The 69398-nt window shown below is 54.1% G+C and overlaps 1 protein-coding gene across 4 annotated transcripts; it reads left to right on the top strand.

Moving 5' to 3' along the window:
• The first annotated feature begins 15145 nt into the window (after nt 1-15145).
• Nucleotides 15146-56535, top strand: TENT4A (terminal nucleotidyltransferase 4A). 4 transcript variants are annotated; one of them, XR_008704669.1, is made up of 13 exons: nt 15146-15957; nt 40575-40698; nt 41462-41508; nt 42352-42472; nt 43435-43542; nt 44632-44760; nt 46867-47080; nt 48945-49071; nt 50057-50157; nt 50823-50879; nt 51131-51289; nt 53619-53783; nt 54386-54606. XR_008704669.1 is itself a non-coding variant. In XM_055554490.1 (13 exons), exons 1-13 carry the CDS (start codon nt 15218-15220, stop codon nt 54575-54577), a joined length of 2400 nt encoding a protein of 799 aa, XP_055410465.1. In that variant the 5' UTR covers nt 15149-15217; the 3' UTR covers nt 54578-56535. The 4 variants fall into 4 exon arrangements, 2 of the variants coding, with proteins under 2 accessions (XP_055410465.1, XP_055410464.1); XR_008704668.1 differs by having other exon boundaries at nt 15147-15957; nt 54383-54606; XM_055554490.1 differs by having other exon boundaries at nt 15149-15957; nt 50707-50879; nt 54386-56535.
• Nucleotides 56536-69398: the final 12863 nt, after the last annotated feature.

The raw sequence follows: 69398 nt of genomic DNA, 5'->3' as shown, positions 1-69398 counted from the left end.
CCATCCAGCCATCTCATCCTCTGTCGTCCCCTTTTCCTCCTGCCCCCAATCCCTCCCAGCACCAGAGTCTTTTCCAATGAGTCAGCTCTTCGCATGAGGTGGCCAAAGTACTGGAGTTTCAGCTTTAGCATCATTCCTTCCAAAGAAATCCCAGGGATGATCTCCTTCAGAATGGACTGGTTGGATGTCCTTGCAGTCCAAGGGACTCTCAAGAGTCTTCTCCAACACCACAGTTCAAAAGCATAAATTCTTCGGCGCTCAGCCTTCTTCACGGTCCAACTCTCACATCCATACATGACCACAGGAAAAACCATAGCCTTGACTAGATGGACCTTTGTTGGCAAAGTAATGTCTCTGCTTTTCAATATGCTATCTAGGTTGGTCATAACTTTTCTTCCAAGGAGTAAGCGTCTTTTAATTTCATGGCTGCAGTCACCATCTGCAGTCATTTTGAAGCCCAGAAAAATAAAGTCTGACACTGTTTCCACTGTTTCCCCATCTATTTCCCATGAAGTGATGGGACCAGATGCCATGATCTTCGTTTTCTGAATGTTGAGCTTTAAGCCAACTCTTTCACTCTACTCTTTCACTTTCATCAAGAGGCTCTTTAGTTCCTCTTCTGCACCTGGAAGGAGCTACCCCATGCCTGAGGCCAGGGGCGGCGGCCAAGAGGAGCAACCCCACATCCAAGGAGTGGTGGCTGCACGGGCACAGGAGGGCCTAGAGGAGCTACTCCACATTCAAGGTCAGGAGGGGCGGCAGTGAGGAGATACCCCTCGTCCAAGGTAAGGAGCAGCGGCTGCGCTTTGCTGGAGCAGCCGTGAAGAGATACTCCACATCCAAGGTAAGAGAAACTCAAGTGGGTCATTCAGATCAGATCAGATCAGATCAGTCGCTCAGTCGTGTCCGACCCTTTGCGATCCCATGAATCGCAGCACGCCAGGCCTCCCTGTCCATCACCAACTCCCGGAGTTCACTGAGACTCACGTCCATCGAGTCAGTGATGCCATCCAGCCATCTCATCCTCTGTCGTCCCCTTCTCCTCCTGCCCCCAATCCCTCCCAGCGTCAGAGTCTTTTCAAATGAGTCAACTCTTCACACGAGGTGGCCAAAGTACTGGAGTTTCAGCTTTAGCATCATTCCTTCCAAAGAAATCCCAGGGCTGATCTCCTTCACAATGGACTGGTTGGATCTCCTTGCAGTCCAAGGGACATTACTGCAGCATAAATGAGCAAAGCTGACTAATGAAGCCATTTTAAAATTTAATTTAATTCAGTTTTTGGCCATGCTGCTCAACTTGTGTGATCTTAGTTCCCTGACCAGGGATTGAACCCTGGGCCCAGACAGTGAGAGCTCAGAGTCCTAACCACTGGATGGCCAGGGAGGTTTCGTGATTTGTATTTTAAACTGTTAAACCACACAGAGTAAGCCAAAGGAAGTATGTGTTAGGCCAGTGTGTTCTTTGAAACACAATGCCCATGCCCTCCCAGGCAGGAAGGTTGATGTGATCTCACTGCTTCTGGCTTGTCTCTGCTTCTGCCTCCTGCAAGGCATCTGGGCCAAGACGGGCAAACGCAGCACACAGGAGCACCCTCCAGGAGCACCCTCCTTCCAGCCCCATCCTGTAGGGGGATTTGCTGACCCCACTCACTCAGAAGACTCTTGAGAGTCCCTTGGACTGCAAGGAGATCCAACCAGTCCATCCTAAAGGAAATCAATTCTGAATATTCATTGGAAGGACTGATGCTGAAGCTGAAACTCCAATACTTTGGCCACCTGATGCAAAGAGCTGACTCATTGGAAAAGACCCTGATGCTGGGAAAGATTGAAGGTGGGAGGAGAAGGGGACGACAGAGGATGAGATGGTTGGATGGCATCACCAACTCAATGGACATGAGTGTGAGTAAACTCCGGGAGTTGGTGATGGACAGGGAGGCCTGGTGTGCTGCAGTCCATGGGGTCGCAAAGAGTCAGACACAACTGAGTGACTGAACTGAACTGAACCCACTCCCTTCAAATACCAAGTGAAAGTGAAAGCTTTCATCTTTTCTTGGCTGGTGGTAATACCCACACCTTAATCACAACCAGTGGTCTGTTAAGGACGCACTGTAGCATCAGGTACTGGTTTGAAGCTTCAGAAACAGGCTCCCTCTCGGTCGCTCAGTCGTTGCCAGGGGCTGCCCCGTGCTTTGGAGAATGTGACATCCTTGTGTTTCTCCCAACTACTGTTTTGTTTCTGCTGTGGCTGCCGTTCACAGTGGGGGGCCCTAACCACTACCCTGTGTGTGTGTGTGTGAGTGTGTGCGTGCATGCACTCGGTCGTGTCTGACTCTGTGCGACCCCATGGACTGGAGCCCACCAGGCTCCTCTGTCCATGAAATTTTCCAGGCAAGAACACTGGAGTGGGTTGCCATTTCCTCTCTCCAGGGGATCTTCCCGACCCAGGGATCAAACCCGTGTCTCTTGCGTCTCCTGCATTGGCAGGTGAGTTCTTTACCACTAGCGATACTTGGGACCCCTGGCCTGGCTCAAATTCAGAAGGAAGGCAATGTGAGGATGAGGAATTTTCTCATCAAACAGCCGATTTGGTGGATAAGGCCGCCCTGGCCCCATCTCCACTTGCCCTTGTGGCTGTGCGGAATCCACTAGCAATGTCTCCCCAGCAAGTCTCTGCGTCCAGGCCTGCCTCCAGCTCCAGGGCTGCTTGGCTGGGCCTGCGAGGTCTCACTGTCGTGAGAAAAGAACCCACAGCTCTGTCAACTTGCTATTTTTAGGCCTGAGTGGACTTCAGCCAGTTCCCCGAGTATAGTAATTACTCAGCTATTTTATTGAACAAAGCCTTGAAAAATGACAGTACACATCCTAACTCCACTCAGAAATTCAAACGGGTTGAAAAATGCCACGCAGTGGATTCAGGCAGACGGTGACGAGTCTGCTTGCCCCGTGCCGTCAGGTGGGTCCCGTCCCCATTTGTCAGTTCTGCTCACCGACACCCACCCGGGCAAGCTCACCGCCCGCGCTCCATGCCAGCAGGGAAGGCTTCCCTCCCAGACGCACCTCTCCAGACCAGCTCCTCGTCCAAATGCATCACTTCTGTGGCCGGCTGCCTCCTGGGTATCTCCCCGGGATGTCAGGCCAGGACATCACAAACCTAATGTTTCCAAAGGAGCTGCCTCCCGCTGCCCTGTGTCTCCATCTAGGAGAGGAAGGCTCTCAGTTGCTCAGGGCACCACCCGGGGGTCCCTTTATTCTCCCCTCTGCCCCACTCCTCAGTCAATCCAAATGATTCTGCCTTCAGACTGCACCCGGCCCCCCCTCACCACCCACCACCATGGTACCAGCATCCACATCTCTTCGGTGGAACAGCCGCGGCCCCAGACTGGTCCCCTGTCAGGATCCCTCCCTCCTACCTGTTCCCTTCCACTCAGGGAGATTCGCTGGGAATGTAGACTCTGCCTCTGTCCCTGGGCTCAGAATCTTCTTGCCCTGGCCCGTGAAGGGGGACATGTGTCTGTGGGTCTTGCCGCCCCTTGTCTCTGGTCTTCCATGTCACACATGGATGTTCTTGACCCGAGTGCCGGTTCAGCAGCAATGGGGAATAGACATGTCCCAGCCCACGTGCCCAAGGGCTCAGTGTGCACAACAGAACAAAACAGACCCCCAGAGGGTTTGTCTGGGGATGAAGATCTACTACAGAAATAGAAAAATGTGGGGAGGGAGGAGGGAGGAGGGTTCAGGATGGGGAACACATGTATACCTGTGGCGGATTCATTTTGATATTTGGCAAAACTAATACAGTTATGTAAAGTTTAAAAATAAAATAAAATTAAAAAAAAAAAAAGAAATAGAAAAATGAATGAGTTCATCAGACCTGCGGAGCAGTGAGCTATTCTCTTTCATCACCAGGGAAGTTGGAGCCTGACCAAGAGCGACAAAACAGGAAGCAGGGCCCTTGACTGCGTCTTTCCACTGAGAGCATGAGAAAACTAGGAAACTGAGGGTGTAAAGAAAATTCTAGCTTCTTTAAGAACCTCTGAGGGACTTCCCTTGTGATCCAGGGGTTAAGAATCCACCTCGCGATGCAGAGGAAGTGGGTTCAAACCCTGGTCGGGGAACTAAGATCCCACATATGGCAGAGCAGGTAAGCCTGGGCATCACGACTAGAGTCTGCACATTGCAACAAAGAATCCTGCATGCAGCAACTAAGACCCAACACAGCCAAACAAATACACTATTTTAAGAAGAACCTCTGAGAAATAACATCACAAATACACGTGTAGGACAGGTGCTCTGTGCCCGTCACTCTGGTAAGCATGCCACAGGTATCGATTCTTTTCATCTTCACACAGTCCCATGCACTGTGTGCGTGCTAAGTCCCTTGAATCATGTCTAACTCTTTGTGGTCCTATGACCGTAGCCTGCCAGGCTCCTCTGTCCATAGGATTCTCCAGGCAAGAATACTGGAGTGGGTAGACATGTCCTCCTCCAGGGATCTTCCCAACCCGGGGATCAAACCGCATCTCTTAAGTCTCCTACATTGGCAGGCAGGTTCTTCATCACTAGCGCCATCCTATGCATAAGTTTGAATTATTGTCCCCGTTCTGCCAAAGGAGGAGACTCGGGCCACCCAGGTTAATCAGCTTGCCCGAGGCCTCACAGTCAGGAAACAAACAGGAGAGTGATTGCAGTGTGAACTGGCTCCCGCAGGCCCTGTTCTTAACCAAAGAAACTGATCTTGGTTTGAGAACTGGCTGTTCCAGTCAAGTGCTAAGGCAGAGGGAAATTTCAGCAAAATCCTGAGATGAGAGCCTGGGTCCGTATACCTGGCACTGCTTCCCTGTACAGGGCAGTAGCTTACGGATACCTTGGGATGTGGAAGGAAGGTTTGGACCTGGCTGCGGGTGACCTCCATAAGAGGGCGACCGAGCCCGGGGCTGCAAGAAGCGTCTGAGACTCTGGGGTGTAACGTGTGAACACTCAGGAAGAGCTTCTGGTTGTGGAGGCTTCTCCAGGGAGCGGGAGAAACGCTGCGGCCAAGGAGCCTCTATGAGGTGAGAATGAGAGACCGACAAGTGAGAACTCTGCTGTTTCACCTTCAGGTTGCCGGTCTACACTGGAGGTTTACAGCCGCCTGCATCTGTGGTTCTCTGGCAGGATGCGGAGTTCGGCAGGTGGTGGTCCCCGCTCAGTGTTCTGCTGGGCTTGTAGAGGAGCCCCTGGTAGGCTTGCCCAGGCGGGGGCTCCTGCGTGTCCTCCATCTGGGGGTCCTGTCGAGGGCTCCTCACTGGAAGCTCCCAGCTCCTCCCTCTTCCCTTCCTCCACGTGGAATCAATTACGGGGGCGATGATTTTACCTCCAAAACATCCCGAGGCAGCGACAGCGCTGTGTGTCTGCCAGACGCATTTCCTTTCTGCTGGGCTCGCGGCTCGACTACAATTTATAGACTCCCCCAGCTAGGTGCGACCGAGAGCCTGAGTTCTGGCCACCGGGCTGCCTGCTGCTGCAGATGTGGGCCATGCCAGGTGCGACCCCGAACCTCCTGCCGGACCCATCATCCTTCTCCTTCCCTCCCCTGCAGGTCCTTGACGGGTACCGGGGGAGCCTGCTGGGCCCAGGGAAGCCAGGACCCCTGGACGGGGTAGCCTGCATCCCTGAAGTACCTTCACATGCCCTCCCTGCCCACACCCAGGCCCCATCAGACCCAGCTGGACACAAGTATGAATGAGAGACAACTCACTACAGCCTGCCGCTGAGATCTGAGGGTGTTTCTTCCAAGAGGCACAGCCCCTGACCTGAGCAAGTTTATCTTCAACTAAATGTTCCTTTGCAAACCTAACACCGTGCTCGTTACTGACTTTCCAGTTCTCTCCTCAGCCCCTGGGTCGTCAGCCACTATCACCACCCTCATCCAGCCTTGTGCATCACAATTCCATCTCCTGAGGCAGAGTGAAAGTGAAAGTCGCTCAGTCCTGTCCGACTCTTTGCGACACCATGGACTACACATTCCATGGAATTCTCCAGGCCAGAATGCTGGAGTGGGTAGCCTTTCCCTTCTCCAGGGGATCCTCCCAACCCAGGAACTGAATCCAGGTCTCCCGCATTGCAGGTGGATTCTTTACCAGCTGAGCCACCAGGGAAGCCCAAGAAAACTGGAGTGGGTAGCCTTTCCCTTCTCCAGGGGATCCTCCCAACCCAGGGATTGAACTGGGGTCTCTGCATTGCAGGCGGATTCTTTACCAGCTGAGCTATCAGGGAAGCCCCCTGCGGCAGAGTGAGTCTCCTTAAACAACGCAGATTCCATCGCTCCTCAGTGCAAATCTCCTCATGGGCGTCCAGTGCATCTTACATGCCGTCGGGTGGAACATGGCCTTCCCAGGCCAGGCCTCGTCTGCAGTGCCAGCCTCGGGCGAGATTTCTGTGGCCACCCCTGGACCTGGAAGCCGGGACTGTGGTGCTCCTATCCTCAGGGATGTTTCTCTCCCCAGGCCTAGAACATCCTTCCTCTGCACGCATTTCCTGCATCTCAGGTTAGATGGGAAGGGACGTCTTGGGATAGCTGTGCTGCTGAAATATGGTGACCCCCACCCTGGAGGAACCATGGACGGAGGTCTTTGGTGATGCTCACACCAAGGGCACTTAAGGACACAGACCCATCTCCACGGTTGTCACACTTCCCAGAAAAGGCCAACCCTGAATTGAACTGAGAGTCTACATCCAACAGACCAATTTACAGAAAACAGAGGAGACTTCCTTGGAGGTCCAAGTGCTAAGACTCCACGCTTCCACTGCAGGGAGCACAGGTTTGATCCCTGGTTGGGGGATTAAGATCCTACATGCCACAGCCAAAAAGCAAAAATAAATCAATAAGTGGGGTCAAGATCTTAAAAAAAGGAAAAAAAGAAAATAGAGATGACAGCAAACATGTCAAGTGATCCCACAGGGAGATGTACCTGCAAAACAAACTGTGGGACAAAGGAGCCATATTCTTCAACAAAAGATTGCCACCCCCTCGACCCCAAAAAGAGAAAAAGACGAGGGAGAAATCACAGATTAAAAACCTGGGAAGATTCAAACCAACCACTGCAATTATAGAGCTTATGGGGAAAAAACAACCCATTAAAATTTTATAAGATAATCAGATATCAATGATCCAGTAGTCATGTACAGGTGTGACAGCTGGTCCATAAAGAAGGCTGAGGGCTGAAGCATTGATGCTTTCAAATTGTGGTGTTGGAGAAGACTCTTGAGAGTGCCCTGGACAGCAAAGAGATCAAACAAGTCAATCCTAGAGGAAATCAACCCTGAATATTCATTGGAAGGACTGATGCTGAAGCTGAAGCTTCAATATTTTGGCCACCTGATGGGAAGAGCCAACTCATTGGAAAATACCCTGATGCTGGGAAAGATTGAAGGCACAGGGAGAAGAGGGTGACAGAAGATGAGATGGTTAGAGAGCATCACTAACTCAATGGACATGAATTTAAGCAAACTCCGGGAGACAGTGGGACAGGGAAGCATGGTGTACTACAGTCCATGGGAGTCGCAAAGAGTTGAACACAATTGCCAAGAGTTGGACACAACTTATCAACTGAACAACAACAACAGATATCAGTTATGGATCAGATGTTTGATGATATTAAGTAAGACATTATCATTAATATGTTGATGTGATTAATACCATCAGATCAGATCAGATCAGTAGCTCAGTAGTGTCCGACTCTTTGTGACCCCATGAATCGCAGCACGCCAGGCCTCCCTGTCCAACACCAACTCCTGGAGTTCACTGAGACTCATGTCCATCGAGTCAGTGATGCCATCCAGCCATCTCATCCTCTGTCATCCCCTTCTCCTCCTGCCCCCAATCCCTCCCAGCATCAGAGTCTTTTCCAATGAGTCAACTCTTCACATGAGGTGGCCAAGGTACTGGAGTTTCAGCTTTAGCATCATTCCTTCCAAAGAAATCCCAGGGATGATCTCCTTCAGAATGGATTGGTTGGATCTCCTTGCAGTCCAAGGGACTCTCAAGAGTCTTCTCCAACACCACAGTTCAAAAGTATCAATTCTTTCGTGCTCAGCCTTCTTCACAGTCCAACTCTCACATCCATACATGACCACAGGAAAAACCATAGCCTTGACTAGATGGACCTTTGTTGGCAAAGTAATGTTTCTGCTTTTGAATATGCTATCTAGGTTGGTCATAACTTTCCTTCCAAGGAGTAAGCGTCTTTTAATTTCATGGCTGCAGTCACCATCTGCAGTCATTTTGGAGCCCAGAAAAATAAAGTCTGACACTGTTTCCACTGTTTCCCCATCTATTTCCCATGAAGTGATGGGACCAGATGCCATGATCTTCGTTTTCTGAATGTGGAGCTTTAAGCCAACTTTTTCACTCTACTCTTTCACTTTCATCAAGAGGCTTTTGAGTTCCTCTTCACTTTCTGCCATAAGGGTGGTGTCATCTGCATTTCTGCTTTATTGACTATGCCAAAGCCTTTGACTGTGTGGATCACAATAAACTGTGGGAAATTCTGAAAGAGATGGGAATACCAGACCACCTGACCTGCCTCTTGAGAAATTTGTATGCAGGTCAGGAAGCAACAGTTAGAGCTGGACGTGGAACAACAGACTGGTTCCAAATAGGAAAAGGAGTTTGTCAAGGCTGTATATTGTCACCCTGCTTATTTAACTTATATGCAGAGTACATCATGAGAAATGCTGGACTGGAAGAAGCACAAGCTGGAATCAAGATTGCCGGGAGAAATATCAATAACCTCAGATATGCAGATGACACCACCCTTATGGCAGAAAGTGAAGATCAATACCATAACTATGTTTTAAAACAAGAATGCTTATAACTCAGAAGTACATACTGAGATATTTACGGATGAAATGATATAGTATCTGGGATTTGCTTCAACGTATTTGGAAGGAGAGAAAGTGGGTAAGGATGTTAGTGAACACATTTGACCATGAGTTGATAATTACTGAATCTTGGTAATGAGTATATAGGGTTTCATTATATACTTTCTTGCTTCTGTTGTATAAATTTGAAAATGTCCATAATCAATGATGAGGATGATCACTCATTTTACAGAAATGCTCACCCCCAAGGTTTACTCTTTTAAAAAAAAATTATTAAATCGATTTACAATGATGTGTTAATTTCTGCTGTACAGAAAGTGATTCAATTATACATGTATTATACATATATATTCTAGATTTCCTTTAAGTAGTGGCCCCAGCGCTCGAGACTTCCAAAAAGCTCAGCCTTCACCTTGGTAGGAACAGAGCTCTTTGAAGGACACCTGTCTTCATGGACAAGAATCCCTGGGGCACAGCTCAGGTAGATGGCTCTCGCCTCCTGTCTCTTTTTTTCCTCATCATATTATTTGCTTCCCAGTGACCAGAGATAATGCACAGGCCACCCACTGACTCTTCCTGTCTGCCTCTCTCTGTATGGGAGCATTTTCTGAGTCCCTGGCTGTTGTTGTTCAGTTGCTCAGTTGTGTCTGACTCTCTGCGACCCCAATGACTGCAGCATGCCGGGCTTCCCTGTCCTTTATCATCTCCAGGAGTTTGCTCAAACTCATGTCCATTGAGTCGGTGATGCTATCTAATCAGTTCATCCTCTTCACCCTCTTCTATTGCCTTCATTATTTCCCCGCATCAGGGTCCTTTTCCAGTGAGTTGGGTCTTCACATCAGGTGGCCTAAGTATTGGAGCTTCAGCTTCAGCATCAGTCCTTCCAATGAATATTCAGGGTTGATTTCCTTGAGGATTGACTGGTTTGATCTCCTTTCTGTCCAAGGGACTCTCTAGAGTCTGCTCCAGCAATGCAATTCAAAAAGATGCTTGCTCCTTGGAGTGAAGGCTATGACAAACCTAGACATTGTATTAAAAAACAGAGAGATCACTTTGCTGACAAAGGTCCATATAGTCAAAGATATGGTTTTTCCAGTAGTCATGTAGGGATGTGAGAGTTGGATCATAAAGAAAGGTGAGCACTGAAGAATTATGAGCAATACTGAACACTTATTTTAAGCCACTGAGTTTAGGGGTGGTTTGTTACTCAGCAGTAGCTGACTAATACAAACACATGCACAATCTGATGTTTGTCAGTTACTTATATCACCTATTTAGTTTCTGTGAGCAACTGAGTTAGGAACCTTGAATTAGATAGAGGTTTTCAAACTGTGCTTAAGAATTGTCCAGGGAGTTTACTTAAAATATTGATTCCTGGGCCTGACTTCTAGAAAGATTCAGTAGATTAAATGAGCCCCTGAGATCTGCATTTTGACCAGCATGTCTGATTTTGGTACAGATCATTCATGAAACACACATTGGAAAGCATTTGCTCATCAGAACACTAAAACTGTGATGTAATCACAAATATTACCTCTCCTTAATATCAGGAAAGAGAGAGAGTGGGTTTTGGCCAAAGAAGGGTACATGCTTTGTCTGATAAGCAAAGAAAAAGATGTCCCCCTTCCCAGAGTCTGAGACTGCGTTTTGCTGTCAGTACTATTTCTTTTTTTTTTTTAATATGTATTTATTTTTCTTCAGCTGCATCAGGTCTCAGCTGTGTCATGCGGGATCTTTTGTTGCCGCACGTAGACTCTCTCCAGAGTGCTGGTGCTCAGTAGTTGTGGTGCATGGGCTTAGTTGCTCCAGGGCATGTGGGATTTTAGTTCCCCAACCAGGGATGGAAGTCAGGTCCCCTGCATTGCCAAGTGAATTCTTAACCACTGGACCACCAGGGAAGCCCCAGGATGGTTTCTTCATTTACATAAGGAAATGTTTCTTCTAAATCACATAAAAGGTTTATGATCAAATGCATAAATAACAAAATCTGGATATAATTACAAGAAGTTGACTGATGGCTGAGGAATCAGGCTAAGAGGGATTAACTAGAGGTAAACAGCAAAGAGGGAGTGGACGATCAAGGGTGGCGTGGGTGGGGAGCTTAAAATGGGGAAAACAAGTGAACAGTGACAAGCTGTGTAATCGATCCTGGAAGCTCGGCAATGCGACTGCCTGCTTTCATTCCCACTGGGTCAGTGAGGTGACGACTGGTCGTCCCACCAGTTCATTAAGGGCCCATCGTGTGCCAGACACAATCCTGGAGCTGGCCCCCACCAGGGAAAAGGACAGGTAAAAATTCTTCTCCTTGTGGAGCTTACATTCCTATGGGGTGAGGGGACACAGATGATAAACAATGTAAAGAAAATTTACATCAGATGGCATCGTGGGTTGATTTGTGTTCCCTGGCCCCTCCCCCTCAAAAAAAGCTCTGGTCAAGCTCTCCCCCTGGGTGCTAGTAGCATGTGACCTTATTCGGAAATAGGGTCACCGCAGAGGTAGTTGAGTTAAGATGAGGTCAAGCGTGAGCCCTGATCCAAGGTAAATGGTGTCTTTATAAGAAGGGAAAAGACACACAGAAAAAACTTCATGCAATGCTGGAGGTAGACAGTGGAGGGATGTACCCACAAGCATGAGGAACAGCTAGAACTGCCCGCAGCACCTAGGTGGCACAGTGGTAAAGAATTTGCCTGCCAATGCAGGAGATGCAAGGGACAAGGCTTTGATCCCTGTGTTGGGAAGGTCTCCTGGAGTAGGAAATGGCAACCTGTCTAGCATTCTTGTCTGGAAAATTCCATGGACAAATGAGCCTGGGGGGCTGCAATCCTTGGGGGTCGCAAAGAGTCAGATGCGACTGAGCACAGGCACGTACACTTCAGAAGAGTAGGTTTCTCCCCCCGAGCCCCCGAGAAAGGCATGGCCCTGCGGACACCTTGATTTCTGACTTTTAGCCTCCAGGATTGTGAGAGAATGAATTTCCGTTGTTTCAAGCCATCTGGTTTGTGGTATTTTGTTATGTGGTCAAGGAAACGAATGGAGATAAATGCTAAGAAAAACAGAGCAAGGAAGGGAAGGAGTGAATGTTGAGGGTCAGGTTTGCAGTTTAAATAGAGCCACCTGGAAGTCCTCCCTAAGGACTGAGAGCGGGGAGGGACGTCTGGGGTGGGAGCGTCCCAGGCAGACGTAACTGTACATGCAAAGGCTCTGGGGTGGCAGTGTGCCCACTGCCTTGTGATTGAGTAGGCGAGGTGATCAGGCAAGGCGGGGACTTGCGGGTCATATCACGGCTAAGTGAGAAACAGAGCCCCCAGAGGGTTTGGAGCTGGAAAGTGGCATGATTCTTATTTATTTAAAATCAACACTTTCTCTTTTTTAAGGCTCACTCAGGTGGCTGTGGGGAGACAAGGCCAAAGCGGGCAAGAATGGGTCGGGGAAAGCCAGCAAGAAGGGACTGTTTAGGTTAAACCTATGGAAGCTTGGGGCTTCCCAGGTGGTACTAGCAGTAAAGAACTGCCCTGCCCACGCAGGCGGCACAGGAGATACCCCTTTGATCCCTGGGTTGGGAAGACCCCCTGAAGGAGGGCATGGCAACCCACTCCAGTATTCTTGCCTGGAGAATCCCACGGACAAGGGACAGAGGAACCCAGGGGGCTGTGGTCCATGGGGTCACAGAGTCGGACACAACTGAAGCAACTTAGCACAGCACATGGAAGTTTGAAGGGGCTGTGGGTGGAGGGTGGGGTGGATGGAGGCTTTTGGATGTTTGGCAGGTGAAGCCTAGAGGGTGTATTGGCTCTGGAAAGAAGAGGCTGGGATGACTCCGAGGGCTTTGGCCTGAGTCACTGGAAGCAACGAGTTCCAGAATAACAACTGACTTGTTTTGTGTGTTTTTTGTGGTTTATTTAACTGGACATGTTCTAATCCTTGATCATAATTTCCACATGTACCATATACAGGTGCTGAGCAATGTCTGAACAGAAATAGCCACTTTTATCAAGTAACATCATTTGAGGGAAGAAAAAAAAACAAACACACACCAAAAACCTCGGTATGCAATACACGGACTTTTTTATGTTGGTAGGTTTCCAGTGTTAAGCACTTAGCGCAGTCTACTCATCTGAGATACCAATGAGGACGAGACCATTTAAAATCTGCTTTGTTCCGAGGTTCGACGGGAAAGGCGTCCAGGCTGCTGGGTGGGAAGGAGGCGAACAACCTCAGGGCCCTGGCTCGGTCTGGGAAGTCGCCTGGCCCAGGAACGCCCTCCCCGGGTCGGGCCAGGCCGGGTGGGGCCGCCGGGTCCCGCAGGCAGGCAGTCTTAGCTCCCCTGGCACAAGCAGACTCTGGACCTCACCGAACGTGTGTGGTCAGCGGTGTGTGCCAAACACCTCCAGCGTCAGAGCACCGGGCTCAGAGAACCCTCTGGACACGGGAACGCACAGGGCAGAAGGCTGGGCAGAGTCGCTGATGAAGCCTGCAGACCCCGGGCCAGCTCGAAAAACCCAGGCCACCGCGGCCTGCTTCCCTGATGGGCAGCGCCGCCGGGCCGGCCTCGGGAAACCGCACCAGTGAGCTAAGCTGCCAGCTTGAGCTTCCTTTTCCGCATAGAAAATCAGTTTTAAAAGGATAACAACAGCAAACCAACAAACAAAATAAGCCTGTGAGGCGGGATGTGTATTTTCCTTTGGAAACAGAGTGGAGAGAGAAGCTGTGAACATTCAAAACTGTTCCTGGTTAATAAGATGGGGTATGAAAAATGCAGAACTCGTATGAGTTTTTGCATTCAGAGAAGGCATAGCACAACGGGTATGCGCTTTAGGCGTTACAGCCACAACAGAAATTCAATGTTACCACCTACTCCTTGTGTGAGGGTGAGAAAGGACTCAGAAATCTCTTCGAGCCCGGATTTTTCTTCAACTAGGAAATGAGAATAACAACGCCTACCTCACAGGGACGCTGACCTTAGCCCACCCCGGCAGCCCATAGCATTGTTTGCGTTGTTAAAGGATTCATGCGTTATTACTTTTGCTATGATTTATTACTATGTAGGTCTTTTTATGTCTCCTAAAATTGGGGGGATCTTAATCTATTTAATTATAATATTAAAAATTAAAAAAAAAAAAGCCTGTGAGGAAACCCGCAGACGAGGGTCGACCCCCCGCAGGGTGTGGGGCGATTCCTCAGGAGGACGCCGGCGAGCACGTGGGCGGCGCCGACACCGGTGCCGCGGCGTGGCCGGCCGCCCGCGGGACCCTGGTGGACGCGAAGGGGTCTTCGGGGCATCTCTGGTCTGCCCTTGGGGCAGCAACCGCCCCGCCGAGGGGCCGGTCAGCTCCCTACGTACAGCCTGGGGAGGGCGAAGACGCGGAAACGTCCCCCGAGGCGGCGCCTGACTCGGGCTCCTGCGCATGCACGGCGCGGCCGAGCGGCCGTCGGACACCCAGCGCGCATGTCTCCACGCCTCGGCCTGAGCGTGCTGGAGGGAGGTGGGGCCGGCGGATGCAGACGGGACCGAGGGCGGCGCATCGCCTAGCGGATTCCCCCTCTGCCCCCTCCGCAGCCCCAGTCTGGTCTAGAAAGGCCCACGAAGCCGTCGCCCCTTTATCCAGCCCCTCCCCCGTCGCGTATCCTTCCGACGCGGTGCCCCGCCCCTCGCTCCCTCCCTCCCCCCACGCCCTCACCTCAGACGGAAGGGAACGCCAGTACGCAGGCGCGCTAACCCAGGCGGCGGTGTCTAGTGAGGATTTGAAATCGGCCGCGCGTGCGCACTGGCGTCCGGGCCCGGGCACGGGAGGCCGCGCTTCCTGCCCGCTCGCCCGCCCCCGCCCCCTGCCCGGCTCCCTCCCCGCCCCTCATTGGAGCGGAGGCGGCGGCGGCGCCCCCTCCTTCACCCGCGCCCCGTCGCCGCCGAGCGTGTCTTTTCGCCGCCGCCTCCGCCGCTGCTGCTGGCAGGGACGCGGAGCTAGCGGCGCGAGCTCGCCTGAGGGCCCGGCTCGCGGCGGCGGCCGCCCTCCAGCGGGTCCCGGGCCGCGCGGCGCCTGGGCCCGCCCCCCTTCGATGGCCTCCGCCGCCGGCCCGTGTGGAACGCCGCCGCGACCCCCGCGCCGCCTGAAGGGAGCCTGACAGGCCCCAGCAGCACCGCCGCCGCCGCCTGCCCGGGGCGCTCCCCGTCTCCTCAGAGACCGCCGCCGCGAGCCGGGACCCCGACGGGAGCCGCCTCCGCGAGCCGGCCCGAGGCTCGGCGCAGGCCCGCCCGCCCGTGCGTCCGACCGCCCGTCCGTCCGTCCGTCCGTGCGCGGCGCGGCGCGGCCCGGGGGCGGGGCGGGCGGGCGCGCGGGCCCGCGGGGCGGGCGCGTGGATGGATCCGCGCGTGGCCTGGATCCAGCCCGAGCAGAAGGGGCCGGCCAATGCCCTGTGGATGCAGATCTGGGAGACCTCGCAGGGCGTGGGCCGCGGCGGCGGCTCGGGCTTCGCGCCCTACTTCTGCCTCAACTCGCCGGCGCTGGACACGGCGGCCGCGGCGGGGACGGGGGCTGCCGGGCCGGGCGCCGGCGGCGGCCTAGGGGGGCCCGCGCTGCCCGCCGCGTCGCCCCCGCCGCCCCCGCCGCCGCCCGCGCCCGGCGCGGCCGCGTTGCCCCCCGCGCTGCTGACGGCGCTCGGGCCCGCGGCCGAGGGCGCCCGGCGCCTGCACAAGTCGCCGTCGCTGTCGTCCTCGTCCTCGTCATCGTCCTCCTCGTCCAACGCCGAGTCGGGCACCGAGAGCCCCGGCTGCTCCTCGTCGTCCTCCAGCAGCGCGTCGCTCGGCCGGGCGGGCGGCGGCCGCGGCGGCGCCTTCTTCCACTTCGCGGACGGCCCCCCGAGCGCCCCCAATGGGCACGCCGGGCCGCGCGGGCCCGCGCCCGCCGGCTCCCCGCCGCCGCAGCACCAGTTCCACCCGGGCCGCCGGAAACGCGAGAACAAGGCCAGCACGTACGGCCTGAACTACCTGCTGTCCGGCAGCCGCGCGGCCGCGCTCAGCGGAGGGGGCGGCCCCGGGCCCCAGGCGCCGCGGCCCGGCACGCCGTGGAAGAGCCGCGCTTACAGCCCGGGCATCCAGGGGTGAGTGCGCGCGGCCGGGCGCCGGGCAGGGGGGCGGCCTCGGCCGCGAGGGGCCTCCCAGGGCTGCGCCGCGGGCGATCGAACGTTCCCACCCGGGACTCCCACCTCGTTTGGAGGATGGGTGTCGGAGGCCGAGGTCCGACTCTGCGAGGAGCTTTTTTAGTTTCTTATTTTCATACTCAAAGTATAAACGAGCGGTGTGTCGAGATTCTAGAACTAACGGTGCGGGAAAGGGCCCGCTGCGTTCTGCGCGAGCAGGTGTTTTCCTTTTCTCGCTGGCTAAACTGGAAAGGTGAAGGAAACAGCAGCCCACTCTAGTATTTTTGCTGGAGAATCCCCATGGACAGAGGAGCCCGGCGGGCTACAGTCCATGAGGTCGCAGAGTCGGACACGACTGAAGCCACTTAGCAAACTGGAAAGGAGGTCGCAGACTTTCCAGTATTACCCCTGCCAGGTTAGGGACCTTTTGTCAAGTGGGACGCAGAGGGGTGTTTTATGTTAACTTGCAGAGGCTTTTTAGTATTGTCGGGAACTTGAATCAAGTTGAAGGCAAATGTTGGTTAAATGTTAACTTTTTTACCGCCCCCTCCCCCCCCCCCCCCCCCCCCCCCCCCCCGCGAAAGTCCGTTTAGAACAGGACTAGATTTTTCGGTAGCGATACAGTTTAACCAACAGCGAACTTAGAAACCACTTTCTCGTGAAGGGGCTTTAATATTGTGCCGAAATTGCCAAATAGCGTCTTCTGCAGTTTTTTTTTTTTTTTAATAAGTTAGTAGTGTTCAGAAAAAGTAAAAAACGCTTGTAGCAATTGGTTATTCTCTGGGAAGTGTCATCTCTATTTTAAGTATTTCCACATCAGCCTAATGGGGATTAGAAGTTCCTTTTACGGTTAGAGCAATTACAGAGGCCAGGACCTGTGAGGAAGATGGGTGTGTGTGGGGGAGCTGTCCCAGGTGAGACTGTCTGAGGTGTGAGTGCTACTTCACCTAACCCTTCCTACGCTTTTCTGAGCACCTGGAAACAAGGTATCAGTAGGCAGGTTTTTTTATCAGCATTTTAGGATTTAAGTTATAAACTTTCTTGTACAGTTAGCTGATTTAAAGGTCACCTAAAGATCTTTCAGGGTGTTAAGGTTGTAAAATATTAGTTTTATAAATCCCACAGTTGCTTGGTATTTGGATTATTTGTAAAAGTAACAGTTTATCTCGTAGGTCTGTTTATTCTCTTTTGAAGTGTGTTGTGAAACCTAAGTTGATACTACTTTAAAGCGTGTGTGATACACAGTAATAGCTGCTCTTTCTGCAGCTTGTTTCACCTGGTGTGGGTTGGAAGCAAGTTACTTTCAGAAATTCCTGAAGTCTTTGAGTTAGGGCTTCCCTGGTACTTGAGCTGGTAAAGAATCTGCCTGCAGTGCAGGAGACCCCGGTTCGATTCCTGGGTCTGGAAGATCCTCTGGAGAAGGGAAAGGTTACCCACTCCAGTATTCTTGAGTTTCCTTGGTGGCCCAGCTGGTAAAGAATCTGCGTGTAATGCAGGAGACCTGGGTTCGATCCCTGGGTTGGGAAGATCCCCTGGAGAAGGGAAAGGCTACCCCCTCCAGTATTCTGGCCTGGAGAATTCCATGGACTGTGTAGTCCACAGGGTGGCAAAGAGTCTGACACGACTGATCGACTTTCAGTTTGAGCTAGTACTTCAGCCCCAAGTAGGAGTCCCACCTCCTCTTCCTGTCTCCCTCCAGTTGTTACTTGTGGAACTTTCTGAGCAGAGGTGGTAGGGGTGGCTGTACGTTTCCAGCCTGTCTCCCCTGGGAATTGACTGTGTCTGAGCCCTAGGAAAACAGGAGGGCGTGTGGTCTTCACCTGTAGAGCTCCGGGTGTGATGCTCTTGTGGGACCTGCTCAGGCTCTGCAAGCGGTGTCCTCGCCTGTAGTTTCTGGTAAGCCTGGGCACATGGGTTGCTGTCACTTTCCTTAAGGAGCCCGCGACCTGCCAGGTGCTGTGCTGTCATCTGGGGGAGGGACCGGTGTGGGACACGGCTCTGGGATGCTGACTCGGGGGCCCCTTTCGTGGGCTGTCGTCCTCTCTAGTGAGGTTCAGTCAGGCCCCTTGGCCCGCCCCCTGCACACCTCCCTCGCTCCCCTTAGGTTAGAGGCGGAGCGGACGCCCTGCCTGCCCCTCCAGGCTCTTCCTGGGGTCTCCGCTCCCGGGGGCCTGCCTCCTCCACCCTCACCAGCCCGTTAGAACGCAGCTCCGCATGGTGCAGGGCTGAAGAGTGGGCTCCCAAGCCGCCAGGTGTTCTGCCTTTCAGCCCGTTAAATAGGTGGGTTTTTTCCCTCTTTGTATTTTTCCCCTTTCCTTGCCGGACTCTGTGGGAGGCCCTGGGTCTGTCCACTCTCTTCCATCCCTGCCTAGAGGAGGAGACTGCTTGGATTGCCTACCCTGTGCCTGGAAGGGCGAGTGTCCAGCACCTGGTTCCCTGCTCTGAATCCTAGCGGACTGCCGCTTTAGAAGGGCAGAGAGGAGGCGGAGTGCACCCCAGCAGTGGTCCAGCTGGGGGGTTCGCCTGTGGGGGGAGGAGGGATGCCTCCCCGATGGTCAGTCATGTCCGCCGGTCTGCTGGGCTTCTGGGAACTCACCTTTTGGTGTGGAGAAAGAACTGTGTCTGGAGCTTGCTCCTGGCCACCAGCTTCTCTGGAGTGATGAGGAAGGCCACCAGAAGGTCTCTCCCTTGTGGCTTAGAAAGGAAAAGAACTGAGGTCAGAGAGCCGCTAGTCCTCCCAGCAGACGAGACTCTTGTTGACGAGAAGTTGCTCAGCCCTTGTCTCCGGACAGCATTTCTGGAAGGATGGTGTCTGCAGCCCTCCAGAAAGGGTTCGCACTTGCTGGTGTGGCGGGAGTTTGAGTGGCCTCCACTGAACCCCATTGGGCCTCTGCCTGGCAGCCCCTGTAGCAGCCGGCACCACCCTTCTTTCTTGGGGAGCTTTTTGCCCTTGGGAATTCAGCCTGATGGCTGCCTTGAGAGATGGCCAGCCTGTCTTCCTCCTCTAGGAAGATGAAGAAACAGCATGTGAAAGCAGATGGGAATGAGGGTGAGAACTTCAGTGTGGAGAAGGTCAAATGTTTCTCTTGCAGCTGGCATTGCCTCTAGTTCTTAGTCTGTTTCTTTGGTTGAATCTCAGTCTTTGGGGAACCGTGTGGGCAGTGGGAGGGGTGCTCTGCCTGGGCTGCTGACCTGGGGATGCAGGCAGGTGGCGGACGGGCTCAGGGCCCCTGTGACCTGGCCTCTGCCTGCCCTGCTTCACTGGCCCTCACCTCCTGACCCCGCTGAGCTTTGTTACTTTCCCCGGGTCAGCCTCAGCAGCTTCAGAAACCTCAGTTTCAAGGTAAAGAAAAGTCCTGCATAGCAAGTCGAGGTATGGGCCCCAGTTCCGCTCTCACATCCCGCCTGGTGCCCTGTGGGCCCCTGGGAAGGAGGTCCTGGGATGAGAGAAGAGGGCTGGCGAGGCCTGCCATCAGGTCCTGCCCAGGCTCGGGCTCCGAGTTTGCCCCCTCTGGCCTGCCTGCGTGTGCGGGGTCACCCAGCAGCCTCCCCGCAGGTCCCTGGACGTTTCATTTTTAAAGGTCTTCTGTTCCCCCAAAGAGAATCTGCTCAGCCTGAGTGTCCGAGACACCCACAGGTGCCATTCATAGGCGTGTCCAGCCGCTCCCGCTGGGCCTGGCCCGGTTCCTTCTGCCCCAGGCCTGTTCCCTTCTCCCCGCTCTCCTGAGTCAGCTCCTGGAGGAGGTCACAACCTTGCCCCTCCCTCTGGCCCAGCCTGTGGTCCAGCAAGCGGCCTCCCCTGGTGCATCCTCGGCACTGGTGGGAGGGCACAGGGGAAGGCCCAGCACGACTGCCGTGGGCCTGGGGCTGTCTCCGCTCTCCCGCCTTTGTCTCGTCCTGATGTCGTCCTCTGAGCGTGCTGGGATTCCCAGGAATGGTATTTGGAGATCTGCCTCGAAAGGTGGCACACCTGGGCCTGGTTTTTTTCAGTGTTCATTCCCTAGAGGCCCTTGGTTGTGGAGGGCAGCAAGGGTGATGCACACTGGGCATGCGTTTGCTACTGCCCGGGCCATGCATGAAATCCACTGCCACGCAGGCACTCACCTGTGTGCCAGTCACATGGCTCTTCCTGCCCCTTGCACCATGGCTGGTCTCTCTGCAGAGTGAAATTGGAAATCTCGCTCAGGGTGCTGGCTCTGACGCTCAGGGAGGTGGCGCTTGGTCACTGGTAAACAAGGACGGGCTGACCCTCAGGGAAGGGGCTGCCAAGGAGGAGCGGGGAAGGGGCAAGACAGAGCCCTGGCAGTGGAGGGGCAGCTTGTTACACTGGCTGGCGAGGGGGCCTTTGAAACGGGGTCCCTCAGATGGTTTTGTAAAAAGGCTTCCCGATTGCTCCTGTGTGGAGGGCAGGGTGGGATGGAAAAGCCTCGCCAAGGCCGGGCCGCTGAGACATGGCCTGTGGTGGGGACGTGCGCTCCTAAAAGGAAGTCTTCAGTGTCATGAAATTAAAAAGATTTCCTAATTGAAGATTGTTTGTCAAAGTAAAGTGTCAGACTTTTCTTTTGTTTGCCATTTAATTTGTGATTTTGGTCCCCGTTTTAAGTGGGCTCATATGAATGAAAGGAGAGGTAGCAGTCATCCTTGAAAACTGCTGTTGTTAAGGTGATTCTGGTTTAAGCTTTGGCTTTTTTGGTTGTGGAGTAAAAGAGGGTTGTCATAAACAGGCAGACACCAACCTGTGTTTTCGAGTTCACAAACCTGATTTTGATGATGCAGCCAGAACGTGAGTTTACGGGGTGCGGGAGGAGGGCTGACTGACCCAGCCCTGGGAGCCCCCGGGTCGTTGGAAGCCACAGTGCCTGCTGGGAACAGTTGCCGGCCTGTCTAGAAGGCTCCAGCTGGCCCGTCAGGGTTCCTCCGCTCCTAAGGCTGCCGAGGGGGTCTGGCAGCAGAGGAAGGGGAGGCGGGCAGGCTCCATAATCGGGGCAGGTGAGGGGGTCTGGCAGCAGAGGAAGGGGAGGCGGGCAGGCTGCATAACCGGGGCAAGTGAGGGGGTCTCGCAGCAGAGGAAGGGGAGTGGGCAGGCTCCATAATCGGGGCAGATGAGGGGGTCTGGCAGCAGAGGAAGGGGAGGCGGGCGGGCTGCATAACCGGGGCAGGTGCCCGGGACACCCGCCCACAGTGCACCGAAAGCGCAGCGCCTTACGCTGAGATTTCAGGGCCACACCTGGTGCACTGCTGCTGTGTGACAAGCGTTCACGGGCTCCAGGCTGCCGAGCTGCTCTTGCCGACTGTCTCACAGGCTCTGTGGGTCGGAGGTCGGGCTGGGGGCTGGCTCCTCCACTCGGGCGCTTGCTGGGCTGAAGTCCCGGGTTGCCTACTGCATCCTCCACTGGGGCTCAGGAGCCCTCTGCGAGCTCACTCCTGTTACGGAGTGATTGTCCCTCATGGTTGCAGGACTGAGGTCCCTGATTTCTTGCTGGCCGCCAGCTGGGGCCTCTTCAGCTCCTTGAAGCCACCAGTGTCTTTTGTTCCTGGTCCTTCTGTCTTCAGACCTGCCAGGCTTTGAATCTTTGGCAGCCTCTGCCAGCTGCAGGAAGCCTTCTGCTTTAAGGACTTGTGGAGTTGGGTCAGGCCCACCAGGGGACTGTGTTAAGGGCTCGCAGTAATACAGCGTGGTCCCAGGAGCCACGCGCATTTCCTCAGGGCTGCAGGTTCTGGATCTTCCGGGGTAGGGGTGGGGAGGTGTTCTCTGGTAGATAGACCTGTCTGCCTGGGAACTCGGGCTGCACTTTTCTTTTCCAACACTGCTCTCCTTTGATTGGACACTAGCCCGTCAACTATGACTGGCAGATTGTCTTCTGGTCTGGTTGTCACCAGTGAACTCGGACAGCCAGCACGACCATAGCTCTGAGTGCCTGTCTGTGTCTCTCTCATGTGGACTGTTCTTAAAATATGTTATCTGAGCAGAGTTTATGTGAATGCTGTGGACATACAAAAATCTCAGAGATTGAGAAGTCCTGTGTGTGAGGTGTCCTGCCTTGGCTCGCTTAGCGAAGGTGCCCTTCCTGCGCCGGGGAGGGGTGGCCGATGACTTGCCTGGTCACCCCTGGATTACCCCACGGTCCCTCTGTGCTTTCAGAAGACCCAGCCCAGGTCCCGGGACTGGTGCCTTGCTCAGAAGCCCCGCCTCAGGGCTCTCCCCTTTCCTGTGGAGTTATTGCTGCTCTTGAGAACTGGCGCCGACTCTCCTGTGTCCTTTCGGGAGAGAGTGGGCTGTGTCCTACCCTGCATTCCCAGTGCCAGGCACAGTCTAGCCACTGGTGTGTGTCTGGTGGGCGAGTGAGCAAGTGAATGAGAGAAAGAAAGGAAGAGAGTCTGGCAGGTGTGGCAAGTCTGCAGAGTTGAAATAAACCAAATGCTAAAAATAACTTCCACTGTTTTTCTTAGAATTTTTGAAGATTTGATTGCTAACTGAGGTTATTTAAGTGCAGAATGAAGTAAAATCTATCACAGTGTATCTGCCTCCCTTCCTGAAAAGTTGTGGAAGTCAGGTTTACACTTTTCAATCCAGGATGAGAAAACCAGAATGTTCAACAAAAATTCTATTTGGTGTTAGAAAGGCACCTCCATTTAGTTTTTAACTGATCTCTCTTACTTATTATTAAATTAATGCCTAACACTAGGAGGCAGAAAGCTTGGTGCCCAGTGGGGTATCCTGCAACCGGGTCCCATGTGCCCTGGGCTTCCGAGGCCCGGCTTCCCTTTGCTGTGGGGAGGGGTGGCGGAGGCTGGGCCCATGCCGGCCTGAGGTGGCTCTGCACTCACAGGTGGACTGCGCGGAGGTTCCCCTTGGCGGGGAGTGGCTTCAATTATCAGCACCATGCCCTTTTCTTGTGGGTTTGTGCTCCTTTTAACTGCCAAGTCAGCTGCTGTGCATAGCCATTTCAGCTCTGTGTGGTTGGAGATCAGAGTGAACTTCCTAAGTGATAACAGGTGGATTGTAGGTAGTTTCTATCTTTTAACGTTTGGAAGGGATTTTGCTAGAAACACCATCGCACTGACATTACTCGCTGGCTTGCTCGGACGCTGTCAGTTGTGTCTGGCTCTTTATAACCCCGTGGACTGTAGCCCGCCAGGCTCCTCTGTCCGTGGGGATTCTCCAGGCAAGAATACTGGAGTGGGTTGCTATGCCCTCCTCCAGGGGGTCTTTCCCATGCAGGAATTGAACCTTGTGTCTCTCATGTCTCCTGCATTGGCAGGCAGGTTCTTTTCCACTGGAACCATCTGGGAAGCCCTTGAAAGGCATTTCAGATCTTAACATTTCTGGAATCCTGGGAATCAGAAGGAATGGCTAGGGTGGAGGAGTTAAAAGGAAATGAAAAATCAAAACATTTGCCTGGTGGTGGTGGCTGCGTGGGGAAGCACGGGCAAGGCCTTGAGCTCACTGGGTTAGCCCTGTCTTGGGTAGCCTGGTTTTCCTGTCTGGACGTGACTGGCTTCTTTGAGGGTCCTGACTTCTGAGCCTCTGTGTTTTCCCAGTGTGTTTCCCGCTGTGGCGGGGGGCCCGGCCCCTCGCTGAGCCTGTCACATAAAAGGCGAGCGGGTGAGCTGTCACATGGAGGAATTAGGAAGGCCACTGGTTTCGTTCCTCCCTCTTCTCTAGAGAAATCGAAACCAAAAGTTAGGTGGTTCTTGTTGCCAGCCGGCCAACTGGGTAGTGGCAGCATTCCCTCTCAGGCCGGAGCCTTTGTGTTGGAGAGACGGCTGCAGGGCACAGGGCGGGCCACGGGGACAGCCGGGACAGCCCCCCCAGGCCGGAAAACGCTTTCTCCCTTTGATCGCAACAAACTTTTCTGCTTTTAAAAATTTAAACAGTGCCTGAGTCTTGTGTCCTCTAGGTTTAAGTGTCCTGTTTTTCCAGAGCTTCCAGGGTCCTCTGTGTATTTACCAGGTGTGTGGGGGCTGCCCTGTGTAACTTGCTTAGAAGCCTTTGGGAGTTTGGTTTTGTCTTGAGTAGAAGGGGCGGGTGTTATGCTGTTTCTCTGAGCTCCTTGCAGCCTTTAGCATGTGCTCTGGGTCGTGTCACGACTTGAGACTGAACAGCAGCTGTGTGTTGTGCAAGAAAGCGGGGTGAGGGTCCGGGTGGGTCAGAACTGGGGCTGCGCCGCCCACAGGACGTTCGTGAGGACGGGGCCTGGTTCAGTGCTGCCCAGCGTGCGGGCCACTGACCCACTGACACAGGGCTGAGGTGCTGGGTTTTCATCGTACTTGAATTTACTTAACATTTAAACAGCTTTACGTTGGACAGCACTGAACTGCAGTAACTTCAGATTCTTTACTCAAAACATGGTGCTTGATTCAGTAACTGCTGCCTAAATCACACCATGACACCAACAGAGGCCATGCTGCTCACCAAGGTACCACCGGGAAGCCCCGGAAACGGTGTCTCTGAGTTTATAGAGGAATTTCTTTCCCAGGGCTGCTGTCTGCGGAGCGCAGGAAGCATAAACCGGGTTCCTGGCAGAGGACCCCGACGGCCGGGGGGTCTGCTCCAGCAGGTGGGCGGTGGTCTCCCGCATCCCAGTCTCTTCCGCCGGGTGGTCTCGCCACCCCACCTCCCCCCGCCCGCCCCACAGGTTTCTCCCTGTAAGCCTTCTCCTGTTGTGTAGACAGAAAAGTACAGCCTGCCCAGGCCGATGTGATCTGGCCAGAGGTGCTGCCCGTGGGACTGTCAGTCTGGCGCTGACCCTGGGGAGATGGCCAGAGACTGGGCTGGAGCTCGCAGCTCTGCAGACCTGGTTGCGGTATGTCTGTTGAGGGTCATCTGCTGTTTCGCTTTCCTGGAGAGGGCAGACCAGGGGACGGGGACCCAGGCCCTCCACCCCTCAGGACTTTGAAGGTCTGATGACCAGTGACAGAGCTGGGGGACCTGGGGGGGGGCCCTTCCGGCCTCTGAGGTCCGAGGAGTTCCCCTTCCCCCAGGCATTCTAGAACTGCCTGGGGAAGGCCGCAGGACTTCTGCCATTGGGATTGTTCTTAGAGCTTGGGGTTTATGAACAGTGAAGGGTTTGAGGAGCTGTTGACTTCGGTTCTTCTGGAAGACAACCGAAAGATGGAAAAGCAGGGCTGGCGAGCGTGTGCCTCCGGCCGCTTCGGTGTTGAGGCTGCTCTCACTGTCCTGCTTCCTCCCAGGTCCTTGGGTAGGAGCTCACTGTGGAGAGCAGGTTAAGTTTTGGTAGATGACGCGTCTTGCCCAGGGTGCAGCTAGAAAGCCAAAGAACAGGCGCCTCAGCCTAGGCCTGCTGGACAAGAAACCCCGCTTCCCCACTGCCCGCTGGGGAGGGGTTGGTGCCCTCGGGAAGGCCAAGAGGAAGGAACATGGTGAACGGTCAGGGGAGCCTTGGTGCAGCGCACAGAGAGTATTCTGTTATTGGCATCTCCTCTGAATTTAAGCAGACAGGTTAAAAACTTGAGGTATAACTCTGGAAATGACTGAAATATAGGAAAGAGGATACTTTGCCTGGCTTGTGAAATGCAAAGGGATTCTGAAGTATTGTTACAAGTTATCTCTTGGAAAAAAGTGGATGATGAATCTGTCTGAAGAGTAGGTGTCTCTGTCAAAGACTGACTCATGAGGGACCGACGTACAAACCTCAGTGCAAGGTGAAGGTTAGAGATAAGAATACAGAGCTGAGTCCAAATTCCAGAGACCGGGGACCTGTGAGTATTGTCACAGGTTAAGGCCTGGAGTGAAGGAGAGCTTGCAGAATTGGCCTCTCAAGATGGGTTTTAGAGTAAGCCCGTGGGAAGTAAGTAGAGGGCGGGGCTGGGGAAGATGACTCCGTCCCCGGGGCAGCTGGACAGGGCAGCTGGGCCTTTGCTGCAGGGATGGCAGTGGTCCTCAGTGCGTGTTGTGGTATTTATTAATCATCGTGGGCCTCCCGAGCCCCCACCTCTCCAGGAGGAGGAGAGGGCATGAGGCTCAAGCCACTGAATCTGAGCGTGCTGTAGGCTGACTTAAATAACGGTATTGGTTTTATAAAACAGATTTGTGTATGTTTTTTGGTAAAAAGTAAAAAGCTTAAAATCACTCAAGCCTACCCCCGGGAAATATCCACCGGCCCTCAGGTGACTGCCTTTGTGGACATCTCTCTAAGTCCCGTTTGGATGGACACATGGCATTATCAGCAAACGTACTTCAGTGTTCCTTAAATACAATTTACTGAATTATTAATTTTGCTTGAAAGCGAAAGTAGGATTCACTATCAAATAGAATAATAGTTTCTAAGAGCTCTTGTGGAGACAAAGAATATGAAAAAGATGATGAAAACCTTATGTGGCTAAGTGTAAAGAAAAGTTGGAGTAAAGGTTTTTTTTTTTAAATTTTTTTTGCTCGGTCTTCGTTGCTACGTGAGGTTTTTCTCTAGTTGTGGCTGGCAGGGCTCCTCTCTAGTTGCGATGCTTGTCGCGGCTTCTCTTGTTCTGGAACACGGGTTCTAGAGCGCTGGCTTCGTGGTTGTGGTGCGTGGGATTCGTTGCTTGAGGCGTGGGCACGTAGGATCTTCACTGGTCAGGGGTCGAACCCGTGTCCCCTGTGTGGGCAGGTGGATTCTTTACCACTGAGCCACCAGGAAAGCCCTAGAGTAAAAAGTTTTAATAAAATCACTTGCGTTTGCTTGCTGCCACATAGAGCTGTGAGCCCATGCTGGGGAGTTGCCTCCCGCCAGTCATGTGTTGAAGCCCTGGGGCATGCGGTGTGGTGGTGGTAAGAGGTGGAGTCTTTGCGGGTGATGGGCTCAGATGAGGGCACGTGGGGCCTCATCGTGGGATGACTGCCCTTATGGGAAGAGGACCGTGTTCCCTTGTTCTGTCTCCACCGTGTGGACACTGAGAGTTGGTAGTTCGCACGCCCAGATGAGGCCCTCACTGTCTCCCAGATGTGCGGGGAGCAGGTGCTGGGCTTGCCACGCCCAGAGTCGTGTAAGGCGCCCATCTGTGGGGCCCACGACACGGCCCTCAGTCTGTCCCCAGCTCCTGACATGGGCGCCATTGTCTGTCACTGTGCGTTAGGCGTTGGTGTCTTGTTGCGTCACTGTGATCACTGCCTTCGTTTATTGAGCTCCTCCTGAGTGCCAGGCCCCGTTCTGAACACTGTGGACTTGTTGAATCTTCATGATGATGCCGCATTGGGGGTGCCGTCAGCAGCCCCGTGTTTTCCGGGGTAAACAGGCCCAGAGTGGCGGGGGTCCTGCCCCGACCCTGCAGTCTGCAGTCGCTCAGCCTCGATTCTGCACTTGTGCAGACGTCGTGCTGGGCACCAGGCTGTCCCTGCACGCCACCAGCTTTCCACGTTCTGGCGGGCGTCTTTGTGGGGCTACCCTGCGTGTGAGCACTGGCGCTGGTTGGGCTCTGAGCCCTCGCTCCCCCTGGCCCACAGCCCCTGGCCGCTCCACGGGCTGGGGCCTACACCAGTCTGGTGTACAGGAGAGCTTGTGGGCACGTGCTCCCCAAAGCATGTCGGGGGCCAGCGTCGTGTCCTCAGTGTGCTGCCCACCGTCTCTCGGTGTTGTCAGAGATCTGAGGCAGGACAGAGCTCCGCGCAGGGACGCTGGTTGCTTCTGGATGCCCGCCTGTCCGAGCCTGTCTCCCGTCCTTACCTGGTCCTTTCTGCGGCAGGGGCCCGCCTCAGACCTTCTTGCAGCCGCCCTGCCATCCGCAGACCAGGCTCTGCCTTGACTTTCGGGGCTGGGTGCTTGTTGGTTTCATCTTCCTGTTGGCGGGAGTCTTGCACCTTCTCCACGTGGACAGCCTGCCTTCTCTCTTTCCCCTCTCTGTCCGCCCTCCTTAAACTGGCCCTTCCCAGGCCGTTGCTGCAGTGGCTCCCCTGTGCTCCCCGTGGCTCCTCACCCTCCTTTCGCCCCGTGTTTATGGCCACATTCTTAGCTAGGTTTTCCATAGCATGAGGCACGGGAGCGAGTTTTCCTGGCCCCAGCCGGCGTCCACTCCTGCACTGGGTTGCCGTCCTGGTGACCTTCGGCACCCTGGTCTCTGCCTCTCGGTTTGCTCTGCCGTGGTCTTGGGCTGCGGTCCCTGAGGATGCGGCATGAGGGTGTCTGAGCCCTCCCACTCCCCTGGAATGTTCCCTTTCCGGCCAGCTGCAGGCCGGAGGGGCTGCTGTGCCTTCGGCGGGCTCTCTGGGACCCGTGGCCCCTGGGTGGAGAGGAGAGTCTTGGGGCAAGTCTGTGGGCCACCTTTTGGGGCTTGAAGCCTGTTCCCTGAAGAGCTCGGTTTCTTGGGGCCCAGCTCCCGTGCTTTCATGGGGGGTCTCCAGGCCTGACGTCCGTCTGCTCTGAGGTGGGGTCAGCCCAGGGGTGGCCGGCCCTCGCTGCTGGCATGTCGGCCCCAGGCTCTCTGTGCTCCAGGCGGTGCCAGGTTCCTCTGGCCTCCAGGGCTGCCCTGATCTTTGAACGTCTGGCTGCGTCTTGCCCTCTGTCCTAGCTCTCGCACCAGCTCATTGGGAGGCTGCCCCTGACCCCACACCGTGGAGTAGCCGTGACGTTGACCATGGCCACCGTCTGGAATCTCTGCAGGGTGTGCTGTGCTTCAGGTTGGTTTAGTTGCTTGCTTGGCTTCCTCCTCCACGGCCCCTGACCCAGCTCCACGAGACGAGGGCCTGCTTTTCTCTGTCTGGCGCTCTGTGTAGCTGGGGTCAGAGCCTGCTCCGCCGGGGTTGGCCGAAGGAGCCAGACGATGACTCGCGTCTGCTTTCTGGTCTTCAGTGTGGACTTAAAGCTTCGGGGCCAGTGAGTTCTGTGTTTTGTGCTCCCTGCCTGCCTGCCTGCCTGTCTGTTTTTACTAGTTTTCAGCATTGTTGTGTTGTCCCCCTTTTCTAAAAGTAAAATGTTTTCCTGGTCGTCTTGGGGGGGCCTTGGGAGGTTGGCATGTGCTTTTGCTGGTGTCTTGAGCCAAAACCCCAGGCCCGATCCTGAGACTCGAGAGATGGACATGTCTCAGTCATGCCGGGCAGAACTGGAATAAATGATTTACTGCCTGCTCTGCACATGTCGAGACCTTTTGCCGATTGAATGAAAGGTAAACATTTGATAGTTAAAAGTTATGTTTTTATTCTTCTGGTATCATAGGTCACACTTGACTTTGATGTATACACAAATACTGGATACCGTGAAATTAAGCAGCTTTAATTACAGTGGACTTTGAGAAGTGCTGACACCCGGGTGTGTGGGGAGACTTGGCTCTCGTGCGGCCAGCAGCGCACAGGCGCCTGGCGGTGACAGGCGCCCGCGTGGTCACGTCCATGGTCTGCCGGGAGCGGGCTCAGGCTCACCCAGGGCCCCCCTGGGTCCCGGGGACGTGCATGGTGGTTGGCAACGCCCTCCATCAGGTGTGCCACACAGCGTTCTCTGGGGAGAGGCACACACGGTGTCTGGCGTCGCTGCCCAGTGGTCGGGGACGGAGCAGCTGGCTGGGCAGAGGTCTGCAAGAGGCGGGGGGGCGTGCTGGGGAGCGCAGAGGCTCCAGGGGGCTCTCGCAGCAGCACGGGCAGAGACACGTGAACCTCGGGTTCCTGCCAGCAGGTTCCGTGTGGGCTGCGAGGCTTGGGCTGGATGCCAGCCTCTGAGCATCTGTAAGGTGGGAGGGGGAGGGCTTCTGAGGGTTGTCTCGTAACGTGTGTCACAGGTGAGTGGCCCCAGCAGGCAGGTGAGCGTGTCAGTTCCTGTCTGCCTAGTAAGAATACTGATATGATAACATTGCTAGTGAATTTTAGCAGTTTCTAATTTGGGAAGATCTCCTGGAGGAGGAAATGGCAACCTGCTCCAGTATTCTTGCCTGGGATATCCCATGGACAGAGGAGCCTGGTGGGCTGCAGTCCACGGGGTCCCATAGACCCAGACACGACAGAGCACACATGTGACATCTGCATGTAGCCTGAGTCCCACCGGGCACAGCCCTCTGGCAGCAGCACTGTTGACAGGAGCCGGCCAGCGGGGAGCCAGTCGCAGTCCCTGGTATGGAGTGGCCAGAAAGACCAGCAGGGGTGGTAGACATCCCCTTCCTCACTGGTCCCCTCCGGTCAGTCATCCACGTCTGCAGAGGTGGTTCTGGGCTTGTAGGTTGGCTTTCTTAGAAGCCCTGTCTCTCTGCTAATAAGCCAGTGACCTGGGTGTACTTTAACCAGAGCTCTAGGGCTGCACGGCGTTGGAGATGAGCACAGCAGGAGGCCCCTGGGCCCCCAGGGTGCCGGGCAAGGGCCCAGCCAGAGGGAGCGCGTGCGTGGGTTTGGCCTTAATGTGAAGGCTGAAGGCGGCCCTCCTGAAGAGAAGTGAAGCTCAGCAGTGTCTGACTTTGGTCTTTGGAGTAAAGTCAGTCACTAACCCTGCATGGGGACGCTTTCTCTTGGCTTCAATTATAAAAGCAGTACAATAGTTCCTGAAGAGATTTGGAAAATAAGGAAAAAAACGACCGATGCTACTTTTCTGTTTTTAACATAGTTCTCTCTTATTTTTTAATGCTGCTTTAAATGTGTCACAAATGGGTCATTTTGTATGTTTGTTTAAATCTAACTCTATATAAATGGCTCCTCCTGTCTCAAAAAGCTCTTTTAAACAGTTTTTCAGGATGGAAATTAATGTACATTGTTTTTCAAATAACTAGGAATAGATACACACACCTTCTCACTTGTTATAAAAGCCTGTTGTGCATATTTCTGCCTGTGTCTGTGTGTTGGGTGACTTGCTGAGCGTGATTCCCCAGCCTGTGGCTGAAGGTCAGGATCATGAGCTGCAAGGCTGTGGGTTTGAGTCCTGATCAAATAATATTTGCCTAAAAGACTGTAATGGCACCCTGTCCCATCATTTTATAGCAAATACATGGTGAAAAAGTGGAAGCAATGGGAGATCTCGTTTTCTTGGGCTCCACAATCACTGTGTACAGTAACTGCAGGTATGAAATTAAAAGATGCTTGCTCCTTGGAGGAAAAGCTATGACAAACCTAGACAGTGTATTAAAAAGCAGAGACATCACTTTGCTGACAAAGGTTCATATAATCAAAGTTTTGGTTTTTCCAGTTGTCATGTATGGATGTGAGAGTTCCACGATAAAGAAGGCTGAGTGCCAAAGAATCGATGCTTTCGAATTGTGGTGCTGAAAAAGACTCTTGAGAGTCCAAGGAGATCACGGAGAGCACGGAGATCAAACCAGTCAATCCTAAAGGAAATCAGTCCTGAATATTCACTGGAAGGACTGATGCTGAAGCTCCAATATTTTGGCTACCTGATAGGAAGGGTGGACTCATTGGAAAAGACCCTGATGCTGGGAAAGATTGAGAGCAGGAGGAGAAGGGGGCGACAGAGGATGAGATGGTTGACTGGCATCACTGACTCGATGGACATGAGTTTGAGCAAGCTCTGGGAGACAGTGAAGGCCAGGGAAACCTGGCAGCCGCAGTCCACGGGGTCACAAAGAGCTGAACCCTAACTGGCAGCTGAACAACAACAAAGACTACTTGGGAGACACTAGTGAAAATGTGGGCAATGCAGACAGTACTGTGCAGTCTCCCAGAGTAGTCCTCTTCTTAGACTCTTAACCGTATTGCTGCCCAGAAGATTACCCAGCTTACCTTCGTGAGTGTAAGCACATCTGGAAATAGGACAGAAGATGTAGCTGTCTCCATCTGAGAAATGATCCAGCTTCTGGAGCCAGGAGCAGGGCTGGGCAGTTCCCTCTGAGCCCTGCGGCCTGAAGGGCCTGTGCTGCGACTGCCATGCAGGGCTGGGTGGCGGGGTCCCGAGCTGTTGCGTGTGGCTCAGCCAGGGGTCTTCTTGGCACTGTTTGCCCTGGCAGCCCCTTGGCTGTGAGCTCCTCCAGACTGTGGGTCCTGGAGGGCATGCAGGCTCCTCAGGACCCCAGTGTCAGGAGGCTGAGCCCCGCTGGTCATTTGCGCCCCGTGACGGGTTGAGGACTTGCTTAGTGAGAGGGAGTTCCTTGCTGGCTTACTCCAGCTGGTGGCTGTGGTGCATCCCGGCAGAGCGATGGTTCTGAGCAGTTGTAACCACCGGAATCTCTGCTCACACGTCTGTGAAATGCTGAGGTTGGCTTCGTCTTGGTCTGTGGGAAGCTCTCAGGTGTCTTACCAGTGTTTTCTGTGTAGAAATCATGTTAGCATGTCTTTTTTGTTCTCGCAGTGGGTTTGAGAAGACATGCCTTAAATTAACTGCCTCTGCCATGATTAATTAAGAGCTTCTGATATCTGACCTCTTGCTTTCTTCTGTGAGGAAGAGGAGATGGTTGTGATTCTTGGGCCACTCGGAGCCCCAGGGCCCTTGGTTGGCGTGTGCAGTATGGTTGGGTTTGGTCTGCCAGGGGGGAAGAGGCGCTTCCCCTGATCTGCACAGAGGCACCTCTGCTTCCCTTCAGTTCAGGTGTTTGGACGTCGGCTGCACGCAGTTCTGTGTGAGTCATCCCAGGACAGATCTCTGAAGGGAAGGAGAGAGAAAGCTTGCTTTTAAAAAAAAAAATAATAAAATTATTTTTGGCCGTGCTGGATCTTTGTTGCTGAGAGAGTGCGTTCTCTCGTTGTGGCCAGCAAGGGGCTACTCCTCGTGGAGCGCTGGCTCTCAGGTGCCTGGCTTCTGTCATGTGGTCTACAGGCTTAGTTGCCCTGCTGCATGTGGGGTCTTCCTGGACCAGGGGTCAAACCCATGGGCCCTGCATCAGCGGGCAGATTCTTAACCACTGGACCACCAGGGAAGTCCGAAAGCTTGCTTCTGCCAAGAGCTGAATTTGCATGGACCTGGGTGACAGAGTTGACGATTCCTGAGCTGCAGAGCCTTCTGGCCTGGCCCTCTTGTTGTCCTGGGTTGGCCTTGGCCTGGCCTGGCGCCCCAGGGCCCCCCGTCCGTCACTACGTCCTCCTCCTCCTCCTCCTCCAGTCACTCAGCCCTCAGGACCCTCCCCTGGCAGCAGCTCCCCTGGGGCCTCCCTCTGCACTCTGGAGGCTCCACAGCTTCCTGCAGCGCTGTGCTCTCAGGAAGCCCTGGACACAGGTGGGTGCTGGCGGATGCAGCGAGGCCGAGGTGCGGCCCGCAGGCGGGCAGTGGGAGCCCTGGCTCGGCGACAACCCAGAGCGCTCTGGAGGCACACGGGCTTGTGGTTTCAGTCTCCTTACACTTTTGAGCTTAGGTTAAAAAGTTAACCTTTGACGGTTTCATTCACGGTGTTCTAAATAGTTGGTAGAGATAGTAATTGGTCTGTAATATTATTTAAAAATAAATGCAAATGATTTGTAATTAGCTCACTAACTGTGTTTTAGAAAGGATTGTCCACCCCCAAAATAGAAGTCATTTGGTCATCCCCTGCAGGTCTGTCTGTCCAGGAGCCTGTGCTTTGTAGCCACGGTGGGTGCAGGCCTGTCTGTGCCGTGGGTGGTCGGGCACCGGGCTCTCGCTGTAAGAGCATTCAGGTGGCTTGAAAATCTCCTCTAAGACTCCAGAGGTTCACTCCAGATCTTTACACCAAGGTGCTGTTGGTGGCAGAAATGCAGAGCGTGAACATTGTGGAGCTGAGGGAGGGCACTCCGGTTTCTGAGAAACCACTGGCTTATCAAGGCTTGTAAGGAGAGCTGGAAGGAGTGGGAGAGGGAGAGAATGAGAATACATCAACAGTGGAAGATGGCTTCTAGTAAGTTCTTTTGCCTTTTTCACTGTAATCAAAAAGCCTGGCTTTCCACAGGCATTTGGAATTGACCAGGTTCATGGAGGGTGTGAAAGGGAGGGTGACTTGTAGTCAGCAGTAGGGGGGCCGTGGGGGTGGGGGCTGGGGCGTGGGGAGCGCGGGATGGGCAAGTCAGATGACTGAGTGTCCGAGAGCGCGGCGCTCGTGGGCTTGGGCGCCGAAATATCCTGTCACCGAGCTGGAGGAGGTCGTATTCATTCATCTCGTTTTTCTTCTCCTGCTAAGCGGTGAATGAAGTCTGACCTCTGACCGTGGCTTTCCTTGGAAAAAGCCACGGGGATCTCACATCTAGGGGAACAGGCAGCCCTCTGTGCCCCCCCCTTGCAGACCTGCAGCAGCCGCGCCACTGGGCCTTCCCGTTTGCCCCGCCCCTGCCTGCACTGTTTAAGCACGTTTCGCTGTCCTCGCTTCTGGTCCCTGTGGAATCGTCTCCTGCCTGCTGCGGTGCGTCGCCTGTCCTCTTGTTTGAGTGCAGAGATGTCTCCATGGAGCCACTCGCAGACTGTGCCGCGCTGGCAGTGGGAGAAGGAGCCTCTCTGCCTGGGGCTGGGTGCCAGGGCCCCGGGCTGGGGCGGTGCTGCTGCCAGGCGCCCCCTTCAGAACCAGCCAGCCCTCGCTGGCTTTGGTTCAGATTTAGCCAATGTTGGAAGCCATGTAATCCTGCCAGCTCAGCTTCTGCAGGCGAAAATCCTCCTCCTGGAATGGGTCATCTGTTCTCATGAATAGCTGTATCAGCTGTGAAATGACATAGTTTGGTACCCAACTTAATACTCTGTCTTCTGCTCTTTAAAAACACTCATTGACTTGGATTTCATAAATATGGACAGCAGCCATGTATTTACTAAATAGATACTGAAACAAATGCAAAAATTCATTTGGCTAATTAATGTACTACAGGTACTAAAAATTGAAAAGTCGCTACCTTTTGAGTGGGTTTGAACTCTTACAAGAGAGTGATTGTAAGAAATGTCTTTTCTCATTTTTCAGTGAACCTTATTTTCTAATACTTAGATTAAAAGTACATTTTTAAATAATGCTTCAGAAGCTTGTTTTCTAGCAGTTCCTTAATTAAAATTCACCGAAAACTCTGGTCTCACCATTTTCGTCTTCCTTAAAATAGCCGGGAAGGGCATCAGTTCAGGACTTGCTCCGTTGTGTTGTGTCTGTTTGAGATTCTTCCGCCCTGACTGTTGAAGCCGCGTGTGGTCTGCATGACCCGTCGCTAGGGCTGGAGTGTGTCAGAGCCCGCCTCTCAGACACGACGTGAGGCTGCCCTCTAGTTCCTCCTGTGCACCTGCCAGCAAGACTTGCCACCACGTCCCAGCTGACGGCACCTCTCCAGAGGCTAGAGCTGCCCCCCCACACAGCCGTCCCGGGCTCCGCTGCTCGTGGGGCGACCCCTTTAGACCCTGCGGTGGGCGGCAAGGACACTCAGGTCTCCTTAGCTGAGGGTGAGGTCTGTGTTGTGAAGAGGTTTCTGGAGTTGATTCTCCACCTCATGTCTGCAGAGGCACAGTCAGGCCTCACACCCCGTGACCCTCTGTGGCTTTCTCTGCCTCCCCATGGTGCCTTGTGGCCAGCTTCTAATTCACGTGTTCCTTTGGATTTGAGGTGCCATTACTTGCAGGAACTCGACCCATTTGAAATTGAAATATAAACTTCATATAGACAACTTTCTGTTCATTAGCCAGCTTAGAGGTGTACTGTTATGAAACATGCTGTGAAGAAAGAAAAATACTTAATTCTGAATTGGTTTGATGCTCAGCCATTGATTGAAAGATGCATCCCAATTTTAGACACATTGAAATGTTAAGGGAAAAAAGTACGTTTTCGTGATAATGGAAGAATAATAGTCTTTGCCCTATTACAAGTTACATCAGTTACTTGGAAAATGCTCTAATCAGGTACCATTGTTTACCAGGGTCTTGTTGAGCTGTTAAGTCACAGTTTTGTGAATGTAGCAGTGTGTGTGTATATAAATCATATCAAGAACCATAACACTTACTTTTAACAGTTGTGGTTCAATGCTGTCTGAGTCTTGGCGACCCCAAGGACGGTAGCCCGCCAGGCTCCTCTGTCCATGGGATTTCCCAGGCAGGAGTACTGGAGTGGCTGGCCATTTCCTGTTCCGCTTTTTGTGTTGTATTTAGTGTTATTTCCGGATGTTAAATACAATTAGTGGTGTAATGAGCACACTCATGAGTGAACTTGTATGTGCTTCCTCAGTTGGGTTTCTTCTAAAATGCATCTTTTTTCCCTGTCACTTTTTAAACATTATTATTTTTTTAAAATTATACATAATTTAAATTATTTTTTGGCCACACCATGTGGCATGTGGGTTCTTTGTTCCCCAGTCAGGGACCCAAACCCACACCCCCTGCAGTGGAAACTTAAGAGTCTTAACCACTGGACACCAAGGCAGTCCTGTTCACTTTTCAATTTATACGTAGATGAGTACATTCTAATAAACCCCCAAATTCCAGCAGCACCCAGGTGTCTATAGAGTAGGGGGTGGTCACTCTTGCCAGCTTGTTGATCACCTGGAGGAGGAAGCCCGGTGGCCTTGGCTTGTGGCCTCTTGGACCTTTCCCTGAGTTACATGAACACAGAGCGTGTGTGTGTGCGTGTGTGCGTGCGCGCGCGCGCCGCATGCCAGAGCCCAGGTGTTTCAGGCTCAGTGAGGGAACCTTCGTTCAGTCAGACCCGTGATCAGCTGACCCCAGGGTGTGAGGTTCAGTCTGAGAGTGCCTTGGTCTTTCTGAACAAATTCTTCCTGTTTCTGCCACGTGCAGCTGACAGTTTACATGCCACATGGTTTTGGAGAGAATTTCTTTGTAATGACTCGGCTGTCTCAGTCTTTGAGATTGTCGTGTTTGTGGTGGAGTCTGGAAGTCTGAGGTAGGTCCCTTTGATTTTTCTTCTGTTTGATATTTTCATTTAAAACTTTACCTCTGCCTCTCTATTACGTTTTCAGATGTAGAACGAGGCAGGAATCTGCCTTCTTTTTTTTTTAGCTACTGTGTCAGGATTCCGTTTGCAGAGAGGGAAAGTCACAGAGTGATGGTTCCCTGACCCCAGAGTGCCAGGACCAGGGCAAGGGCAGGCGAAAGGGCTGTGGGTACACCGCCCTTAAACTCTCTGAGAAGGCCCTTGGGGCTTCTGTCGGGGCTCCCTGGTACCTGTAGGAGCAGGAGGTCCATGATCTTTTAAGCGCCTGGGCCCTCCAGGTTACCATCGCTCTGGCCGGTTTTGCGATCCCGCTTCTCTGATTCATGATAGAGGAGATGGTCCCGCAACGGTCACAGCATAGAAATTTCCTTGAGAGGTGTGGGAACGGGTGACACTGGCCCCAGGAGACACGACTAAACTGCATGCTGATGCGAGACTTGAGTGTGGTTTTTACGCAGAGGTCTTGTCAGCTCTGAGACTCGTTAGAGGTTTTGCTGCGTGAGAAGAGAACAACCATGCTCATTTTCATTCTTGAGTAGAAAAGATCAAACCTCTTCCTGGCCATAGTTCTGTAAACCCTTTGGAGAACTGAAGGTGAGCGCGTGTTCACTCTCGGAAGCGGTGATCGTCAGGAGGCCCCGCCGTGTGTCCGATGCTGGTGTGGTCGGCACCGCTCGGTGTGGGAGTGTGCTGTCCCGACCGTCACAGGTCGCGTTTCTCAGACTGATGGATGCTTCTTGTGGTGTCAGTTCAGTCTCTCAGTCGCTCAGTCGTGTCTGACTCTGCGACCCCGTGGACTGCGGCACGCCAGGCTTCCCTGTCCATCACCAATTCCTGGAGCTTACTCAAACTCATTTCCATATTGAATAACAGCATCCCAGCTGTTTTATTTAGGACTGTGTACCTTTTCCTAGGATACTTGGCCGTTTAAGTGACTTGTACTCATGCATTGAGTTATCCAGTGCAGAAGTCAAACACCTTCTGGATGCTCATTTTTGATGACATTGTATAGGGAAGGCCAGGTCTTCAGTGATGAGGTCGTCAGCAAACTATGTATTTGATCAAAACGTGATGGATCCCATGCGTATTGATGGAGTGCCTGCTACAAGCCAGCACTGAGACAGGCCGTGAGCAGGTGCCCTGTCCTGGAGGTCGTGTTTCCCTGGCCAAGCCAGACTCCTGGCCACCCCATGCCTAGTGGGGGCGGGGATGCTGCTCCTCCTGCCCGCAGGCCCTGTGGGGCGGCTCTGCCTGGCCCCCAGCCCTCTCCTGCCCTTGGAGCTTCCTTCCTCTCAGGGTTCCTCCGAGAGCCCGAGCCGGAGGAGGCAGCTGCAGGGCTTTCTGAATCTCTCCAGATGGTTGTCAGACCTTGTCGTGTCTTTCTGCACCGACGGGGCCTCCCATTCCAGAGCCACAGTGGTACCTTGAGGGGCCCTTCCTGCCCAGAGGAAGAGCCCCAGGGTGGACCGGAGCCTTCTTGTCCAGCCAGGCCTCCGGCAGGATCCCTTCTGTTCCCAGAGGCCAAGCAAGCAGCCTCTTCCTGACGTGTGCTACAGCAGTCGCGAATCTACAGGTGCGGTGCATCACGCATCTCAGACACGCATTCAGTGTCTCACGGCGGAACAGGACAAGGCACGTCAACAGCCGTCTGACGCCGCCGCCGCTCACACACAGCCCTGCGGGCAGGCCCCGGGAGGCTGAGGGGTGGTGGCGTGTGGCTGTGTCTCGCGCGACTGTCCTTTCCACTCTGTGGTGGCATCTGGGGGGTTGGAGTGGCCTGTCTCCTGATGCTTTCACATGCTGAATGTGTGGAACGTGAGCTCGGATTTGACCACATCGGCTCTGCTGTTCTTCTTCCAAGTCTTCCTGCCAGTTGCCTGGCTCCTCCAGGCCCGTGTCCTCCGTCAGCGTCTCTGCACCTCTGTGCTCTGCTCTGACCCACAGCGCTGAGCTGCAGGGGAGCCTGTGTTCCTGGTGCTGGGTGGGCCGACTGCTCACCGAAGGACGGGTGACCCAGGGGTGCGCGCGGCCTCCTGGCAGGTGCTGGGGGCGAGGGCTGACGTCCTTGCCAGCAGGAGGGTCCCTGGTGTGGTCACTCACCTGGCACGTCTGGTCATGCTGATGACCGTGCTGAGCTCGGGGAATTGTGGCTCACAGCTCTCGCGACGTGCCATCTGAGCCACTGGAACGGTTGCGGGAAAAGGCTCAGGATGTTGTTGGCTCTCAGTCATTGTTGAGATGATAGAAGCTTTACCCCCTAAGTCTTGGAAATTTGATCGCTGTTTTGGTAAAATTATTGCATTTCAGTGTGGTGTGACTTACTATCTTTTCTGATTGACTAAAAACTGGACTAATGGCTTAAGCAGTAGCAGCTTGGGGTGATGTTTTGTTTGGAAAATTAGACATGGTGGGCTCCAAGTTAGGTCCCTGGTCAGTGGTGGCCTCGCCAACACTGCCGATGCGCCGTGAACAAGGGTGCTGAGGGTTTGTCTCTCGCTCCGCCCTGTCGGGGCTTCAGTGGCTTCACGTCGCTTGTAAACTGAGTCCTAGGACTGTCAGCGCAGGTGGGCTGTGGGGAGGCACTCCTGCGGGCGAGAGGGCCACAGCTGCTGTGGGCCGAGTTGGTGGAGGACGAGATGTCAGCCGTCTGGCCTCACTTTCGTGGCTAGGCACCAGATGGCCCCGTCAAGTCGTGCCTGCTCTCAGGTGGACTGTCTTGCTCACTATTGAGCTGATGTTGATATTATTACTGAATGAATTTCACTTTATCTTCTTTTCCTTGCTGCTGCTGCTAAGTCGCTTCAGTCGTGTCCAACTCTGTGCAACCCCATAGACGGCAGCCTACCAGGCTCCCCCGTCCCTGGGATTCTCCAGGCAAGAACACTGGAGTGGGTTGCCATTTCCTTCTCCAATGCATGAAAGTGAAAGGTGAAAGTGAAGTCGCTCAGTCATGTCTGACTCGTAGCGACCCCATGGACTGCAGCCTACCAGGCTCCTCCATCCATGGGGTTTTCCAGGCAAGAGTACTGGAGTGGGTTGCCATTGCCTTTTCCTTACTAGTAATCAAACTTGGAAGGGAACCAAGTAGATTTCTGGGAGTAGGTTATTTGCTCCCTTATCTTTAATCCCGCCAAGTTACTGAGGGTGACATGTCTTCCTTCCAGCAGAACGATGACCCTATGTTGCCCGCCCAGGGGACTGGCAGAGAAGTGACTCTGGGGGCTGGTGTATGAGGTGGCTTTTGGAGCCCGCCAGTCTCTCCTCAAACCACTGCTTTTTATTTTATATCTTTGTTACAAACGAAGGAGTCGGGGAGGGCTGAACTGACTGGTGTCCCTCACACCTTGGTCGCTGGCTCCCGAGTCGTGGCCTGGGCCCTTGTTGCTGATCCAGGGAGTTGTCTCAGTGGGTCGGGCAGACCTGGCTGCTGAGACTCGGGCCTGCCAGGCTCCTGAGGTCAGGTGTCTTCTCCTGGCCTGGCCTGTCTCAGAGCCTGCTGTAAGGGCGCCCCTGGGCCTGGAGCACACCTGGCTGAGGTGAGACCCCTGGGTAACTGGGGTCCCTGCCCTGCCTCCGTTGGGAGCACCCTTCATCTTCTCAGTTTCTTAACGTCAAGTCACTGAGACGTTTCTTTCAGATAAGACGTTAGATGCCAGTCGGAAGCTTTGGTGCGATGCGCTTGTGTTACTCTGGGGTGCTGAACCATACTGCATCCCCACAGAGGGGTCATCTCACCCTGCACTCTCAAGAGGAAACAAGAAACTGGATTTTAAGTGGCCAGAGATACGCTTTAGTGTCAAGCTGATCTGATAACAGAGCGAGACATGTGGTTGCATCTAATGGTAACTCCAGTGTGTTTCTCTTTTGTCCGCTAGACTTCACGAGGAAATAATTGACTTTTATAACTTCATGTCCCCTTGTCCTGAAGAAGCTGCCATGAGAAGAGAAGTGGTGAGGAGGATCGAGACCGTGGTTAAGGACCTCTGGCCGACGGCCGATGTGGGTATATGCGCCGTGCCGTGTCACTGCGGGCACCCTGTCTGCAGGCCTGTGCAGACCCGGCGGGCTGGGCCCCCTGCTGCGGTGCTGGGAGGGCGGCGACCTCACCTGTAGACGCACGTGCCCCTGCTGAGGGGGACCCCGGGAACCCGGGCTGGGGGTAGGGCTCTGCTCAGCTCGCCACCCCCCAGCCCCACTGGTGGTTCTGAGTTTCTGACGTCTTCAAGTGTGAAGACTGTCTGCCTTGGGGAATTTTTTTTTTGGAATCTTGTGATTATTTTCCTTGTTTGTAGTTTACCCTAAGATAAGTTTACCCCTTCCCGCATCAGACTGCGTAGCAGGGTTCCATTGTGTGAACCTTGGAAGTGTTTGCTTGCAAACCGCTTCCCCAGTGAGTGAACCACATGTGCTCATGGAGGCGTTCCGTGGGCCCTGGGCATGTGGGGGGCAGTGGGAGATGGCCCTCTGGTGCCCTGGTGTCCCCGTCCCCACCGCAGCAGTTTCATCCCTGCCCTTGGGTGCCCTGGGACAGAGCGCTGTGCTGTCCACAGCCTGGACACCAGCGCTATGCGGCTGTGGGCGCTGCAAGGGGCTGTTTCGTCCTTTGATTCTGAGCTTTGGAGAATTCCTTTTGGGGTAGGCTTTTAACTTAAGGCTTGAGAGGATGCTGTCCAGTCAGTGGGGCCCCGGGCAGGAGCCGAGTGAGCAGTGGCGGCGGGTGCTGCCCGCTCGTCCCGGGTCTGAGCGGCACCCTCTGTTGCAGGTGCAGATATTCGGCAGCTTCAGCACCGGTCTCTACCTTCCCACCAGGTGAGCGCCCACTCTGCACAGATGAGGATGTGGTGGATGAAGCTGGGGCCAGGGGGTGGCATCTGTGTGCGTGCTGAAGGTTGAAAGCAGCTTTCTTGTGTGCAAATCTGAGGCTGGAAATGTAAGCTAAAGGAAAAGGCTGCAGAGCACAGGGGGAAAATTGCAGGAAGCAAACATTTACTTTACTGTTAGGATCATTGATTGCTTTGCCTTTTTCCTCTTGCACTTACTGGGATGGGCTGCAGAGAAGATGAGAAAGGAGGGGATGGGAAAGATGGGAGCCGTGGAGCAAGTGCAGCAGAAACAGTCTGAGCTCTTTGGATGCTTTTGAAAAGTTGCTTTTACATCTTAATGAAACTTCAAGCAAAATTGCATTTGAATAGGATTTTGTGAGGATTTTTAATTGATAGAAAACATCAAACAGGTCTTTGCATTTTAAAGCCATTCTCCAGCGTTTCCTCATAAAGGGTTTTTTAATGTCTAGTTTTACGTGCATCATTTTATTAAAAACTTGCATTCTGCTAAGCCAGTTTAATCCTCGGAGACTAAAGAGACTGCAGCCTCAGGATTTTTGGGGTGGCATTGGCGAGGCTGGTGGGGAGCTGGATCCACCGCAGGTGTCCATATGGGAGGGCCAGGCCTCCGCAGTCCCCTTGTGGTGTGGCGAGTCGGTCAGCGTCTGCTCTCCACCTGTTACAAGTAGTTCACAAACTTCGTTTTCTCTCACTAAGAGGGAGAGGCTGGTGGGATGATGTCAGCCCTGGAAGCACTGTGGGCCTGCAGCCGGTGTGTTGCCGTGCAGACAGGGGAGCAGGGGTTCACGTTCGCCTCTCTCCTGTCCAGTGACATTGACCTAGTGGTCTTTGGGAAGTGGGAGCGCCCCCCACTGCAGCTGCTGGAGCAGGCCCTGCGGAAGCACAACGTGGCCGAGCCAGGCTCCATCAAGGTCTTGGACAAGGCGACGGTGAGTGCCGCTGCTGGGTGCCCCGCCCGAGCAGGGGGCGCACGGCCACCTGCCGGCAGCTGTGGGGATAGCTGACACGGTTTACGGCTGGGACTGGTTCTGTTTGAAGACTGCTCGTGTGAATGTGCTCGTGTTGTTTTGTAGTTAGGGTTTCTAGCTGACGGTATGTTTAGAGACTGTCTGAAGTGCATGTTGTACTGCAAACACTGAACTCTGCAAACACTGAGCTCTTTGGATGCTGGTTAAAGCATGACTTTAAAGCACGACTCTTTAGTCGTGCACTAAAATATACGACTGGGTCATCCTTTGTGAAGCCGTGCAAGGAGGGGATAATCATACCCGAAGCAGGGCACATTCAGAGGCTGCCTCTGTGGAGAGTGGGGCCCAGTGATCAAACCACGGCATTTATTACATAGAAAAAGTTACCATTTGCCAAGTTACACTTCAGAAAGAAAAACTTGCCTGGTCCTTTCCTGTTCCAAAAATGTCCACATATGAAAAAACATACTTCCCTCAGGCAGAAGGTGGATGACCAGGCCTCGCTGGTGTGTGTGTCAGGGTCTGTCCAAACCCAGAGCTCTGCACAGCCTAGGAGCCCTGTATCAGCGGCCTGCTCCGTGATGCTCCTCAGTCTTGGCCCCGCCCCTCCGTGGCCCCACCCCCTCTGTGGCTCTGTCCCTCGTGCCGGGTGGCTGCTGGCCTCTGAGCAGGCATCGGTGTTTACATACAGAGCAGCCAAGGGGGCTCAGCCTGACTGTTGAGCAGCCCCCAGAATGTGAGTTTGGCAGTGTTACTACTAGCTTCCAGGATTGGGGGTTTAGCCTATGAGTATGGGGTGTGTGTGCGTCAACTCCTTTTGTGTTTAAGGAGAAAACCCTCTGTATAACTTGGGAAACATTTTGATACCTGACCATAAACAATGTTGCCTATTAAAGCAAGTTCCCCAAATTAAATCTCTGCAGGTACCAATTATAAAACTCACAGACCAGGAAACGGAAGTTAAAGTCGACATCAGCTTTAACATGGAGACCGGGGTGCGGGCAGCGGAGTTCATCAAGAATTACATGAAGGTGCTGTCACCGCAAGTTAGCATGATGCAGATAAGGGGCTTGTTAAGTTGGCTGACGTTTCCCTTATAAATCTTGAAACCTTTAAACTAATGATAATCTTTAATGAGAAAGACAGTTACAGATGGATTTACCTTAGAGTGTTATTTCTTTGGAATTACATAGCTGTTTCGCAGCTTTGCCTTCCTTTCCTAATAATTTTAGACACTTGCGTATCCTTATAGAGATCCTTCTAGTTATTACACAGTGGCCATCCCTGCAGCTCGTTGTGCCTGATTTGCAAGTTGAGTACATCATAGTGGAGCGTAGGTTTGCTTTCTCTGGGGTTGGGGGGAGGTCTCAGTGCCTCAGGATGGGAGGTGTTCCTTGAGCTGAGGGACTCTGGACTCTGACCAGGTGTGTGGTGCAGTTAAGCGGTGCATCCTTCCCCATTCAGAGAGCTGCGTTTTCTGGACCCTGCCTCTGCCCCCAGTTTGAGGCCTCGCTCCTCGGGAGCCGCTCACTCTGCAGTCAGGCTGGTCCGCAGAGTCCCCTCTGCTCCAGCAGAGCTGGAAGCGCGGCGGAGGTGGCCGAGCCCCTGCACCCCTCCGCAGATCCGGTCGCCCTACTCTCCACCCTTGTCCTGCGTTTGGCAGTGTTGCGTCCTGCTGGCCTCCTGCCTCGTGAGCTGCCCACCCCACTGCTTGTCTCATGGGTGCCCCTGAGTGTGGGCGTTTTGCCTGCTGGTTCTGGGACCTTCCCTCGCCCACGGCTGCACCCACAGAGCCCTGTGCTCAGCGCCTGAGAGGGGGGCAGAGACTTGGAGGAAGCACCCGTTCACTCCCCGCGCCCCTGGGCCTGGGGTCTCCATGCAGTCCCCCCGTCTCAGCCGTGCTAAACCATCATCTGGGGAGGGGCCCCCAGCAGGGCCCTAGTGAGCCCCTCATGGATCTCTTCTCAGGCCCCCATGGGTGAGGAGGCCTGGCCTCCTCAAGCCTCCCGAGGAGCAGGACGAGGAAGTGAGCTTCTTGTCCGCACGTGGAGTCTGCCCAGTGTGGACTCTTCAAAGCCACAGTAAATAACCAGATGCTGTCTTTCTTTTGGAATTTGCAGAAATATTCGTTGCTGCCTTACTTGATTTTAGTACTGAAACAGTTCCTCCTGCAGAGGGACCTGAATGAAGTTTTTACAGGCGGGATTAGCTCGTACAGCCTCATTTTAATGGCCATTAGCTTTCTGCAGGTGAGTATGCTTTGTCTCAAGAACCCTTGACCTTGAGGCTGACGTGGGGGTCGTTGTTCCCTGGTGTTCTGACCAGTTGCTTCTTGGCTTCCAGGTCTTTGCTGTCCCTGCCCAGCTCTGTTCTGATGTAGTAGAAATTGACTTCTAATCTTGATGATGAAACTGTTTTGATCAGTACTTTTTTCCTTTGCATCTGTTTTTTTGTGTCTGTTGTAACTGTTAGAGGGCTTATCTCATTTTGTCAATCAAGTATATATTGACCTAACCCTGAAGAAACACTATGTTCAGAAAAATTGAAAGACATGCCTTGAAAGACAGTGAAAACCTTTTCTTTGTTCTTGACTGTCATTTATACTGAAAAATTTGTCTCAGAAAAAAAGTCAAGTCCCACATATGGGAAAAAAAAAAAAATAAGAGCTTTTTCCTGAGTGATGAAAAGTTGGTATTTTGTCTTTATCTGTTGCCCGTATTTTGTTGAGTAGCGTGGAAAAACCTATCAGGAAACCTGAGTATTAAAGGCTGTGCCGCGCTGATGACCTGTCCTTACGCTGCGTTTCTAACGTGCGGTCTCTGTGTGAATCGAGGCACGATCGTGCCATTTACACTTGTCAGCCCCTCTGCTATGTTCTGGCCGCACAGCGCTGCTCATCTGTTCTGTGTCTGTGGTGGTGCTGAGGGTTTTGTGTTGAGACTTGTCTTGGTACCGTCGGCACTGCTGATGGTGGAGCGGCTGGGCCCCGCGCCCTGCACCCCGGGGTCTCCTCGGCGTGCCTCTGGGGAGGCCCCGTGAGGGCCCACGGGCAGGTGGGGCTCTCTCTGCTGCTCCTCGCTGCGCCTCCCTCACGCTGCCCTTAGAGCCCTTCTGCCCGAGGTGTTGGGCCTTTTTTTTTTTTAGAACTAAGCATAAGCTGTGTCCTTAATTTATTTCCTCCCACTTACCTGAACTGTCCCGGCAGCCTTGTAGCGTGACTACTGCACACTCTCGTGATGCCGGGTGCCCGGCTCAGTGACCCTGCACAGGCTACCCGGGCCTGGGCGGGGTGGCCACTGTCAGCTCCACCCCCTTGGTGCCCGGCCCTTCCTGCCTCTGCGCTGTGCCCACTGCGTCGTCTGATCCATGCCGGGGCTCACGGAGGTCGTGGCTCACTTGCTTGGCCTGGGTAGCGCTCAGGCGGGGAAACAGAGGAGGGAGAAGGCCGGAGAGCAGCAGGACCACGGCACTGAGCCTGAGTGAGGGCTCCTGAGCCCGGACATGCCTGCAGCCTAGGAGCTGCGCTTGCACCACGGCCGCTGCGCTCTGAGCGCTTTCAGCCGCCGTGCTTCTGCTGGGACTTGGACTCGATGGTCCTCTTGCCGACCGTCACTGTCCAGCAGCACGGGTGGTGCTGTTTGCTGCGTCCAGTGGGATGGCCGCATGCGCTCGCGGGGCACTGGCAGGACCGGCAAGCTGAATGTTTGGTTTAACTTGTCACAGTGGGCCGTGCCCTCAGATTCCTGAGCCTTTTAATGACACTCAGGAGGGTCAGTAGACAGGGGCTCAGCTTCAGAATAAATCCATTAGCTGCTGCAGGGACAGGTGGAGTGGAGCTGAGGCTGAGGCTAAGCTGTGTGCCGGCCAGTGAGGCGAGTTGGCCGTAAATGCTGGCACAGAGCTGGTGGCCGTTGAGTTAGGCCTTTTATTCTGAGCAGTGATGCTCTTCAGGCTCACACTGCCCCCTGCTGGTTGCATTTCAGAATAACGGAATTAATACTAGAATCTATATATTTGCCTCCACCATCTAGGTGACTGAATTGTACAGAATATGGTCCACTCACCTACCACTGTTCGGGAATTTGGGGTTACTCAGATGTCTGTGTAGCAATGTGTGGCTTCTGAATTTCAAAGGATTGGAGTATAATTTAAAAATTCAGATGAGCAGATCTTTTTTCTCTTGAACACCCTTGATTGACAAGCGATCCAGGCTCCGGTGGTGCCTCCTGGCTGCTGGTGGTGGTGGGTGGACGAGGGCCCCTGACTGCGTCCTGGGTCGGCCGTCTGAGCTCACTGCGTGTGCGGTGTCTGCAGTGTCCAGAATCCACACAAACCAGGGTGCCTCGCTTTCACAGCTGCATCCGAGAATTGACGCCCGGAGAGCAGATGAGAACCTTGGGATGCTGCTTGTGGAATTTTTTGAACTCTATGGAAGAAATTTTAATTACTTGAAAACTGGTATTAGAATAAAAGAAGGAGGTGCCTATATCGCCAAAGAGGAGATCATGAAAGCCATGACCAGCGGGTACAGACCGTCGATGCTGTGCATTGAGGACCCCCTGCTGCCTGGTAAGGACCCTTGCTCTGCGCGGGCCCCTGTCTGCAGGCACTGTGCTCTGCCCGCCGATGCCAGCCGGGGAGCATTCACAGGCGCCCAGCCACGGGCAGTCACTGGATCTCGTGTAGAGTCCTGCTGTACTACTGGGGTCAGGGTTGGCACGTCAGAATTCCTTGTTAATACTTCTAAATAATTTACTGTAAAGTTGCAACTTAGTTTACTTTCTGTAATCAGAGAAATGTAGAAAGTGTGAATTAAGAAAAAAATTTCTGTTTCTTTCTGAATGGAAATGTATTACCTGTCCGTCATAAAGCATCTGTTTCCCAGAAGCTTGTCACATAGAAAAGTGAAGTGTGCCATAATCCCCTCCCCTTTTGCATGCTCTTCTCCGGTTTTCCCTGTGTGGATATTAACATTGAATATTGCCTCCTTATTGATTGGACGTGTGTGCTCAGTCCTGTTTGATTCTTTGTGACCCTGTGGACTGTAGCCCACCAAGCTCCTCTGTTCATGGGATGCTCCAGGCAAGCATACTGGAGCGGTTGGCATTTCCTGTTCCAGTTAACTGGATGGCATCACATAATACAGACAACTTTGCCGCTTTCGGTTTTACTTAACAGTAAACCTAAGAGTCTCTTCTGTGCGCAGAGGGAGGTTCCAGTGTAAGACTGGCTTCTTGCAGAGCCCAGGTTAAGGTGCGTTTCCCGCACCTTTGCTGGCCGTCTTTGAAATCTTTGCCTACCTGATAAGGCCAGGCATGTCCATTTTCACTTCCTGCACTTTCTTTAATGGCTGAGGTGAAACACATGGTTACTTGTCAGTCCCACAGGTGTCTGTGGAGGGTTATTGGGTGACACGCCGCTCTTTGTGGGTGATAAAGTCAGAGGCAGCAGGCAGCAGGCTGGGTGGTGAGATGGTCTGCTCCAGGTGCAGAGCCCCTGCGTGGTGTTTTGTGTGAGCTCACGCGCTTTGTCCGTCCGTCCACTGCACTGTCCTCCCTGGTTTTGTAAGGTCCTCTGTGGTCAGGGAAGTCTTTCTTTGTTGACATGTTGTACTTCTGTCTCTTGCACCTGTGTTTGGTATTTTTTATTATTTGTGTGTGTGCGTGTGTGCTAAGTCACTTTAGTCGTGTCTGACTCCTTCTGACCCCATGGACTGTAACCTGCCAGGCCCCTCTGTCCATGGGGTTCTCTAGGCAAGAATACTGGAGTGGGTTGCCATGTCCTCCTTCAGGGGATCTTCCCGACCCAGGGATCAAACCTGCATCTCTTTTATCTCCTTTATTGGCTGACAGGTTCTTTAGCACTAGCGCCACCTGGGAAGCCTTTTGTCTCTTGCATTATATTTGGTATTTTTTTAGTGTTTAGCTCCTTATATGTTTTTCAGCACCCTCAGATTTATGGTTTTTGTTTTGTGGCTCCTGGGGTGTGACATTTATTTCTTGTCTTCTGAAAGACTCTCCTCTGTGGTCGCGTGGTCTGTGTGGCGCTTTCTCAGCGGTGCATTTCCCTCCCCCAGGACAGGCCTCCAGCCCTGGTGTGTCCGCGTTTGGTCAGCTAAGTGGCCAGCAGTTCCTTTGTCTTCAGCGTTCGCTGAAATGTAATTGAAATAGGAAAACCCACACAGTTACTGAGTGGCTACATGATTAAACCTGGAAAAGAGAAAATGTTGGTGCTCAAGGATATGTTTCCTAAGAAAAACACCCCCACTTGAACTTGAGGAATGAGTGACATGTAAATTGAACTTGGAAAGTCTGCCGTTCCAACAAAGTCCGCTCCTTACCTGGACTCCCTTAATGACTTCAGTGCGCTTCATTTTATTTGCTGTCTGCAAATGCGAGAAGCCGCACCTCTGACACGGGCTCTCTCGTCTCAGGGAACGACGTGGGCCGGAGCTCCTACGGGGCCATGCAGGTGAAGCAGGTGTTCGACTACGCCTACATCGTCCTCAGCCACGCCGTGTCGCCGCTCGCCCGGTCCTACCCCAACAGAGACTCCGAAAGGTACCCCGTGCTGGGGCCGTGGCTCCCGTCGTTTGCCTCCACGGAGTTTGCCGCCCTGTTTCAGGAGAACCTGAGAATGCTGGGAAAGGAAGGCCTTTCAGGGGCTCAGGGTGGTCATGGTGGTCAAGAGGTGAAAGGTTTTCATTTAGAGAGCTAGGATTTTCCCAGGGTATTAGTTTTGGGGAGGTCATTTCTGGCTTTTAAAGCTGTAGAGTGTGATGCTTTTTTTCCGGCTGCCCTCAAGAGGTGGGTGTCGGGCCCTGAGGGACACGTCCCACCCCCAGGCCCCTCCCTGCACACCGGTCGGCCCTGAGGGACACGTCCTGCCCCCCACCCCCCTCCCTGCACACCGGTCCTTCGTGCCCCTGTTTTGAGCGCTCACTTTTCTGGTGTGCACTTTTACTGGTGAGAAGTGTTTCTTCCTGACCGCAGAGTATGTGCCCGTGGAGGTGGGGCTGGGATGGAGGGACAAGCTGAGGGGAAGTGAGAGGCAGGGGCGATGACTGTCACAGGAGGTTGCTGAAGCTGGGCCAGTACGTCCGTCCTCAGAGGTTATGGAGGACGCGGACTCGGAGGCCGTCTCGGTGGTGGGGGCACAGGGCTCTGTGGCTTCTGTCTCCTGGGTGTCTGGGGGCAAAACTTTGGGCCTGTTCTGGGCACTCTGTGTCCCCCGTGTGGTGGGAACAGGGCAGGGCCCCTGTGGTCACTGGGGCTGGGGCCGGCTTCCCTACCTGGCGGGGACTTCAGCGGTCCTTTGTGGACAGATGGAGGTTCCAGGACTTGTGCATCCCTGCCCCCACTTAGTATGTACCGTGTAGGTTTGGATTCAAACAACAGAAGTCAGCCGTAAGATTACCTTAGCTTGCCCCAGCTTTCCCTCAGCAGAGTTCGGTGTTAGGATGTAAAGTGGCTATTGGATAGGACGGTCGGCTCCACGGCACGCTCTGTGCTGCACTCACGCCCGCGTGCCTTTTCCCTTCCACAGCACCTTAGGGAGGATCATCAAGGTGACTCAGGAGGTGATCGACTACCGGACGTGGATCAAGGAGAAGTGGGGCGGCAGGGTCCACGCGCCACCAGACCCCGGTGAGAGGCCCCCTCCCGTGGCTCTGCACGTCCTGACGCGCTTGCGCAGCAGTGTCTGTCTTTTAGTAACAAACCATTCACACTAAGAAAGCAGCTTGTTTCCTGTAAGAGTTTAAAGCTGTAAGGTTTAGGCCAGTGCTGTGCACACATGGAAGTTCTGAAGTTCCCAGGAACTGCATTATAAGTGGAAAAAAGCAGGTGAAATTAATTTTAGTAGTCTGTTTTATTCAACTGAGTGCTCAGCATACTGTCATCTGAACGGGTAGTCAGCACCCAAAGCTGTGGGTCTCTAGCGCCGTGTCCTCCGCGTGCGGTGTGTGTTCACCCCTGAAGCGCCTCAGGGCCAGGCTCTGTGTAACTCACAGGTGGAGCTGTACACCCGTGTTGTTTCGAACATAGTTAAGTGTGCTCCAGTGGCTGAAATGTAGCTTAAAAAATTAATTGACATGAAGTGAAATTAGGAGCTGGCTTTGTTGGCCTCACGCGCAGCGTCAGAGGCACAGTGGGGCCGCGGGCTGAGGGGCGTGACGGCTCCACCTCCCCCCACAGACAACAGGGTGAAGACCGCGGAGCGGACGGGCGCCTGCGAGGGGGGCCAGCCTCCTCCACGAGACCCCGAGCCTCCCTTGGGCCCGCGCCTGACCCTGCCCCTGCCTGGCCCACAGCTCCGGTCGTCCGGCTCGTCCGCCTCCTCCGTGTCCTCTCTCTCTGGCAGCGACATCGTGAGTGGCGCCCTCTGAGCCGGGGGGCTGCCGGGGCTCGTGGTGTACAAACTTATGGGGAGATAAGACCAGCAGTCGGGTGTCTTAGCTGCGATTCCATGATGTTCTTCAGTTTTGACCTGACCGGGAGGAGCCCTGGGTGGGGGTGGGGGGGTGCCTGCATTCTGGGACGCCCTGGGGCTTGCCTGTGGCCACTCCTGTAGCTCTGAGGGGCACAAGCCTCGGGTGCAGCCCTCCTCTTGTCCCCCCAGGACTCAGACACGCCGCCCTGCACCACACCCAGTGTGTACCAGTTCAGCCTCCAGGCGCCCACCCCCCTGCTGGCCAGCCTGCCCGCCGCCCTGCCCATGGCGAGTGGCAAACCTCAGTCCACCACGTCCAGGACGCTGGTCATGACAACGAACACGCAGGTATGCGGCTGGCTGGGCCCTTCCCAGTGACGGCCTGGGACCAGGTCCAAGGTGCTGTGCGCGGTAGGCCTGACTGACAGCGTTAGATTAGAGAGAGAACCTTAGACGTTCTTGGAACAGATACGTCTGTCCTGTAGGCCGTTCTCATCCTTGGTGGGTTGATAGAACGTGAGTCCTGTCGTCCTGCAGAAGTCCATGTTCTTGAGCTTCACCATATGCTGTGTTTGCACCAGGGGACTCTGGGTGGGCCCAGAGCTGCTGCTTGACAAGGTCCACGTGGTCTTTCTGCAAGTGACGCTGGCGCTCAGCATGAGCCGCTGTCCTGGGCTCGTGCTCAGAGGGCCCCTGGTGCCGTCCCTCAGCCGAGAAGGACACGGTCCTCGATTTCCTCAAAGAATCTCATTGTTTGCACTCTTACTCAGATTTGATACCAACTTTGACTTCTCCGCATCATTCACTACATACAATTTATAGAATTTTTTCTATTATAGTATGTCCTTTTTCAAAAAATTTAGACAAAATTAGTACACCCGTGTTGTTTTTAGAACCCCGGTGTTTTAAAAAGGTAGTTTTTAGAGGTAGTTTTTGATGTTTTAGATTTGTAGTTACTTTCCAAATATACATCAACTCCATGTGTATGAAACTCATCACATTAATGCACTTCTGAAGTAGAGTCGGCTTTCACAAGCAGTTGTGATCTGAGCAGAAGGTGATGGGGATGCCCTCGTGTCCCCACGTCTCTCTGTGATTCTGGGCTCCCCTTGTAGGTAGGGTGTTCTCAGGACACACCCCAGGCTAAGGGGGTGCGGAGGCAGCAGGCGCGGGACGCACAGTGATGGCCATCAGCAGAGCCCCCAGAATCTTTCACTGGTACCTTAGCAAGTAAGAACCACAGAGGCAGTGCCTGCAGTTTGGACGAGGAGGAGGCAGTGCCCACACGCGGGTGAGGGCGCCACAGACAGACTTGGGATTGGCCTCTGCTCGGGCCCGGCTCCCTCAAGAGCTGTGTGCGGGTGCTGCCCGTGCACCTCCTGGGTGGCGTCAGGACCACGTGCTGCCTCTGGTCCTTTCTGTCACCTGCACAGATAGACAAAAGCTAAGGCCACTAAGGGGTTTTTCTTAAAAAAAAGCAATATATTTATTTATTTTACTTGGCTGCCCTGGGTCTTAGTTGTGACATGTGGGATCTAGCTCCCTGATCAGGAATTAAACCTGGGCCCCAACCTTGGGAGCGTGGAGTCTGAGCCACTGGGCAACCCGGGAAGTCGTCATTCAAGGCTTAAGACAAAAAGCTCAAAGCTCACTTATCATTTTATCACCAAACTGCAAATGTCTCTTCCAGTGGGGGAAGTGACTGAGGGAAATCCCACTTGCAAACCCTCACGTGCATGGTCTCTTGAGTGCCTCACTCGTGTTGAAGTCTGCCCGATCAGGATGCAGTGGAGACTTAACAGCCAGGACACAGAGCTGTCAGAGACCCCAGGAATGGGTTCTTCTCTGCGCCCCTGGGGGCACAGAGCCCCCACTGAAGAGAGGCCCTGGGAGGGAGGAAGCGTGAGGAAGGGGTGCCATCCCTGAGGCCAGCTCCTGCCACAGCTGTTGCCCAGGAGGCCACAGCCACCCTCCTGAGGTCTTGGGGGCTAATGCGGACAGTTCTAAGATGAGAGCAGAGAGGGTCTGGAAAAGCAGGTGAGGGGCTCCCGAGCCAGCACCTCTGCCCTGATGGGAAGGTGCTGCAGAAATGGGAGGGGAGCGGAAGTGGGGGTCATCCCGTCTGCAGGCCTTCACTCCAACTGGCCTGGGGCCTCTTAACCCGCTTGACCCAGGGCGCTATCCCAAGACTCAAGGGGCAATTTCTCTGATAATTGTAGTTCTCTTGAATTTTATGGTCACCAAAACCTAATGGCTTGGGTGACTGGACATCCTTCATGTTGTCGTTATGCTTCAGAGCAGACTGTTGTGAGGTGGTCGTCAGACATAGACTGAGTCAGAGCTACTTAGGAGCCTGTTGTGGTGTAGTCAGACTGAGGAGCCTGTTGTGAGGTTGTAGTCAGACCCACTGAGGAGCCTGTTGTGACGCAGTCAGACATAGACTGAGGGGCCTGTTGTGAGGCTGTAGTCAGACAGACTGAGGAGCCTGTCAAGAGGTTGTAGTCAGACATAGACTGGAGTTTGTTGTAAGTTTGTAGTCAGAGACAGACTGAGGAGCCTGTTGTGAGGTTGCAGTCACACAGACTGAGGAGCCAGATGTGAGTGGGGCCCTTCTCGGGGCTCCTGGTAAGAGCTGTATTGCGTGGGCGCTCATGCCGTCTCTGGTCCTCTCCCCCAGACCAGGTTTACTATCCCGCCCCCGACGCTCGGCGTGGCCCCCGTGCCCTGTAGACAGGCGGGCATCGAAGCTGCTCCGGCGCTGAAGGCTGTCCACCACGTGTCCTCCCCGGCCATCCCTTCTGCGTCCCCCAACCCGCTCTCCAGCCCCCACCTGTATCACAAGGTATGGCCCCAGTGCCCAGGGCTGGTCACCCGCAGGCTGGCGGTCGGCCTGCACTGAGCACCTTTTCCACAGAGGGGGTCCACACATGCTCTTTGTTCTCAAGGGGCAGCTTGATCATTCAGCTTCGTGTTTGCTTTCCCTGTGACAAGCAAAGCGTTAAATTATTTTAAAGTTTAGTGTAGTTTAATTCATTGAATTTGTTAGCATAAAAGTTAAGTTCGAAGTAAAGAATGTTTCCCATTTTTTATGAATTTCCACGGTAGGAACTTTGGTTTTCAGAAAGCAAATGATGAAGCAGGAACGATGACGCTGCCCACGGTGTCGCCCCCCCCCCCACCACTGCACTGCCCCTGGTCTTGCTGGGGGCACCCTGGACTGGGCTGGGCTTTCTGGTGCCTGGGGCCCTGGGGGGCGTGGGTCCACTGCCCTGGGGCCCTTCTAAGTCTTCCCTACACGTTAGAAACGCAGTTCAGGAAAAAGGCCAGGATGTCGGGAAGAGCCATGGCCGGGGTCCAGGCTCTTGGCCCGTGGGGGAGCAGGGCTGCAGGTGGGGGTCAGTCCAGGCCGGCCTCGAGCCGCGTCCCTCTCGGTCCCCTCAGCAGCACAGCGGCATGAAGCTGTCCATGAAGGGCTCCCACAGCCACGGCCAGGGCGGCAGCTACAGCTCGGTGGGCACTGGCGGCGTGCGGCCTCCTGTGGGCAACCGGGGCCACCACCAGTACAACCGCACCGGCTGGAGGAGGAAGAAACACACACACACGAGGGACAGCCTGCCTGTCAGTCTCAGCAGGTAATGCTCCTGGCGGTGCCGCCCGGCCTGCCCTGCAGACTGCAGCCGGGCGGCCGCGGGGCCCCGGGACCGGAGACCAGCCCCGGCCGGCCACGCTGCATGTCCCCGTGTGGTGGTCATGTCCTCAAGAGCAGCTCCCTGTGTCGTCTGTGAAGCCTTATTAGACGTGGATGCTGTCTGCTGCCTCCTAGGCGCCTCCTTCAAGGCCGGAGCGGGTCTGCAGGGAACCGGGGCCGCGCAGGGTCTGGGCGCCTCTCGGCACCATGCCTGCCCTGCGGGTTGGGTACTTTCATTTCACGTTGTTGGAGCAGCGGAGAGCGAACCCCATTATTTGTTGGGAGATCATCATTGTTTTACTGCCCTCACGTTTTGTTTCAAATTTCAGAACTGTTTTTCTATGTAAATATTGAAAACTTATGATTTGTGCAATAACTCAGATATTTTTTATTTAATTTCATATTTTCACATAAGTTATATTGAAGGGAGGAGGGAATTTTTTTAAACAAGCTTAGATCCTTTCCCGAGTTGCATTTTCTAAGTTGGGTTCATCGTGTTGGCTGGATGTCTGATGAGCGTTGTTGTGAACACCACGAATGAGGGGCTTGGGTAATTTTTATGTTCCTTTAGGTCAGATGTGAGGCCTCTCAGCCTGTGGTGAAGGAGCCGAGTCCCTGCTCCCCCAGGGGTTCGGCTCCTAAACATTCTGACCGGCTGCCTGTCGGCTCTGCCGTCCGGCCTGTCTGTGGTCCTGCTCTGACCTCGGAGTTTTAATGTTTTGGGTTTGGTTCTTTTAAACTGTAGACAACAGACCCAGCATTTAAAGTGCCAGAGTATAACTTTCTACAGGGAGAAAAGGTCGTCACGTGATAAGATCTCAAGCGTGAACCGTGAAACGCTTCAGGTTTTAGTCACACAGCCTGTCATAATGGGTCTGGCGAGCGTCATCACAGACAATGGTACCCAGTTTTAGGAATGTGGAGAAAGGAGTTCTGTTGATTCCGTTGTGGAATCTGTAGCGGTATGCATTCGTTCTGTTAAGAGCAACTATAGGAGAAGTACTTGAGCTGCTTGGCGTGCCGTGGGGGGTTTTTAACACATCGCTGGAGAGCACAGCCCAGTGTCGTGCCGGAGTGGCCGGCGCCCGACCCAAGAAGCATCCTCTGCAAGTGTGTTCTGCCACGACAACCACTGTCTCTGTTACCCATCCCGAACACCGGCGCAGCCACCCTGCCTCACCCTGAGTTTCCCGAGTGCCGCGGGTGTCCCGGGAGGTGGGCGCCTCTCCTGGGTCATCCAGTTCCCATTTTTAAGACGGGGTTCTGACCCTGCTACACTACAGGTGGGATGGTCTTTGAAGTCCACTAGCGAGAAGCGGGATGAGAAGCTTACTGCCATGACCCCGGTGGCGTGCAGAAGCGGGGCGTTCTCGAGGGCTCCGAGTGCTACACGCCCCACTGTGTCTGTGGCCCCCGAAAGGCGGGCCTGGCCCGCTGGTGTGGAGAGGGGCCAACGTGCTTGCGGGCTCCCTGGGGGGCTCCCGAGCCAAGTAGCACAGTTTGTCTGCGGTTCGTGATGATCCAAGGTTATCAAAAATATTTAAAGATATTTAAATTGTGAACCTATTGATAAAGAAATATTTATAAAAACTGATACGTAGGCCTGTACTAATCTCTACGCATTAGCAATATTGACTGTAACCCCCCACTCAAGAAATGCGGCGGGGATGCAGGAGCATCGCCAGTGGCCCCAGGACGGAGCCCCAGGCCTGGGCGCCAGGCTCCAGCCCGTCACGGTGAGCGGATGAATTGGCCTGGCTCCCTGTGGCCACACACTGCGGGCTGGCAACAAGATATATCATGTTTCGATTTTTTTTGTGCGTGAACAACAATGTGGAAGCTAAAATTGACATATTTTTATGTGAAGTTTTTCTATTCTTTGATTTTTAATAAACTTGGGAAACCAGGTGGTGGCTGTGTGTGTGCCTTTTCCTTTCAAGGCGGGGGTGGGCTGCCTTCTGCAGGCTTTGTTCTTGCCTTGTCCAAGGCCGGACAGCCAGTGGTCATGTTGTCATTGGTTCATGAACTCAGAATCCAGTGAGGTTGCAGGCTGGCCACGGGAGAGAGCCCTGTCCCGGGCTAGGTGACAGGATGAGCCAGAGCCGTTTATTGATGCTCTTTGTGTGTAGTTTCTGACAAGCCGATGTCCATGGCGCTTAACTTCCCATCAGAATCCTTTGTTCCACCTTTCACTCTTGAGTCAACACTATACGACTTCAAAATAGCACATTTGAAACCACCGAAAATCATAATGTGGCTTAAAATGTAGCTTATGATTAGAACATAGAAGGAAATTTATGAAAATTCCCACTCCCTTGAGTTACTGGCCTCGGCCCGAGGCCTCTGGCCTGATGCCCCAGAGCCATCGTGCATGGAACTTGGCGCTGTCGGGCCGGTGTCGTGGGCCCTGCGTGCCTTCACGTCCTTCCAGAGGAGGCTCCTTCTGAAGACGCTCTGAGCGGCAGTCTGCAGACACCAGGCCTGGCTCCTCAGGCACCCCCCTTGCTGTGAGGTCGTAGAAAGCCTCCGAGGGTAGCTGATGGCCCACGACCTCAGCGGAGAAGGGAGCTGGGGCTGGGGGTGCAGGATGTGTGCCAAGCCACTGGAGTCGTGTCCCACTCTGACCCCACCAGGCCCCTCTGCCCGTGAGATTCTCCGGAGGTGAAGGGTGACGGGTGCATGTTCCTGAGCAGGGCGCCTCAGGTGGCCTTGGGCCAGGACTCGAGTGGCCTGGGGGAGCTGGGTGCGTTGGGTGCACAGGAGGCGGCCTGAGTAGGGTGCAGGAGCTAGCTGGAGGGGCAGAGGGAAGGTTCCTCTGCCCCTGTGGCCAGCTCTGGAGGGCGGGCTGGAGGAGGGCGTTGGGTGGTCCAGTTGAGAGGACAGCTGCTGGGTTTAAGAGGTAGGGATGGCCCGCAGGTGGAGCTGTAGGGCCGCCTGGAAGATTCAGGGGCGGAAGGGGGTCTCTGCCCACAGCACTCTTTGCACCAGCTTGGACAGCGTGATTCCAGATGCCCGAGGCCTCCTGGAGGGGCAGAGACTTAGTAGGCGGGCCACGCTGGGAGCCTGGGGTGTGGGCTATAGAGACTGCAGTCTCCTCAGTTATAAGCTGGGTCTCGGGGGGCTTAGGGACGGTGAGGGGGTGCCGGTGCTGTCTGACGGGGCCCTGTGTTCTACTGGGACACCATGTGCTGGCGTCAACCGTCTGGAGGGCCCCCTCAGCTCGCTGCCCCTGTGGCCCGGCCCCACAGCCTCAGTGTCACTCTATGTTGGTTCACCACGTTGTCCTGGGCCCATCAGCATGGATTCCCAGGTTTCCAGATGCCCCTGTGCCCCCGTCCTGCACCCCCCGCCACCCACAGCTGGGTCTCCAGGATTTTGTCTGAGTTGCTTTGGGATCTCAAGTGCCTTGTCTTACCCTGATTCGAGGGACCTGGTAGCTGGGCCTCAAGCTGCCTGTGTGCACAGGGTCAGTGACATTGGTAAATCTTAAGCCAGTGTATGTGTTTTTGTTTGTCATGCTGTGATGGGTTTTTTAAAAGTTTATAGTTGACACATTAATTGTAGGTATACAGGTATTCACCTGGGCTTCCCTGGTGGCTCAGATGGTAAAGTGTCTGCCTGCAGTGCAGGAGACCTGGGTTCCATCCCTGGGTCTGGAAGATTCCCCTGGAGGAGGGCATGGCCACCCACTCCAGTATTCTTGCCTGGAGAATCCCAAGGACAGAGGAGCCTGGCGGGCTGCAGTCCGTGGGGTCGAAAAAGAGTCAGGCACGACCGAGTGACTGCCACACACATAGAACATTGTATTTTGGTATTTGTATAGCTTCCATGGACTGGGTTGCCATGCCTTCCTCCCGACCCAGGAATCGTCCTGATCTGGGGACCGAACCCAGGTCTCCTGCATTGCAGGCAGATTCTTCACCGTCTGACCCACCAGGGAAGCCCAATCCACTGAAAGACACTATGAAATACTATTTGTGTTCACCGTGTGATGATCTGATGAAGCTTTGAGGAGGGTGTGATGCTTATATCCTTAACACTTCAGAATTCGCAAAGCTTCTGCCAATCCTCAGGTGATTTAGATGACCAAAGGGAGCTGACTTAAAAGCTGACTTAAAAAGGATAGTGGCTACCATGAAACACACACACAAAGTCCAAAAGACCCCATTCAGTTCAGTTCTGTCGCTCAGTCGTGTCCGACTCTTTGCGACCCCATGAATCGCAGCACACCAGGCCTCCCTGTCCATCACCAACTCTTGGAGTTCACTCAAACTCACGTCCATCAAGTCAGTGATGCCATCCAGCAATCTCATCCTCTGTCGTCCCCTTCTCCTCCTGCCCCCAATCCCTCCCAGCATCAGAGTCTTTTCCAGTGAGTCAACTCTTCACGTGAGGTTGCCAAAGTACTGGAGTTTCAGCTTCAGCATCATTTCTTCCAAAGAAATCCCAGGGCTGATCTCCTTCAGAAGGGACTGGTTAGATCTCCTTGCAGTCCAAGGGACTCTGAAAAATCTTCTCCAACACCGCAGTTTAAAAGTATCAATTCTTCGGCGCTCAGCCTTCTTCACAGTCCAACTCTCACATCCATACATGACCACTGGAAAAACCATAGCCTTGACTAGACGGACCTTTGTTGGCAAAGTAATGTCTCTGCTTTTGAATATGCTATCTAGGTTGGTCATAACTTTCCTTCCAAGGAGTAAGCGTCTTTTAATTTCATGGCTGCAGTCACCATCTGCAGTGATTTTGGAGCCCCAAAAATTAAAGTCTGACACTGTTTCCACTGTTTCCCCATCTATTTCCCATGAAGTGATGGGACCAGATGCCATGATCTTAGTTTTCTGAATGTTGAGCTTGAAGCCAACTTTTTCACTTTAATCAAGAGGCTTTTTAGTTCCTCTTCACTTTCTGCCATAAGGGTGGTGTCATCTGCATATCTGAGGTTATTGATATTTCTCCTGGCAATCTTGATTCCCAGCTTGTGCCTCTTCCAGCCCAGCGTTTCTCATGATGTACTCTGCATATAAGTTAAATAAGCAGAGTGACAATATACAGCCTTGACGTACTCCTTTTCCTATTTGGAACCAGTCTGTTGTTCCATGTCCAGTTCTAACTGTTGCTTCCTGACCTGCATATAGGTTTCTCAAGAGGCAGGTCAGGTGGTCTGGCACTCCCATCTCTTTCAGAATTTTCCACTGTTTATTGTGATCCACACAGTCAAAGGCTTTGGCATAGTCAATAAAGCAGAAATAGATGTTTTTCTGGAACTCTCTTGCTTTTTTGATGATCCATCGGATGTTGGCAATTTGATCTCTGGTTCCTCTGCCTTTTCTAAAACCAGCTTGAACATCTGGAAGTTCACGGTTCACGTACTGCTGAAGCCTGGCTTGGAGAATTTTGAGCATTACTTTACTAGTGTGTTAGATGAGTGCAATTGTGTGGTAGTTTGAGCATTCTTTGGCATTGCCTTTCTTTGGGATTGGAATGAAAACTGACCTTTTCCAGTCCTGTGGCCACTGCTGAGTTTTCCAGATTTGCTGGCATTTTTAAGTGCAGCACTTTCACAGCATCATCTTTCAGGATTTGAAATAGCTCAACTGGAATTCCATCACCTCCACTAGCTTTGTTCATAGTGATGCTTTCTAAGGCCCACTTGACTTCACATTCCAGGATGTCTGGCTCTAGGTGAGTGATCACACCATCGTGATTATCTTGGTCGTGAAGATCTTTTTTGTACAGTTCTGTGTATTCTTGCCACCTCTTCGTAATATCTTCTGCTTCTGTTAGGTCCATGCCATTTCTGTCCTTTATTGAGCCCATCTTTGCATGAAATGTTCCCTTGATATCTCTTGAAGAGATCTCTAGTCTTTCCCATTCTGTTGTTTTCCTCTATTTCTTTGCATTGATCGCTGAGGAAGGCTTTCTGAAAGACCCCATACCCAGGGCTAACTCCCACCATCTTCGAGCTGCTCAAGAAAAGGTTTCTTTACTGTGTTTCCATGGCTCCGTGGGGGTGGGGCAGTCCCCCAGTCATGGATGAGGAAGCCCTAGGCCACCCCTGCTGGTGTCATTCACTGTCCATCTCCCAGGGTCGTGGGTCCTGGAGAAGGACCAGTTTGTGATTCAAAGTCCCCAGGGTGAATTCTGGAGCTTCCCTGGTGGCTCATATGGTGAAGCCTCCACCTGCAACGCGGGAGGCCTGGGCTCCCTTCCTCCCTGGGTCGGGAGGAGGGCATGGCACCCCACTCCAGTATTCTTGCCTGGAGGATCCCCATGGCAGAGGAGCCCGGTGGGCTACAGTCCAGGGGGTCACAAAGAGCCAGACTTAGTGACTAAGTAGCAGCAGCGGTGGCAGGATGAATCCTGGAGCAGGCGGATGGACCGAATGGGCCTGGTGGTAACGGGTTCCCAGGAGGAGAGGCCTGGAGCAGGCGGATGGACCGGATGGGCCTGGTGGTAACGGGTTCCCAGGAGGAGAGGCGAGTTCCGCCTTCAGGGAAGCTGCTCGGCCAGCATCCCGGCCGCCGTGGGGCATCCTGGCCGCCGTGGTCCAGCCCGGAGCTCCTCGAGGCCTCCCGTGATCCCCGGAGAAACTGCTGAACTCAGCCTGAACCCCTTCGTCTTATGCCTGGTGTCGGGGGCTGGCCGGGAGCCACCTGGGTGGATATGTTCACATGGTTATGAGCAAACGACTTGCACTTGATTTTCTCTGCCAGTGTTTGTACTGGAAGATGCTCACCCTCATAAAGACGATGCTAGAAAAGCTTGCTCCTCCCAATGACCGGTCCTTCCGGCTCCTCGCTGGCTCACCGGTCTTCCCCTGCACCTCCCTTCTCCCGTGCGCAGGCCCTCCTGGTAGGACGGGCGGTCCCTCACTCTGCTCTGAAGGTGGGGAAGACGGGAGTGGGGTTGCGGGGGCAGCTGAGGCTCCAAGCACTTAGTGGGCCCGCGTGACACCCGTGACATCGCCAGCACTGTAGCTCAGCCCGCGCCCGTGCTGGGCACCGGTGTCGTGCTTCCCCCCGGTGAGTCGGGGAGGCACAGAGGTCAAGGAACTCGGCCAAAGTCGTTTAACAGGAGTGGACTGAGTGGGACACAGCTTCCTGTGGCCTCAGGGCTCCTTGCCCCTTTCCCAGAAATGAGGGTCTCAGCGCCCCCAACACAGCTCACATTCACACCCCACCTCCCCTCGCAGACATGGCCTTGCCTCCTGGGTCAGGAGGAAAGCCCCGGGCCGGCTGCTTCCCCAGGCGGTAAACAAACACACAGGAGGCGCGGCCCTGCCTTTGCTGGGTTCCGCTTGTCCTCTGTCTCATACCCCCGCTTGTGTCTCCCTGGATGTGATAAACACACAAGTTCACGTGGCTAGTTACTGGATCCGACAGACGTGAGCCATGCTGTCAGGTGTTCTGGCATCCAAGTGCTCCCATCGGTGGTCTCCGCTCCCACGTGGCCCTGGCAGGGACCCCATCTGGCCCCTCACCCGCTCTGGACAGCAGCTCCCACCCATTCTCCGAACCTCTCCACGACCTTCCCAGGGTGCATTTATGCCTTTGGAAGGCCCGTGACACACGACACATGTTTTGTGATGATTCCTTCTTGTGGGTGGCCAAGGGTGCCCACCTTAGCATCATTGCTCTGAACAAAGGGATTCAAACACCTTTGCTGGGCATCTCAAAGGAGGCTTGATGCCGGGGCCCCACCTGCAGAAATTGGCATTAACCGTGTAGACCGAGCCTCCGCCCACTGGCTTTAAGCCACGGGATTCTCCCCTGAGGCCAGGGGTGACAACCGTGGCCCAAAGTATCACGTGTCCCATTCCTAAGACCGCCTCGCCAAAAGGTTGCTTTGCCACCATGTCTGTATGACTGTACACGTTAGGTGAACCACTGCCCGCTCTTACATGTGGAATCTGTTCTGTTCTCTCTCCTGCTCTGTTGCTTTAAAAAGCAGAATGCTGGTGGCTCATAAGCTGCATCCCTCTCACACCCGTGACGGTCTGGACCGTCATCTGAAGCACGGCTCTGGAGCCGGGAGAGGAGGAGCACTGCCTGGGACAAGGAGGATGGGACGTGGGCTTGAGCTCAGCTCCTTCCTGGGGTCCCTGGGGCCAGACCAGCGTCCTCCGCAGCTTTCAAAACAAGCTGGCAGGGTGGGCTCCCAGGGGCTTGGCCTCTGAGCATTGTCTCACCGGCTGGAGCTGACCACTGCGTGGTCACAGGCTAAGTGCTGCTCAGTGCTGTTTTGGGTGCAAAACGAAGAGCGGTTGGGAGGTTCTCTTGGCTTCCCTGCTTCCTCACGTTCGGAATTTCCTCCTGGCGGTGATGGTGTAGAAGACGCGGGTAGGTCTGGCGCCAGGCAGGGGTCCTTCCCCACGGAGGGGGCCCTGACGCCCCTGGGTGTCCTGGGCCCCTCCCGGGCATGGGGGCAGGATAGTGTTGGCCATGGTTGGGAGCCCTTCCTTCGTCCATGTCCAGAGAGCACCCACCCCTGCCCCTGTCAGAGCTTCCCAGAGGGTCAAGGGCTGCCTGACTCCTCCGTACTGCTCCCGGAGTCGTCACTGGTCAGTCTATCATCTTTCTTTCCGATGTGCACTAAACTGTGATACGAAGGTAGGGGGCTTCCCTGGTGGCTCAGAGAGGAAAGAATCTGTCTGCAATGCAGGAGACCTGGGTTCAACCCCTGGGTCAGAAAGGTCCCCTGGAGAAGAGAATGGCTACCCACTCCAGTATTCTTGCCTGGAGAATCCCATGGACAGAGGAGCCTGGCGGGCTACAGGTCATGGGGTCGCAGAGAGTCAGAGGTGACTGAGCCACTGACGCATGCACACACACAAGGATGTGTATTTCTCCTGTGTTGTCTCAGTTTTTCAAATTTATCTTCTTTACTCAGAAGATTGCGAGCTTTCTGAGGCACGTGTGTGAGAGAGAGAGAGACAGGGAGAGAGAGAGTTAAAGGGCTTGTGTGTGTCCTTCACAGGCTCAATGCCACTCCGGACACCCTGAAATCCCTTGCTGAGATCTCACTGGTTTATGGATGGGTGCACATTCTTGTTCCACGGGCAAAGAAAAAGCGCTAAGTCATGTCTGACTCTTTATGACCCTGTGGGCTGTACTCCGTCAGGCTCCTCTGTCCATGGGATTCTCCAGGCAAGAATACTGGAGTGGGTTGCTATTCCCTTCTCCAGGGGATCTTCCTGACCCAGGGATCAAACCCTGGTCTCCTGCATTGCAGGCAGATTCTTTACCAACTGAGCTACAAGGGAAGCCCTAAGGGCAAAGAAGTCAGGAGCAAAGAGCAAAGCTTAGGTGAATTAAAAAAAAAAATGCTTTATGTGAAAGAATGCAGCAAGAAATAAGTAAGATTCCAGGTACATTTTGTAGGAAAACTGCAATCTAGACACACAGTTGCCTTCAAAAGACGTCAGGTCCTCCTCGGAGCTGCAGCAGCTCACGGCAGTGCCGCCCGCCCTGCGGGCTTCCTGTGGCTCTGTGACAGCAGCCTGCAGTCAGCGCTGGGCGGAGGGCCGGGCCACGAGTGAAGCTACACAACGGATCACCCGGACCCCCAGCCTACGGCAGGCACCCCTCCCCGCCGCCTGCACACATGCACACTCCATCCACACCCCGCTCCCCATCCCACCCCGCTCCCCATCCCACCCCGCTCCCCATCCCACCCCACATCCCATCCCACCCCACTCCCCATCCACACCCCACACCCCATCCCACCCCACTCCCCATCCACACCCCACACCCCACCCACACCCCACACCCCACACCCCACACCCCACTCCCCATCCACACCCCACACCCCATACCCCAGCCACACCCCATCCACACCCCACATCCCACCCACACCCCATACCCCAGCCACACCCCATCCACACCCCACTCCCCATCCACAACCCACACCTCATCCACACCCCACACCCCATCCACATCTCACTCCCCATCCACACCCCACACCCCACTCCCCATCCACACACCACACCCCACCCACACACCACACCGCACCCACACCCCACTCCCCATCCATACCCCACACCCCATCCACACCTCCTCCCCACGGCCCCTCCCCTTCACCAGGCCTCCCATCTCCCGTCCCAGGTGGCCGTTTCTACTGGAGAGTCTGTGGTCCAGGCCTCCTGCCGTTTGCTGCCCCTGCCCGTGGAGGGACCGCTGTGCAGTGACCTGGCTCTGGGATGGGCATTGCCATCTGTCCCCCTTCTCTGGGGGCTTCTTCTCAGTCTCGTGGTGAGCCCTGTCTGCGGCCCGTGCCCCATGGAGCAGCGAGGGGGCCCCCTACCGCCCGGGAACCCACCACCCCTCCGCCCGCGGGGCAGGCGCCCTGCAATCACCGCGGGGCAGGAGGGCCCTGCACGAGGGAGGCTGGCCCTTGAGGCTGGCTGCGAGGTCACTCAGTATCTGACAAGAAACCCCGTGCCCAGGTTTTAGAAAAGTGAAGGACACGAGGCTGCAGCTTATTTCTGCTGAAAACCATAGAGACAGGGGACGTCCCCTCTGGGGAGTGACCGTGGAGGAGGGCCCGGGGCCACTCCTGCTGCCCCACCCAGGGGATGCCCGCTTCAGCCGGCAGGGGGTGCCCCGACTCGCCACAATCAGACCTCCTCTCTCCCTGCAGACCTGCAGCCCTGTGGGGCCTGGGGTCGGTGGTCCTGCTGTGGTCAGGTCCCCAGGGACGTGCTGGGAGGTCTGGGGAGGGGGAGGGGGAAACTCCAGCCGGGACAGCAGTGCTCCGCTCGGGGGAGCAGAGGGTTAGGGGGAGCCTCTCCTGGGGGAGGGAAGAGGCCTCTCCGGGGAGGGGACACTGGCCCACCGGGCAGGGGCCTGGTCGTGGGGGGCCATGGACAGTGCAGGTGGAGGAGGTCCCTGGAGCTGTCGCCACCGCCTCGGGGGCAGGGACGGCCCTGCAGCTCCAGGGGACGGACTGCTTGTGGCCCCTGTCTGCCAGGGGAGGATGGGCTGGCGCCCTCATGGGTCATTAGGCTGAGAGCAGCAAGGGTGGAAACCACTCTTCTAACGACACGCAGAGCCCAGGTTGATGGAGGAAACTTTTTACAGTTGCTTTACCCTGTTGTGTTAGTTTCTGCATATGTATTGTTGTTGTTTAGGCAGGAAGTCGTGTCCAACTCTTTCTGACCCTGTGGACTTTAGCCCGCCAGGCTCCTCTGTCCATGGGATCCTCCAGGCGAGAATACAGGGGTGGGTTGATGGTTCCTTCTCCAGGGCATCTTCCCAAACCAGGGATCAAACCCACGCCTCCTTCATCGGCAGGCTGATTCTTTAACGCTGAGCCACTGGGGAAGCCCATGTATACATGTATCCCTTCTTTTTTTAGGATTTCCTTCCCATTTAGGCCACCACAGAACAGTCAGTGGAGTTCCCTGCTGTACAGTAAGTTCTCATCAGTTATCCACTTTATACAAGGTATCCATAGTGTATTTATGTCAACCCCAGTCTCCCGATTCATTCCTCCCCTTCTTCCCCGCTTGGTGTCCATATATTTTTTATGTCTGTGTCTCTGTTTCTACTTTGCAAATAGGTTCATCGGTACCATTTACGGAAGAAAGGCTTCTTACTTTCTCTGCGTGTCCTTCCAGGACTGTGACCCTCCTCTGCCTAGTTAGGTCCTGGGGCAGGTTGGAGACCGTCTTCCCGCAGACCTGGGCCCCCCTCCCCTCAGAGGTGGGGCTAAGCACCCCCCTCCCCAGAGGGCTCGGCCACCCCCCATGTCCACCAGAGGGATTCCAGAAAGTCCTGCTTTTTATTCTCAGAAAATCAGCTCATGCCGGACTCCAGTTTCTATGTATCTTGCAGTTTGAAGCAGACAATGGTGAAAGCTGTTTCCCTTCGATGTCCAGCTTCTCCCTGATCTTGGTGATGGTATCAAAGTCAGAAATCAGGGTGGGTGGGACTCCCAGCCTCCCCCCCACACCCCTGGTGGGGGGGCTCATTCTCCCTCAACCAGTTCAGGACAAAGGTGGGCGCAACACCCAGGTCCCTGGGGACACAGGGTGTTTGGGAAGGTGACCCAGGAGAGAGAGGGGAGCAGGCAGAGAGGACTTAACTGTCAGTGGGGCAATGAGTGTAGCCTGACCCTGCAAGCCAAGCTTCTTTTAAGCCTCCTCCCCTGTGGTCAAAGTGCCTGGCATGCTGGGGAACCCGGTCCCCTTGGCCAGGGGGGCTCCTTGGATGGCCAAAGGCAGAGTGGGGTCTGTGGGTCCAGTCCTGTGAGCTCATCCCAAACACGGAGTGAGTTTCAGCTGTCCGAAGGCCGGTGCCCAGCCCCAGGGCTCTGGTTGGGAGCATAGAAGGGGTTCCTGGGGGTCCCAACCCCCCGGGGCTCCCATCCCGCTTTGTCACTGGTTGCAGGGAGAAGTGTCTTCATGGTGGCTGGAAACCAGCTTCAGGAAGACCGTCCTAACCAAGCAGGAAAATGGGTGGACCAGAGCAGCCTTGTCCCCATGAAATCCTCGCTTCTGGACTCCCTGATCACCATAGTCCTCACGGGGGCAATCCGTGACACTTTCCAGTGAAGGGGGAGAAGGACTTGTCAGGTTTCTAGTTTTGTCTTTTCTTGGTGGCTCAGATGATAAAGAATCTGCCTGCAATGCAGGAGGCCTGGGTTTGATCCCTGGGTTGTGAAGATCCCCTGGAGAAGGAAAAGGCTCCAGTATTCTGGGCTGGAGAATTCCATGGACTGCAAAGAGTGGGGCACGACTGAGCAACTTTCATTCACTTTCACACACCCATTTCAGGCACACAGCTGGATATAAAAAGATAGGCTCAAAGAAATCCACTCATACTTCCTATTACAAACATAGTAAAGGGTTCTGTTTGGAAACTACACAAACTCAGTATTATCTCCATATGTTGTATTTCATTGTAAATGCATGATGATGTAGAAAAGGGTATAATTTTTTGCCACCCTTCATGTAGATGCTGCAGATTGCTTCCCGTTTACCCTAATGAACCATAAAAATAAAGTCATAGTCTCTGTGGATTAAAAATCTACTCCAGTTATCACTAATATTAAGAATCCCTGCCTTAGAGGAGAGTAAGTTTTGTGTTCACCGCATCAGAGATGTTCTTATGTTACCTTTATATTCTGCTTTGATTATAAAAATCTATAACTGGTGAGTGTGTGGGGAAACTCGAGAAACTGGAAATCACGAAGCAGGTGCCCTTTTCAGTACCTGTGTCATTGCTGTTCAGGGTTCTGATCGTGGGACCTGGGTGAGTGAGAGCTTCTTCTCCACCAGAAGAAGGAGACTTCTGAGGCTCTATCGTGTTATAAGCCCAGCCATCACTTCACATGCACAGACCACGGCGGGGTAGATTGGGCGGGACCCGGGCGTCAGTCAGAGCCCACTCTGTGGGTTGCGATGCTGGAGAAGCAGACCCCCTGCTTCTCAGCTTGTGGCAGATAAAATCTGGAGGGTGGGGGGCAAGGTGGTCGTGTGCCCTGGTTCACCCTGGGCTGGCGGCATGGGCTGCCTGCTGGCTGCTGGGCTGGGGAAGGGCCCGAAGGTGCTGTGTCCGTTTCCTGGGGCAGATGTGACAAAGCACCGCAGATGGGGTGGCACAGACACAGAGTTTTGTCTTCTGCCAGTTTTGGAGGCCGGACGTCCGGGATCCCAGGGTGGACAGGGTGAGCTCCTCCCTGGTCCAGGCCCCTCTCCAGCTCCAGGTGGTCTGCTGGACACCTTCAGCTCCAAGCACCGCCTGATGTCTGCCTTCATGTCCATGTGGTATCTCTTTGTCTGCAGGTCCTGTGTCTAAACTTTTTTTGGTAAGGACACACATCAGATTCAGACCTGGCCAGCTCCAGCCTGACCTCATCCAACCAGTTTCATCTGCATCGACTCTATTTCCAAATAAATTCATGTTCTGAGGCTCTGGAGGTTAGGGTTCAGTGCTTAATTTGGGGGAGGGGATATGATTCAGACCATAACAGCTGCACATGTCCTGATCCTCAGAACCTACTCATGTTGCCACACAAAGGGAAGGGCACTTCGCAGATGGGATTAAAATGCTGTTGCTCAGTCATCGGTCCTGTCTGACTCTGCAACCCTATGGACTGTAGCATGCCAGGCTCCCTGTCCTCCACCATCTCCTTGCATTTGCTTAAACTCATGTCCATTGAGTTGGCGATGCTATCTAACCATGTTATCCTCTGTCTCCCCCTTCTCCTTTTGCCCTCAATCTTTCCTAGCATCAGGGTCTTTTCCAAAGAGTCAGGTGGCCCAAGGATTGTAGCTTTAGCTTCAACATCAGTCCTTGCAATGAGTATATAGGGTTGATTAAATTAAGGATCTTAAAAGGGGGGAGGTTGTCCTGGATTGTCTGGGTAGGTCCCACATATAATCACAAGTGTCCTCCTAAGAGGAAGGTGGGGGAGATTTGACTACAGAACAGATGGCAAAAGTTGCAGTGATGTGGTCACAAGCTGAGGGATGCTAGTGGGACCCAAAGCTGCAAGAGGCAAGGACCCTCTCTCCCCAGAACCTCCAGGAGTGGCCGGCCCCACCCAGCCCTCAGCGTTAGCACTCCCCAACACTGATTTTGGCTTTCTGGCCTTCAAGACCATAAGAGAATGAATCTGTGCTGTGTTTCAGGCACCAGGTTTGTGGTCATTTGTGAGAGTGGCCGTGAGAACGTGGGATGGCAGCACTTCGTCTGCCCAAGGCAGAAGGGAGGGCCCTGGGGCTGCTTACTTGCTCCTTTAGGTTGGGGTCTCCATTCGGTT

This window comes from Bubalus kerabau, chromosome 18, assembly GCF_029407905.1.
Source record: "Bubalus kerabau isolate K-KA32 ecotype Philippines breed swamp buffalo chromosome 18, PCC_UOA_SB_1v2, whole genome shotgun sequence".
In the NCBI taxonomy this organism is placed as follows: domain Eukaryota; kingdom Metazoa; phylum Chordata; class Mammalia; order Artiodactyla; family Bovidae; genus Bubalus; species Bubalus kerabau.
The sequence above is the reverse complement of the archived record's forward strand: the minus strand, read 5'-3'. Positions and strand labels throughout refer to the sequence as shown.

Excerpts from the sequence above, each read along its gene's own strand:
- TENT4A (XM_055554489.1), top strand. The coding sequence starts at position 15,218 with ATGGATCCGCGCGTGGCCTGGATCCAGCCCGAGCAGAAGGGGCCGGCC. Across the intron at positions 44,761-46,866 it reads TGGCCATTAGCTTTCTGCAG|CTGCATCCGAGAATTGACGC; the intron begins GTGAGTATGCTT and ends TCGCTTTCACAG. Across the intron at positions 51,290-53,618 it reads TCATGACAACGAACACGCAG|ACCAGGTTTACTATCCCGCC; the intron begins GTATGCGGCTGG and ends CCTCTCCCCCAG.